The sequence below is a fragment of the Mchenga conophoros genome, linkage group LG7 (assembly GCF_057382185.1).
Source record: "Mchenga conophoros isolate Kocher_MC1m ecotype Shallow Benthic linkage group LG7, M_conophoros_male_GT1.1, whole genome shotgun sequence".
NCBI lineage: Eukaryota > Metazoa > Chordata > Actinopteri > Cichliformes > Cichlidae > Mchenga > Mchenga conophoros.
This window is the reverse complement of record NC_140532.1, coordinates 352,765-424,853: the sequence shown is the minus strand read 5'-3', so window position 1 is coordinate 424,853 and position 72,089 is coordinate 352,765. Positions and strand designations below refer to the sequence as shown.

The 72,089-nt window shown below is 42.1% G+C and overlaps 2 protein-coding genes and 1 long non-coding RNA gene across 6 annotated transcripts in view; 2 read left to right on the top strand and 1 right to left on the bottom strand.

Annotated features, from left to right (window-relative positions):
• n4bp1 (nedd4 binding protein 1) overlaps nt 1-11,187 on the top strand; it is a 31,966-nt gene extending 20,779 nt beyond the window's left edge. Inside the window, exons 5-13 of one of the 2 annotated variants that reach the window (XM_085281407.1) lie at nt 575-926; nt 1,194-1,526; nt 1,751-1,986; nt 5,683-5,813; nt 6,882-6,978; nt 7,286-7,393; nt 8,991-9,092; nt 9,187-9,550; nt 9,635-11,187. In XM_085281407.1, coding sequence (XP_085137533.1) covers nt 575-926; nt 1,194-1,526; nt 1,751-1,986; nt 5,683-5,813; nt 6,882-6,978; nt 7,286-7,393; nt 8,991-9,092; nt 9,187-9,538 — 1,711 coding nt within the window. In that variant the 3' untranslated portion in view covers nt 9,539-9,550; nt 9,635-11,187. Of the gene's footprint in view, nt 1-574; nt 927-1,193; nt 1,527-1,750; nt 1,987-5,682; nt 5,814-6,881; nt 6,979-7,285; nt 7,394-8,990; nt 9,093-9,186 lie in introns of both variants that reach the window. The other variant, XM_085281406.1, reaches the window with a different exon arrangement.
• A 12,042-nt stretch (nt 11,188-23,229) lies between these two features.
• On the bottom strand, nt 23,230-59,464 carry siah1 (siah E3 ubiquitin protein ligase 1). Of its 3 annotated transcripts, XM_085281402.1 has the most exons (6): nt 59,304-59,464; nt 43,118-43,174; nt 43,004-43,016; nt 27,248-27,429; nt 26,778-27,074; nt 23,230-25,414 (listed from the first exon to the last, which is right to left on the bottom strand). In XM_085281402.1, exons 4-6 carry the CDS (start codon nt 27,425-27,427, stop codon nt 25,043-25,045), a joined length of 849 nt encoding a protein of 282 aa, XP_085137528.1. In that variant the 5' UTR covers nt 27,428-27,429; nt 43,004-43,016; nt 43,118-43,174; nt 59,304-59,464; the 3' UTR covers nt 23,230-25,042. The 3 variants fall into 3 exon arrangements, with proteins under 3 accessions (XP_085137528.1, XP_085137527.1, XP_085137529.1); XM_085281401.1 differs by lacking the exon at nt 43,004-43,016 and having other exon boundaries at nt 59,304-59,463; XM_085281403.1 differs by lacking the exons at nt 43,004-43,016; nt 59,304-59,464 and adding an exon at nt 47,310-48,607.
• Nucleotides 59,465-61,648: 2,184 nt separating this feature from the next.
• LOC146569252 (uncharacterized) lies at nt 61,649-62,864 on the top strand. The gene is made up of 2 exons (XR_014893165.1): nt 61,649-61,858; nt 62,378-62,864. It is a non-coding gene; the product is annotated as an uncharacterized LOC146569252 (long non-coding RNA).
• Nucleotides 62,865-72,089: the final 9,225 nt, after the last annotated feature.

The following is a 72,089-nucleotide window of genomic DNA, read 5'->3' as shown; positions in this document are numbered from 1 at the left end:
CTGGGAGGTCAGTTCCTTGATCATTAATATGCAAATTCTCATAACCATTGATCAACAACCACTGATCAAAGCTCATCCTGGGTGACTGAGCATGCATCAAGATGTATTACATGGCACTGGATTAGATTCAGGTGGGTAAGTTATCTTACCTCAGTAGACTCAGTAGGGTAGGGTAGAGGTCGGGGGTTCAAATACACCAAACAGCTACCCTGAGGCACCCCTGAGCAAGGTACCATCCCTACACACTGTTCCCTCGGCACTGGATTGGCTGCCCAGTGCTTCACTGAGTGAATGGGTTAAATACAGGGAGTAATTTCCGTACAGGAGATTAATAAAGTATACAAAACAAAAAAAAAAACTCTACTGCTGAGCGGTTCGTCAGTATGAGCTGTGACAAGCATCGACAGAAAGGTGAGCCGTGTCTGAACGACACAATGAACCCAGTAATGTTACTTGATTTGTTTGAGTTTCTCTTGAACTGGAATTGAATGGCTCTCTTTACAGCCATTAAAGACAAGCAGATGCATTATAGCCACCAGTAATGTAACATGCTACAAAATCACATTTTCCCCAGAACCATGGGTTACCAGCAGGAAGTGGTGGAACGTGTTGTCAAAGCAACAGGACAGACGGAAGATACCTTCCTCGTCCTTGAGAAAATTGTGGAGGAAACTAAGCGTTGTGAAGAGAGCTTGAAAGGAGGGGAAAAAGAAAGAAGACTAAACTCTGTGCGTACCTCAGACGCTCGCTCTTCATCGTCATCCGTCTCTACAGCCTCCTGCTTCAGAGAGGAGCTCGAGCTGAGCAGGCTGTCGGCGGACCCAGGGAGATCTAAAGAGAACATCAAGCCCAACCAGTATGGAAGCAGCAGTAATGGGCTTGGGCACAGGAGGCAGTGCAGCGGCAGCGAAACAAGCACTCAGCAGGTACTTGACAACTTACAATAACTCACTTCAGCTTTACTTCTTTGTCTCACAGAGACAGACATAGAGCCAAAGGTCTAGCTGTAGCGTGCGATCCTGTCTTCACATGTACATCTTCTATATTATTCTCTCTGCTTCTTATTATCTTTCATCTTGTTCTCTGATACCTTCACCTGAGATAACCTCTGATATCTTATCAGATACGATGCCTTTTTTAACCGTGGCGAGGCGTTGTACACGTGCTAAACTTTGATTCGAACCTCATTTCAGGCGATCACTATTAAGAGGAGCTCGAGCGCTCAAGGAGGAGCAGGAAACTATGAGGTTATTACCATTGATGACGATGAAGACATCATCCCCACTGATACCAAAGCGGCAGACAGAATGTCTCGGATGATCACGGTGGCGCACCTCAACGCACAGTCGGGTTCCAGAACCGACTATTTGGCACGAGGAGGCGGAGGCATCCCGCAGAGGGACTACTTGTCCCGAGGTGGGACTCAGACTTTGGGGGGATCGGTGAAGGTCGAGACCGTAACGGCACTGCGCAGCACGCCTCAGTGGCTGACTGCCACCACTGCATCCCTGGCTTCAACCACCAGTGTAGGTATTGCCCCAGTGTTCAGTCAAAAATGGTGTGTGTGAAGTTTTCTGTGTAACAGGTGGCACTTTGAGGTAGCATTTTGTGCAGTGTCTGTTGTCTTTTCACACACACGACAAAGCTGGGAATGAGCAGTTATTTTAAACGCAGCACGCGCCCGGACAGCTGCGTCTGGTGGATTTATAACATCAGTGACATCACGGTCTCTTTGTCTCGTCCTCGTCAGTCAGCTCAGCCCATCGCCCGACCCTCAGCCTCTTCCTATCAGACAATCAGCCACACGGGGTTCCACGGGGCAGCAGCACGGACGCCTCCCACAAATGACCCGCCGGCCCCACCAGTAACTGGCTTGGCTCGTTTCCATCAGTCGCTGAGGACTCCCTACAAACTGAACCTGCCAAACGAGCCGGGACGCCCAGACCTCAGACACATCATCATAGACGGCAGCAACGTGGCTATGGCGTGAGTGTAAAAAGAAATTTATACTGAAAAGTCTGGCCTTTTCATACCAAGTAAGATATTCACATTCAGTAAAAACTTTATATAAGAAAACTACTGTTATAGTTTCAGATCCCTCTCATCTGTCGGAGAGTTATTATAAAAGGCACAAAGCTCTTCAGCTAACATTGTTTAAATATAGGTTGTATAAAATGTCTTTTTTTTCCAAGGTTAGTTAACAAATTGGATGTTTTTTATGTGTTGATGCGTACACCTGAGCTCCAAGCGGGGTATTTAAAAAAAACCCACCGTGTCCGTTTTTCACAGGACGCCTCACCATCCTGTGACAAACACGTTTCAGCAGTTTGTAGCTTGTTGTCTTTAGCAGCAGTTCAGCTCAGTCAGGTTTGTGCTCATTTTTTCATGCACCGCTCTCTTAAGGTCCCACAAACAGCCGTTTTCTGGTTCGGCTTTGCTGCTGTGCTTGAGATCAGTGTCCTGTTGCGTGACATTTCAGCAAAGCGTTGGCTGTTGCCCAGATGGCTTCACTCTATATACTTTGGTATATAGAGGAGTTCATGGTCAAGTGCAATAAGGTTTCCAGGTGCTGTGGCAGCAAAGCAAACCTGATTATCAGCCCTCCACCGCTTTTCTTAGCTGTTGCTGTGAGGTGTTTGTGCTAATTTGCAGCTTTTGGTTTTCTCCAAACGTGGTGCTGTGCATCATCTCCACTTTAGTCTCATGTGTCCAATGGACTTTGTTCCTGACATCTTGGTAATCATGTTGGTTCAGCTTAGATGATGCAGAATATGAGCTTGAATATGAAAAAAAGACAAATATACATATTTGTATGCCAGGATTATCCACAAGGTACCATCAAGTACAAAGCTGTGCATGACTCGGGGAATCAGAAGATTTACCAGATGCTTCTTGTTGTAGCTGCAGCATTTTCAGGGCTGTCTGTCTGAATCCCCATCTGCTCCTCTGACCATTATAAATAAGAGATGAGAGCAGAGTGTTAGTCATTTCTTTCAGAGCGAGCATTTCTTAATCATGGCTGTAAGGACAGGATGTTGTAAGTCGCTTGATGACAAATATAATATGTGTTTTGATTGGTGTCACTTCCCGCGCCTGATTTTCTCGTACCACATTTTTCCTTTTTACTAACGAAGCTATCCACCTTCCCATCATCATCATCATCAGTTAAGGTCACACCATCTCTGTCACACAATACCATCTGTTGAAGCGCGTAGGTCGCAGCTACAACTGTTGTGTAGGTGCACCAAAACCTTGCCCACGCAGTCACATACTGTTATTAGTCATCATATTTGCGAGTGATTTCACGTGTGTGTGTGTGATTGACGGAGCGAAAGCACGTGTAACGGCACAATATTGATGATGTGTGGGGGTGAAACCGTGGGGGTGTTTTTGAGAAGAAAGGCCCTTTCTAGTAAAAAATCTGTATGTTTCTTTCTGATTATTGGATAGGACATTCTTTATGTGTGTAACACAAATTATTGTCTTTCCTCTGTGCTCGCACTCTTCCACCCAGATGACCCTCTCCTGCCCTCTCATTTTTGCAGCTACTTCCTTTGATGTTCTTACTTCATCGTCCCTCCTTACCAGAAGTATGTCTAAAGGAAACACACAAGTCAGCACTGTGACTCAGTTTTGATCATTATTGTATCTACACAACGCAAAGTGAGCCAAAATCAATGCAGTCGCTTTCCTGTACAGACACAGGAAGAGATTTTCTTGTATATTTATTGAAATAATAACACCTGCCTTAAATGACTGCAGTAATTTGAGTTTCAGGGATGAAGGCAATGATCCTGAAGGAGGTTATTGGGTTATGTAAAGTTTTGAAATGTGTTCCCTTGTCAGGTTTGCTCGGTGATTTTTAGATTGCATAAGCTCTTCCTGCTGTGTTCTCATTCATCACTTTCTCTATCAGCGGCGAGTGGAACTCCCCCTGACTTTGCACTTTAGGCTCTGACCACAAGCTGAAGTTTATCTTGTTGTGCAGTGTCCGTGTGCGCTCTCTGCCTCGACTCTGTGCATCTGCAAGACGTCTGAGTCGATGGGTTTATCAGCTTTGAGCGTCCGCCCGAGTATGACGAGCCATGTTGTGAAATACGGGGCACTTTCTCACAGCGTTATTACAAGAATGATATTACTGAGATATTAATAAGAATATTATAATGGCACCATTACATTAAGAATTCAGGTAGACATCAAATTTCATAGTGAAAAGTTTCCATTTCACAGTTCTCGTGTTTTAAGGAACTCGCTCTGTGAAGTCTCTACAGTCAAAGATGAATTATCACGTCGATGTTAAAAACAGTTCTGCTTGGTTTTTGGCAGAGTGTATACAGACGGATGTCGTTGCCACTTTCTACCTTTAGCTTGTTGCATCATTATTTTATCTGTTTATTTATTTTTGGTCAGACTTGTGTCACTTTTCCATGTGTGAAGCACTTTAAGGAACTGCTAAGGTTTTAAACGCTGTATGAAGAGTGTGGAGCAGCTGACCAGGATGTGAGCTGGTCATCTCTGCTTTAACTGCAGCACATGTAAGACTAGATTTTTGAACACCATAGTAACTCCGTATACAGGGAAGTAGGCAGGGCAGACAAAACCGGAATTCACATGATGGGGAAAAAAAAAGAATGAACAGAAGCTTCATTCATAAAGCAGCATTTAATTATTTCCTCAAGAACATCAGCTTTCCAAAACAGAAATCTGCAGTTCCAGTCTAGTTTTCCCTGTTTCGTAGTTTATTAGCTGCCGTTTTAGTTGTACATTCAGTTCTTAGTGAAGAAAAGGGGAACTTGTGCCGGTCTGTTTTTGTATATCAACCAGGGGTCACAGAAGCCTTAAAATCTTACAGTAGTAGTGTATAACATTTCCTCTGAAAATAACCATGTGCACAAGATTTCCCCCAAACATAAAAATCCATTGAAGGGCTGTCAGCGTTGGCGTGTGTGCCGTTTCTCCTGAGGTGGTGATTGTTGAGGTGTATGAATGACGCAGGATTAGATTTCACTCAGAAACCTGAGACCACTGAACAAAGTGCCAATAAGGCCAAATACTTAAAAATACCTCCGTGGCTGATAAGATTTTTGTGTCTGTGGATTTCAGCGAGAGAAGCCAACTTCCTGCTGCTGTCAGGGAGTTTCTCATGTCTGCTGCCGTGCGCTGCTTTTGTTGTTCTGTGGTTTTCTGCGTCCTAGCGACCGATGTTGTATTACAGCTATCTGACGTGCGCATATGGAGGTCGTGCACGTCATCGACAACAATCTGGGTCAGCTGACGTTGCGCCCTGTATCGTGTATTTGTTTGGTTTATTAACGAACTCCCGGGTTTTGCCCACGCATCACGTTGAATGTGTTTACATGTGTTCAGTGTTTGTGCTTATTGCCTTATTTTTTGGGGGGGGGGTTCTGAAGTGTTTCCAAGGTTCCCGTTCCTTTAGTTGACTCTAGATCCTAGTCCTGTGCACATGTTCACTCTTATTTCTCTCTGTGCTTTCAATCCATTTTTTGAATGCTCGTGGAGGGAACAAGGAGCATCTGTAGTTTAATTTGTGGCACTTCCTCACAAGTGGACAGCCTTATCCCTGAGCCTTATTACTGTCCATTACTTCTGTTTTTATGGGTTTTTAGGAGTTGTCTTCTCCAGTTAACTGTGTCCTCCTTCTTCTCGTCCTCACTTCTGCAGTCATGGCCTTCATCGGTTCTTCTCCTGCCGTGGTATAGCACTAGCAGTGGAGACATTTTGGAAGAGAGGACACAGGGAAATCACAGTCTTTGTCCCCCAGTGGCGTCAAAAGAGGGATCGACTAACAACAGGTACGACAGGTCTATACAGGCCAGTCTTCATATGTGTATTAAAATATTTTAACGGAGTGTCTGTTTGTCTTTCCTTTGGTCCTTTGTTGTCTTGGAGACACAGCCACAAAAAAGCATCAGCAGGCTTGTGATTGTTCCCGTGGGTATTTGATTTATTTACAGTTCATTCACTTGTGATAAATCAATTATTCAAACGGGTTGCTTTAGTATCAATCGCCTCCGCCCTTTGCTCACTCCTCATGCCACTGCCATTCTCGTCCATACTCTTGTTATCTCTCGAATTGATTACTGTAACTCACTATTATTTGGCCTCACACAAAAATCCATTAACAAGCTGCAACGTGTCCTGAATTCTGGTGCCCGTATTATTACTAGGACTTCCTCTACCCACCACATCTCCCCAATCCTGAAGCAGCTTCACTGGCTCCCGGTTAAATTTCGCATCCATTTTAAAATAATCCTCTATACATTTAAGGCTATTCATTCTCTCTCTCCACCATACCTCTCCGATTTAGTACAGATGAACTTCCCATCCCGGTGCCTCAGATCTTCATCTTCTCTTTCTCTCTCTGTTACTTCCTGTCTGATTACAATGGGGGGGCGGGGCTTTTAGTTGCTCTGCCCCTCGACTCTGAAATTCCTTACCCCCTGACCTCAGAAATATTAGTTCATTCCCTCTTTTTAAGTCCACCCTCAAAACTCATCTGTTTAAAATTGCTTATGTTTAAACCTCTGTATGCTCTTAACTTTCATCTGTTGTGTATATTTCCAGTTTTTGTGTTTTTATCTGTTGTACAGTGTCCTTGGGTGCTTTGAAAGGCGCTATTTTTAAATAAAATGTATTATTATTAGTAGTAGTAGAAACACAAACATTTTTTTCTGCTGAAACTCTGTACTTAACACAGCTGAAGGTCATATCAGCAGCAGTACTTCTGGAGCAGCTGTTTGGGTTTTTGTCTTGCGGGTCATTGTGTACGGGAACCAAACAAACCTGTTTAGTACACATGTGTGTGTGTTCACTTTGTCGTCATTGTTTTTACTGACACAGCCGGCGGTGTTTTCTTACAGAGCAACATTTTCTAAACCAGCTAGAAGACCTGAGGCTGCTCTCTTTCACCCCCTCCAGGGAAGTCTGTGGCCAGAGGATATCTTCACACGATGACAGGTACACCCTGAAAACACTTCATATCTAAGGGCACAGAGACTGATGGACAAAGACCGAATAACTGAATCGCTCAGTTGTTGAAGGTTCCCTTGTGTGTGTTCGCTCCCAGACTCACCCTGCTGACCTTCATCTGTACTGTATCTTTCTAATAGATGACTAGAAGATACATATGCAGATATATGATGATTCTATGATGATGTTTTGAAGCCCAGATCATTCATCATAAAACTGACCAGCACCTTCTCCACATACAATATTTTTGAACACGAGGAAAATCCTGAGTGTCCTTTTTTTTTCTCCCTGTCAGATTCATGCTCCACCTAGCAGAAAAAACAGACGGGATCATTGTAACCAATGACAACCTGAGGGATTTCGTCGACACCTCGGACACCTGGCGTAGGATCATTAGAGAGAGGTGATTGTTGTGTATACAGCTCAGTGAGTCATTCACTTACGTGCTGCATTACCTAACATGGCACTGGAAAGTCCACACAGGAGCAATGTTAAGATTGAAGTTCTATTTAAAACCATTTTATTTACATTTACTATCAATCAGCGAGTCCTTTATAGGAAAAGGAACCTGAGAATTCATGTGTGTGCAGGAAACTAAACGGGTACAGCATTTTTAAGTGTGTCACCAATCAAAAGATCCAGTTTTGGTGACTAATAGTGAATAATGCATTTTATTACTCCTTAATGAGAATTTCATATTGCTACATCAGTTAAAGCAACATATTTAATTTGGCTAAGAGATGTCTTTAAATGATTTTTGAACACCCACATCGTGTCCTTCACATGTTTTTTGACACGCAGGAGAACCGTTGAAAAAGTATTGAGGAAAATAAATCCGTTGATATCAACCATTCATACTCTGCTGTATCTGCAGGGAGTGTTGTAAACCACTCAGACTTACTTATATGGTGATGAATACAGAAATTACTCTCAGCGCATCTAGTATGCCGATATATTTACAGTTAAGGCTACAATAAAATAAATGCAAACTGAATAAATATATTGAAACTTTATATACATCGCTGATGACAAAGAGTGTTTGTATTGAAAGTAGCTGTGTAACATTTTCCATGACTTCTATCATACGGTGCTCCACCAGAGCCCATATGAAGGGCTAAATGTATGAGACTGTGGGATTGTGTCGCCCCCTGTTGGTCAGTGTCTCGGATAAAGACCCCTTTTGCACAGGAAACCACTGTGCAAGTTGGTCTGACGCCATCCGGTGCTGCTGTCATGGGTTAATTCCTGGTTGTGACTGCTTTACACAGAGAGCGGCGTTCCCCCGTACACAAACTGTTTATTTAAGGCTGCTTTGTTCAGGCTGACTAGTTCAGCCTTCACCAGGGGTAAAATTAGCTTAGCTTATAATTCCATGACAACAATCTCGCATACTGTAAAGTTTTTATTTTTTTTTTATCTCAAACTGGTTTAATAAACATGGTACTGGAGGGAGAGACTCATCACTGACTCTAACCAAATTTCTCATTTCCACATACCTGTAAACATACTGTGACTCAGTGTGGCATATTTCTTCATCAACAAACAACACAGCTCTTAACATTTTTAAATAATTTTCACAGACTAATTCTTTTTAAAACTTTTTTTTTATTGGGGGAAAAACAGACATTTGTACCCAAATCAGTAGACTTTCATGGAAAATGCTGTTAATTTGTCAGCAACAATATTAAGTCATTTCTAGGAAGGTTTGAGCAAAGAACCTGAAAGCGTGTCTTCTTTTGTATTGTTCTGCATCGCCTGGATCTCCTGGTGCGTTGATGATCTTAACTCCAGAGTACTTTCCAGCTTTTGTAGTGATGTTAAAATTTCAAGAATAAAATGTAGTTATTCGAAATCAGCAATTGAACATGTAATATGTCAACAGTAAGAATGTAAAAGCCGCAGAAAAAACAACACAGTGTGGGTTCAGAAAGTGCCCACTAGAGTTTAAGAACAGTTGCTTGGACGTTACAGTTTGTGAATTTGTCCACTTTGACCAGCAGATTGCTTCAGTTTACTTTTGTGGAGGACCACTTCATGATCCCCGATGACCCTCTGGGAAAGAACGGACCTCACCTTGACATCTTCCTCCGTAAAGAAAGCTGGTGTGTGATGAAATACTGAGGCCTTGTCGGGTCAGTGTTGGTTATTGTGCTGTGCACTGCTCCTTCTTACACCCTCTCTTTCTCTTCCTGTCAGGAGAGCTCCGGGCACGCCTCCGCCTCTCAGACCCCCGGACCTCCGGCCTCCCTCACAGCAGCAGCCAGTTTACGTGCAAGCTGTTCACTCTGCCCCGCGGACCCCCACCTCCCTGATGGCCCACACCACTGCGCACTGGCCCCACTCTGGGCCCCCAGAATGGCACCCACCTCGCCGTTCTCCCTCACCCTCTCCCTCACCTCCGCCCCAGCGGTCGCCGGGGGAGACGTCAGAGCTGAAGAGAAAACTGTACGACATCTTCCCCGACCAGAAGCAGCGGATCGACCGCATCCTCAGCGACAACCCGTACATGAGAGACCTGAACGCCCTTTCTGGGTTGCTGCTCGGATAAAGAACTATCTCAGTTAAGACGATCAGCAGATATACACGCAGTGCATACACACGCAAGGATATATATAAAAATAATTTATTTTACCATCTCTTCCAGCTTGGAGGACTTTTTCTTTAATTGTTTTTATTTTTCATCGAGACTGATCGTCAAACTAGCTGCTACTGTTGAAACCCATCGTTTGGGACGATCTACTTTTTCTCTCCTTCACTTTCAGGTCGATAAAGATCGACAGCACCGGTGTCTGCGTCACCAAAATATTAAAAGTTACCACATTCGTCAAACAAGAAAAGTCTCTAGGTAATCATTTCTTTGTTTCTCGACAACAGTCCAGAGATTCCATGAATGTGGGACCAGCACTGGGCGCGCTCTTTTTGGACCGTGGCACCAGCTCAGCGCACGACCGGTTTCCTCTCCTGAACTTTGCTGACTTCTTAATACAGACTCTCAGCTTGTTCTCCAGCTTTATGTTGAGACACGTGTGACGCTGGCAGGTTTTTGCATGTTTTGAAACTTTCAGCAAAGCATTTTTGTTCTTTTTCCACTGTCAAGCAGTACCAGGCTACAAAACCCAACATCGGTTTGTGCAGTTCGGAGTCGTTCAATATTAACATGGGAAGTTTAAAAGAACACTTTGTTTTCGTTTGCAGTGCATCTGTTGGAATTGCGTTTTAATTGAGACAGCAAGAATTTCAGGAAGCATGATGAGATCAGTCGGATGAAAGTATAAACAGTGAATAGAAATCCCCAAAAGCAGTAGCTGGTCAAAAGTTAAGCAGGAAATTACATCAAAGCTTCTGTTTTGGCAGCTGAGCACATCAAAGAAACACCCTTAGGCGTGCTCGTGGCCAACATTTAGAGGCTGTTGTTCACAAGCCGTTTCTCCGAGTTATGATACGTGTGCATATTCAAGCTGAATTTAAACAACTACCAAAAAACGTTTCTAGTTAATTTAACCAGCCCCTCCCAACTCTACCTTCCCAAACCCAGTTTTAGATGCTTTCCCCCTTCAAAGGTAGACCATTATAAACTGTTTTATGTAATCTCATTGGTGATTTTTCTTTTTCATATGATATTTGCAGAAAGTCCCTTCTCTCATAGTTCTGTGTTCTTTCTCAAAGCTGCACTTTATAAATGATCTCTGAAGAAAACCTGAAGTGACGTTACTTCCCAAACTGACCCGCTCTGGGTTAAAAGTTTCTGTCTGCAGCCGACACGTGTCAGTTGTCTGACCTTGAATGGAAACAAACACTAAAACAGTTTAAACTTACCCTTTGAAAATTAATTTGCATTTAAAATGACGGATCATAAGTTTGCTCACAAAAAAAACAGTGTTAAGAAGTTTAAGTTACAGATGTACCGCAATGAAGGCTGCAGCGGTTTCACCCTTACACACCCGGAACATACAAACACTTCATCTTGTGAGAAAAGAATCTCTGCACAAAAACTTCACAAGGTGTCAAAAATAACTTTTGTTTGTACTTGCCATGTTGTTATCGTAAGGATTACTGAAGGATTTCTTTTCTCTTGTATTATAATTCTTTTGTGTATATTGATTTCATTTTTGTAAATATGCACATTTTTGGCTACAGTGCACATATGGTTCTATGTATGTGGAAGAAGAATAAAATGCAGCATTCTCCATAGAAAAATGGGCAAACTCTGTTTTTCATCACGGGTTAAATTAAAGATGAACTCTTATGTCTGCTTACTTTAAATGTCTTAAATATTGTACAAGAAGGCTCATCGCCTCAAACACACTAGGAATGTGAGAAGTTTTTGAGAGATCTCTTTCAGGGTGATAACAGAGCGAAACCTAAACCCAGGTTGAAAATATTGTTTCAGTTGCTTTTAATGTATTTCAATTATGATATTTACGTACTAAGATAAAATTAAAAACGATTCTTTTTCTATAGCAACCACCCTGAGGAGGCACTGATTCTATTGCTTTTAAGACTGGGACAAATACCATATTTTTGTTACCTATCTATTCAGCCAATCATATGGCAACAATTCAATGCATTTAGGTATAGTCAGGATGGCCTGCTGAAGTTCCAACTGAGCATCAGAATGGGGAAGAACTGTGATTTTAAGCTGCTTTGTGGCATGGTTGTTGGTGCTAGACCGCCTGACCTTAATATTTTTCCTGTCTCACTGAGAATCGTCCGTAAGAAGAGAAAATATCCAGTCAGCGGGACAACGTCACACAGGGGGCCACTCTTGTCAGCTAAGAACAGGAAACTGATGAGAGAGAACAGGCCAATTCTGACTTGTATCAGCGGTTCAGGCTGGTGGTGTAATTATTCTTCTTTTGGCTGCTCACTCTAGGAGTCGTCACGTCACAACCCTATTCCTTGTATCATTTTCTGGCTCAGATGTAGTGGGTCGTCTGCCAATTGGAAAATCAGTGATGCGCTCCCCAGCTTCTCCAGTCTGTCAAGATACTGAGTTGCCCTTAAGTGTGAGCTTGTGCTTCTGGGCATGCTCCTGATGAGATGCAGGCTGGTGTTCCCTCCCAGACCTGCATCAGACCATCCTACTCCTACAGTCTTCTGTGCTACTTGACAGCATCCATTGTACCAACAGCTTGTACTCCTGCAGCTGCACAGAACTATTCCTGTTTCTTACTGACCTACCTGTCTGACCTCAAAGGCTGCCCTACATCCACAAACCCACTTAACAATGAGAAACTAAGGAGGAGGCCACCAGATGCATTAAGGGCAGTATCACAGGGCTGTACTAGACCCTTTTTTTTTTTTTTTTTTTTTTTTTTTTAAATTCCACCACTCAGATGTTTAAATATCTGAGTGGCAACAGATTTTTTTCTCCATTAAATGGCATTGTGTTTGAAGATCTTGCATTGAATTATAAATCACATCAGTGCATATGTTAAACATGTTACCCTAAGCCCACTGTCATGATCTTCCATTGCTTCCACTGTCTGGCACAAAGCTCCGTGTTTGCTGTAAGCTTTGCATTTCCCTACTTTTCTGGCTAACATCTGTCACAGCTGGTTTACTCCCAGGGGAACAGTGATGCCTGCCTGGGGTGCAGACGTGGCTTGGAGGGCTTTCACGCCAATTGGCCGTCTCTCTCTCTCTCCAGTAGGTCTTTCTGTTTCACGATTCAGCATCGTGGGGGCGATAGCTAAACAATGTGCTGCCAAGGCTCTTACCTGTATTTCTTCCTGCTTTATGACCACTCCTAAAAGTTATGAGACACCTGTAATGACAACATAGACCTGTTACATGTTACAAGATGGTGCGGCCACGTCCAGACGCCTTCCTGACCGCTCCGCTCCGACTATCCACTTTTTTTGTTTTTTACCTATTTTTTGCTCTGGTTTACATCCCAAAATCCTCTAGTCTTATAGTATACGACAGCGGATCACTTGTAAACATCGGTGCCAAGGTTGCACATCTAATCTTGGACACTTTTAAACCTGACCCTTCCTGGCCGCCAGAGATTCTACGCGGCGCGGAGAACAACAAAGGACGGGCCGCTCATCCGAGGCACAGAACAAAGAAGCGCCGGGGAAAACGCGCTGGTATTAGGAACAGACTGAGACAGCAGGCGCATCGCGCACCACTGCCCAGTATCCTACTGGCCAATGTACAATCCATGGAGAACAAGCTCGATGACCTAAGAGCAAGGGTCACCTTCCAACGTGACATGAGGGACTGCAACATTCTGTGCTTCACGGAGACATGGCTGACCCCCACCGTGCCGGACCAGGCCGTAACTCCGTCGGATTCATTCTTTGTGCTCCGCGCGGACAGAACGGCAGAGTCGAACAAAACCAAAGGTGGGGGAGTGTGTTTCATGATAAACAGAAAGTGGTGTGATGCCAGGAGCATTTCTACTCTCTCCAGCGGCTGCTCGCCACATCTGGAGTTCCTGAGCATTAAGTGCCGCCCTTTCTATCTGCCCCGTGAGTTCACCTCAGTCATCGCCACGGCGGTCTACATCCCACCCCAAGCGGACACAGGTATGGCTTTGTCCGAATTACATGATGTGCTGAGCTCGCTTCAAAACAAGGACCCGGGAGCAGCCCTCATTGTAGCAGGAGACTTTAACAAAGCGAACCTCAGACAAGTCATGCCAAACTTTTACCAGCATGTCTCGTGTCCAACGAGAGGGGATCGGATTTTGGATCACTGCTACACGCCATACAAGCAGGGCTACAAAGCTGTCTCACACCCGGCTTTTGGGAAGTCTGACCACAACGCCATCTTCCTCATTCCCCAGTATAAACAAAGCATACGGAGGGAAGACGTGACCACGAGGGAGGTAAAACGGTGGACTGCCCAATCAGAAGCTACGCTACAGGACGCACTCAACGACGTGGACTGGGACATGTTCAGAGCATGCGCAGTCGACATCAACGAGTTTACGGAAGTAGCAGTATGCTTCGTCAATGTCACTACCCGATCCGTACCGGAAACCCGATCGGTACCCCGCATGCGCAAATCTTACGTCACTTCCTCTCTTTGCGACATTCAATATATTTGAATGATGCGGTTAGCGCCCAGTTAGCTCCTAGCATTTCTCAACAGCTCTGCCTTCTGAGGGGGAGAGAAAGATGGCGGAATAAGCGGTTGTACAATCTGCGGGTCTGATTAAGAAACGTGATTTTGATGTCCTGTAAAATACTTTACTGACAAACTGTTACTCCAAAGGAAGTAGAACGCAAGCGAAACCCCCTGGAAGTTACTTTGACAGACCTTCAGGCAGACACAAAGATAAACTTAGAGTGATAAAAATGGCTAACCCCAAGCTAACAGGTAGCCTCTCCGACCATGATTACAACCTTGCTGCTATGCGGGAAGCATGTGAGGATGAAGATATAGAAGAGATGGAACTTCAGAAAGAGATCGGAAGACCCATAGGTGACCACACTCCGTTACCAAGTCCCAATCCCAAAAAAATGAAAAGCAAAATAACTGAGAAGCAGGTGAGCATCGAGAATGTATATGAAGTTTTACTTGGCTTCACAAAGAGATGCGAGGAAAGGTTTGATTCGCTTGAAAAGAAGTTGGAAGCCTTCGAACAACGCATTGAAGTAAATACACAGGCGACCCAAAAAAACAGAGAGGAAATTGACAAGCTGAAGACGAAGGTGGAGTCGCTGATGAAGGAAAACAAAGAATTAAAGGAGAGCTGTCGGGAGAGTGCACGTTACCGCAGAAGATGGGACCTCAGAATTTTGGGTCTGACAGAGAAGGACAACGAGAATACACGTGAAACAGTGATCGGCATTCTAACAAGAGTGGTTCCTGTATCAGTGGAAAAACTGCAGCTCATGGTTGATACAGTACACCGACTGGGGAAGAAAGACAATGCAGTGAGCAACAAGGTGCCAAGACCAATCATCATACAGTTCAGCATGAGGACGGCAAGGGATGAAGTATGGAGGAAATCCAAAGAGGCCAGGGTCTGCAAAGAACTGAACATAAAATTTAAAGAAGACTTCTCCAAAGAAGACCGTGAAGCTCGGATCAAGCTGTGGCCCAAGGTGCAGGAAGCTCGAAACAACGGCAAAAGAGCATTCCTAAAGGAGGGTTATGCAATAATAGACGGTAAAAGGATCGATCTGTGAGATGCACTTGAAGAAGTCACTACAAGTTAACCATAAAATGTGGGTATGTGTGTGTATATATATATATATATGTTTATATATACATATCTGTTAAAAATACACAAATAAAAAATAGGAGAGGGTCAAAAAGCAAAGCCGTAGTTAAACGTGGGCTATCCAGAGCTAAAATTGCCGCATATATAAAGGGGTAGTACTGTGATAGGGTCGGAGTACTGTTATGATTACATAGGTAGGACACTAGGCTTATTCCTGCTTCAAGCACTTTTTTTTTTCTTCTAGTAAGTGCCAAGGAAGCCGTTACTGTTCTTGTTTTGTATTTTGTTCTTGCGTTTTTGTTTTTTCTTTATCTTATAGATGGCTGTTCTATTAAGTTCCTTAAATGTTCGAGGCTTAAAAAACAATGTCAAACGTAAGGCCATGTTCTTATTCTGCAAGGAACTTAAGGCAAACATTTTGTTTTTACAAGAAACACATTCTGGTAAGGAAGAGGAAACATTTTGAAAACATCAATGGGGAGATAGTATTCTTTATTCACATGGTACTACTCACTCAGCAGGAGTTATGATCTTATTCAACAAATTTGCAGGGAGAGTTATTGATCATAAAAGCGACGGAATGGGGCATTGGATCATGGTGTTGGTAGAAGTCTGTGAACAGAAAATTATTCTTATTAACGTGTATGGATACAATAACAGGTCGCTAAATAGAAATATGATGTCTAACTTAAGTAAATTAATTGCAAAGTGGAGTACTACATATGGTTCTACCCAGGTGATAACTGGAGGCGATTTTAACCTGGCTCCTAACTCATGGCTTGACAGACAACCACAAAGAGGAAATCAACCAGAACACGATAGCATTATTTGTGACTTTTGTACAACAACTAATATGATCGATTATTGGAGGATGACAAACCCAAATACGAAGAAATATACTTGGTTTAGTCCATCAAATAAAAACGTATGTTCAAGATTAGATTATTGGCTTGTCTCCCAAACAGTATCATCATATGTTACGAAATGTGAGACCCAGTCAACCCCACTTACTGATCATTGTCTGATAAGTCTCTTATTATCTCTACGTAAACAACAAAGATCTGACAACATATGGAAATTTAACAATAGTTTATTACAAAACGAAGACTTCTGTGAACAAGTTAAAGAACTTAAATCAGAAATTAACAATATGAGCATGACTAATGTCAGTAAATGGGAATGGTTTAAATATAATGTGAAACAATTAGCTATAGAAACGGGAAAGAAAGTGTCTGCCCTACGCGTATGTGAACAGAAAAATCTAATTGAACAAATTCATTTATTATGTGGTAAACCCTGTATGACTGCGGAAGAGTCAGAACGCTTACAAACTTTACAAAATAAGCTAGATGAGGTGTACTTGATTAAAGCTAAAGGAGCATATGTAAGGTCTAGAGCCAAGTGGATTGAGCATGGAGAAAAAAAAATTCATCTTATTTCTATAGTCTAGTTGGGGCGATCGTGGCTCAAGAGTTGGGAGTTTGCCTTGTAATCGGAAGGTTGCCGGTTCGAGCCCCGGCTTGGACAGTCTCGGTCGTTGTGTCCTTGGGCAAGACACTTCACCCGTTGCCTACTGGTGGTGGTCAGAGGGCCCGGTGGCGCCAGTGTCCGGCAGCCTCGCCTCTGTCAGTGCGCCCCAGGGTGGCTGTGGCTACAATGTAGCTTGCCATCACCAGTGTGTGAATGTGTGTGTGAATGGGTGGATGACTGGATATGTAAAGCGCTTTGGGGTCCTTAGGGACTAGTAAAGCGCTATATAAATACAGGCCATTTACCATTTACCATAGAGAAGCGTAGACAAACAAAGAAAAAAATAACTAAATTGAGTAAGGATGGTACTATAATTGAGGAACCAAACAAAATAAGTGAGGAAATTAACATGTTCTATAGTAATCTGTATAAATCAAGAACTGAAAAAGAAAATGCAGATATGTTTTTGATATGATTAAAGATCAGGTTAAAAAATTGGAAGAGGATGATAAAACATGGTTAGAAGAAGATTTGAAAATATCCGAATTAGATACAGCTCTAAAACAAATGAAAAATGGAAAATCTCCTGGAATTGATGGTTTAACGATTGAATTTTATAAAACCTTTTGGCAAGACATTAAAGATTTGTTATTTAATGGCTTTTTGGATTGTTTAAAAAATGAAGAACTATCCCCAACAATGAAAACAGGATTAATAACCTTATTACCCAAACCAAACAAAGATTTACAAATGCTAGACAATTGGAGACCCATAACACTTTTATGTAACGACTACAAATTATTAGCCTTAGTATATGCAAATAGGCTTAAAAGCGTCTTAACCAAATTGATTGATGAGTGCCAATCAGCGTTTATTAAAGGAAGGCAGATTCATAATAACATAAGATTAATATTAGATATGATTGACTATCGATCCTTTATTAATTCAGAAAGTTTAATACTATTTATTGACTTTTTTAAAGCATTTGATTCAATAGACCATAATTTTTTATTTAGATCTTTAGAACTTTTTGGATTTGGAAACAAATTTTGCAAAGTGATCAAACTGTTCTACAAGCAAATTTATAGTTATGTTTCGCTCAATCCAGGCATAACATCTAGGATAGACATATTCTGTGGAATTCGACAGGGTTGCCCAATTTCTCCAAAATTATTTATTCTTTGCACTCAATTAATGGCTTACCTCATTGTGAACCATTCAGACATCGAAGGAATAAACATTTTTGATATTGAACTGAAAATAAGTCAGTTTGCAGATGACACAGTAATATTTTTAAAGGATAAATCAATACTCGAGAAAGCATTGAATGTCATTTCAATTTTTTCTAAAGCTTCAGGCTTGTGTCTGAACCTAAAGAAGTGTGAACTTTTGCCACTTTATGATTGTTTGGAAAATAGCATGAGGACGATTCCAGTGAAAAATGAAGTTAAGTATCTAGGCATCTATTTAGACAAAGACATCAACACTAGAGAATCAAAAAACCTAAAAGACAAAATTGATGGCATGTCCAAAACACTAAATCATTGGTTGACGAGAGATATTACAATTTTTGGACGCAATCTATTATCCAAATCAGAGGGCGTCTCAAAGATGGTTTATCCAGCATACTCACTATACATTACCCCGAAAAGCATTAAAAAGATTAACTCTATAATCTATCAATTCATTTGGCGCAATAAAACACATTACATTAAAAAAATCACAACTTGTCAAAGATTACGCTAAAGGTGGTATAAAGTCAATTGATTTTCAATCAATGGTTGGAGTATTTAAAATAAACTGGATAAAAGCCTTCCTCTTGAAACCTGACTCCATATGGTTCCATATCCCAAAAAATATTTTCAAAAAGGTGGGAGGGTTGGATTTTCTCCTGAAATGTGATTTTGATATATTGAAGTTGCCTGTGAAACTGTCAGAATATCATAAGCAGGTCTTGTCTTATTGGAAGATGGTGTTTGCCCATAACTTTTCACCACATTGCTCCACCTTGTGGAATAACAGAACAATTACAATTAATAAGAAGTCATTGTTTATTAAAGAGTGGTTTGAAAAAAACAATCTTTATAACAGACTTACTTGATGAAAGGGGTCAGTTTCTCTCAGTGGGTGTTTTTAATGCGAAGTTTAACATTCAGTGTTCCCTTAGAGAATATGACAAGGTTTGTAAGGCAATCCCCTTACCTCTGTTGAGTTTGATTCAAGGTTATTTGTATTACTCTAAGGCACAAATTAGTCTACCTTCTTTACATCTAAACCAGATTCCTTTGACAGATAAAAACTGTAATAATAAAACCATGAACAAGATATTTAAAAACAAATTATTTCACGACTTTAACAGTAACACAAAACTAAAAGGGAGTAATGTTAAAATAACGAACAAATATACGCACTTTTTAAAATGGCCTATCCCCCCCAAAGTCAAAGAAATGCAATTTAAAATAATTAATGGATATTACCCAGCAGCTGAAATGCTTAAAAAAAGGTTTGGGTTTGAGGTAGAGCCATGTGGATTTTGTTCACAAAATGCGGAAAGTATTGATCATTTGTTTTTTTCCTGCTCAGTAACAACTGACTTTTGGCAAGATCTAGTAGACTGGTTGAGTATAAGAATAGATGGGATGACCCCACTGACTCTAACACAAGTTTTATATAATAATGGTGATCCATCTAAGGAACTGTCCATGCTACACAAGGTGGTGATAATTATGGGCAAATACCACATACACAAATGCAAATGGAAAAGTAAAAGACCTTCCCTAACTGTATTGAAAATTGAATTAAAATCTTTTTTGTCATCTTTAGAATTACTGAGGGATTCATGTAAAGAGGCTGCTTTGATATGCGACAATGGGACTCAATCTCTATCCTTTTAATGATTGTGTTTTTGGTGTACTAAGTAAGCCACATATATGTTAAAGTGTTCGCAGAAAGGAAACTGTTATATGTCATAAAAATGGCCTTCATATATTTATGTATATGTATATGTATATATGTGGGTTTTTTTTGTTTTGTTTTTTTGTTTGTTTAGTTTTTTTTCGTTTGATTTCTTATTCAACCTTTTCAAGATGTTGTTGCACAAATGTTGTCTCCCAACGAGAGATTGTAATATGTGCATAAAAAAAAAAAAAAAAAAAAAAAAAAAAAGACAGCTCTGCCTTCTTTTCGACTGCCCGGGACATTTAAACAATGGATAATCCGTATACAAAGAAATTCATGCTTTTCTCCTCAACAGAGAGCGTCCCCCGATTGAGCAACAGCGCCGTAAAATAAGAAGAATGGCGCCTAATTACAGAGTTAATAATGCAGACTTTGTAATATCTCACGTGTAGATTCATCAGCCAGATGAAGTGTTTACTGACAATTGACAGTGATGGCGCACATCATCATCACTATTCCAACAATCCTCTCCTCACAGACAAGCATAAACACACTCGACTATCGCTAAATCAGATTTAACACACGTTTGTAATGACGATAAATCAGTTTATAATAGGGTTTATTCGCTCGGTCAGCAGGTGGCGGTATCCTCGTACACTGGGGAGTAAACTGCCATTAAACGAACAGAAGAAGAAGAAAACATCTGCACATGCGCGGTACGGATCGGGTAGACCCGATTTGTACGGTCAGACTTTACACATGCGCAGTAAGGATCGGAGAGTCCTGATCCGTATCTTTCTTTTTATTTTTCGTTTTTGTCTACATTGTACTGAAATGCTTCATTATTGCAAACATTTTAAGATATACTTGTTATTCTTAACATCTTAACAGATACTCTGACCCATAACTATCGTAAAACGCTACGACCGGAAGTAGAAACCTTTCGCGCATGCGGGGTACCGATCGGGTTTCCGGTACGGATCGGGTAGTGACAGTTGTCAATATGCTAGCGGAGGAGATTATCCCCACTGCGAGAGTCACCACATTCCCAAACCAGAAACCGTGGATGGACAGATCGATCCGCACTGCAGTAAACGCCAGGACCGCCTCCTACAACGCGGGTCTCGCCACTGGCGATATGAGCGCCTACAAAGCGGCCTCATACTGCGTGCGGCGCGCGGTGAGAGATGCCAAACGCAGGTACCGGGAACGTGTGGAGTCCCGCTTCCACCAGGGCGACACACGGAGTATGTGGCACGGACTACGCACCATTACGGACTACAAAGCCAGGGACACTGCGCCGATCAACGCCGACTCTGCATTCACCAACGAGCTGAATCGGTTCTACGCCCGTTTCGAGGTTAGCCAGGCGGCTAATGCTATCTACCGCCTGACTACCGAGGACAGTGACGTCATCAGCGAGAGACCGGTGACCAGCATCGCGGAGCATGACGTCCGAGCGGCACTGAGGAGAGTGAACACAAGGAAAGCGGCGGGGCCAGACGGCATCACCGGCCGTCTGCTGCGCTGACCAGCTAGCAGGTGTGTTCACTTACATCTTCAACGAGTCCGTGGCGAAGTCTGTGGTCCCCACATGCTTCAAAAGATCCACCATCATCCCTGTGCCCAAGAACAGCAACCCCTCATCCCTGAACGATTACCGGCCAGTTGCACTGACCTCGGTAGTAATGAAGGTGTTTGAGAGGCTGCTGAAGAACATCATCTCCTCCTCCATCCCAGACACCACAGATCCGCTGCAGTTCGCCTACAGATCCAACAGATCCACAGAGGATGCCATCGCCCACGTCCTACACACCACTCTCAGCCACGTGGACAAGAAACAGGGTAACTATGTGCGAATGCTGTTTGTTGATTACAGTTCAGCGTTTAACACAATAGTGCCCTGCAGACTGTTCACAAAGCTGAGGGATCTGGGACTTAACAGCCGTCTGTGTGCATGGGTGTTGGACTTCCTCACTGGCAGAACTCAGGTGGTGAGGGTGGGCAGGTGCTTCTCCAACAGCATCCACCATCAACACAGGAGCACCTCAGGGATGTGTCCTCTCGCCACTGCTCTACTCCCTCTACACTTCAGACTGTGTGGCCACCCACGGCTCCAACACCATTGTGAAGTTTGCTGACGACACAGTGGTGTTGGGTGCCATCTCCAACAACGATGAGGCGGCCTACATGGATGAAGTGAAGAATCTGGCATCGTGGTGCCAGGACAACCACCTCCAGCTGAACGTCAGCAAGACCAAGGAGCTGGTGGTGGACTTCAGAAGGGGTCAGCACAGAGACTACAAGCCCATCATCATCAATGGAGCTCCAGTGGAGAGGGTGCAGTCCTTCAAGTATCTTGGTGTCCACATCTCCTCAGACCTGACATGGACTGCCCACATTCAGGTCCAGACCAAAAAGGCTAGGCAGCGCCTGTATCACCTACGACAACTGAGGAAGTTCAGGGTCTCTCCAAAGATCCTCAGGATTTTCTATACAGGCGCTGTGGAGAGCATCCTCACACAGAACATGACATCGTGGTTTGGGAACAGCTGTGTGAAGGACCAAAAAGCTCTCCAGAGAGTGATCCGTACAGCAGAACGCTGCTGCAGGATTGCTCTCCCCCCGCTTCAGGACACCTACACCAGGAGATGCTGGACTAGAGCAGCGCAGATACTGAAGGACCCGTCCCATCCTGGCAACAAACTGTTCCAACTTCTGCAATCTGATAGAAGGTTCCGCATCTTCCGGGCAAGGACAGAGAGACTCAAGAGGAGCTTCTATCCCCAAGCCATCCGTGCCCTAAACACACACACCCGCCCTCTCACATCATCTATAATTGACTGAGACAGGACTCTCTTCCAGACACTCTAAACCAAGGCACAATGTACATTTCAATTATACACACACACACATATATACGTATGTACACACACACACACACACAGTTCTTCCTCTACACACACCCCCCCCCCCCAATTTTTGCACATGTCGCGGAGCGTGTCAGGCTACATTTCACTGTGTGTTATACTTGTATAACTATGCATGTGACAAATAAAGAACCTTGAACTTGAACTAGACATTGTATTTTATGTTGTTCATGTAAAACTGTTCCCTGTAGATCTGAAAAGTTTTTAAATGAACCGACTGTCGGGAAGATCAGCTTTTACTATTACAACGAATTTTATTCCATTTCATGATGGCCACAATCTTAAAAAAAAAAAAAAAAAAAGAAAAAAAAAAGTACTTCACCTACCCCCATCATGTTTTAGTGTTTGATCTTCTCCTAATCATAATTCCAATTTTGTTTTAAATGTTTTAAATCTTTTAAACTTGGCTCATTGCTTCATGCCGATATTGAAATATTTTTACCTGAACACCCTTCACAAATCTTAAGCTCAACAACAACCTGGAAAACTGGGAAAGAAAACAAAAGCTTCCAAAAATGCTGAAATGAAGGTTTACAACAGGAAGACCAATCTAATTTAAAAAATTAAATAAATAAATAAAAGTCAAACAGGAGGAGCATCCACTGAACTGGATATGTTAGATGTAGAGTTCCTTACATTAATTTCTTTGCTTGTCAAAAACTGAGGTACTGTCAGTTTTACAGTCATCGTGTTGAATCCAAAAGCCTCAGAGAAAAAAAATGAAAAAAAAAAAAAAAAAAAAAAGGAAGAAAAAGCACAGAGTATGAAAAAGATAGATTTATTTAATGACAAATTAAAACAGAAGTGGAGGACTTCAGGGAGAGCAGCAACATTACTGAGACTCCACATGAGGAGAAATGGAGAGATGATTGGCTTGAACTCCCTCAATCCTTGAACAAAAAAAACAAAACAAAAAGGGCTCGAGGGGGAAGACTTACCACACAAATGAGAGGACAGCGGGACAAATAAATGAAGAGAAAATAAAATAAAGCAACCCAACTCTGGAAGAAAAGAAACCTTCAATAGAATGACAACTTGTTTTGTTTTTTTTTCTTTAAACTACAAACACTGAAGTTTAGCCACAACTTTTACAATTGCCTTTTAATGTTTGTTTTTAAAATTCAATACAAAAACCGATAATTGTCATAATCTCCATGTAATAATAACAATAGCAACATTGTAACGGTAGAAACTGTCCCTCATTCCTTGTTGGGTGATCAGTCAATCGGTGAGGCAGACACGGGCAGACAGAGAAACGAGGCCGAGCACAAACGAAAGAGACGTGAGAAAATGAGCAGGTTTTCAGCAAAGACAGTGCACACGCGCGCACACAAAAAAACAAAACAAAAAAAAACCCACTAATAGTTCCAAAGAAATAGACTTGAGAAATAATTCTTCCAACTGAAATGCAGTGTTTAGGTTTTTTCCTCCTTGTTCTAAAAAACAAAAAGGACCCCTTTGTTCCTAGGTCAATTTATTACACCTGCACACAGAGCCTGTAATGCAAAGAGCAATGTGCGTTTGGCATGTCAGAAAGCCGTTGATGTGTCCACTTTGAAAATAAAACTCCAGGGCTGACGTAGCTGAGGGCCTTCTTACATCCAACCAGTATGACAGCAAAGTTTAATAATTGATGATGACAGTCAACAATTTAATAACAAGCATCCGATGCTCAATCTTTAGCTTTGGGGGGAGGAACCGGTGTGGAGCAGAAGAAAGCAAAACGAGCTCGCGCAGCTGTAGTAATCCCGGGACCCTTTACACAGATCCAAGCTTCTTTTCCTGGACGTTACTTGGGGATTGGGGTGCTACAGCCATTCATGTCTGTGAGTGATGATCCCCAGTCACAGGCGAAGATACATTTTAGATAAAGATTTTTAGGGACTCAGGGTTCCAGTTTGAAATAGTCAATAGCAGCCACAGCCATAGCCCTGCGAGGGTGGGGAGCGTGGGAACCGTTCCAGTCCGAGTGAGGGAAAGTGTGGGGGGACTTGAGGGGTACTGAGGTGGATTACAAACAGGAAGTGCTAGCTGTCTTGCAAGCACTCCAGCACTGACCAGGAGTCCGTTTTGAACTATAGCTTGATCCTTCAAGTCAGGGACTGGAGCCCCTTCCACGTTCCGCTCGGGAAGAGCCGTAGTGTCTGAAATGTGTGTGTGTGAGAGAGAGAGTGCGATGAGAATGAGTTGTGAGAAATCACTCTAAGACAGGGACACGTGGCCAGGAAGGGAGTTTGACAGTTTGTGTCCGCGTTTACGACGAACAGAGGGTGAGGCCCCGCGTGGGTCTCACATAATGTGTTTCCAAGTCTATAGCCGTCACTACACAGTTATGCTATTTTGTTTCATTTCCTCCACTCATCCATCCAAACATTCAGCCATCCATTTCCCCCCCCCCCCAGGCCTCCATGGCTGCCTAATTAGACAGTCCAAATCCATGTCTGAAGGAGTGAGGCAGAGAGGGGTGGGGCACTGTGAGGTCTAATAAAAAAAAGAAAACAAAGAAAAAAAAAATGCCCCCTAACAATATGTAACTTGTTTGTTTTTTTTTTAAATCCTCTTCTCTTCAAAGTTTTTAGCACATGGAGATGGTGACGTTGATTCCCAGGTTGCCGTTCTCAGCAAACAGTTGTGCGATGGATGTGTCGAACACCAGGCAGTCGCTGTTCATGATAGCTGTGGCGATGCCCTCGTGGATGGAGCGTGGCGTGGCCTCCCAGGTCAGACGACGCCGGTGCCCGTTGAGCTCCAGTCGGTAGGCGAAGTTCTCGGCCTGCTTGCGAGTCCCAATGAGCTGCACGATGGCAAAGAACTGCTGGTGTCCGTCGTACTTCTCCTGCTTCTCCAGCACAAGCATGAAGTGGAAGCCGAAGCACGACTGCATCATTACCCAGTCCACCGCACCAGGCAGGTTGATATCTGTGGCCAGGAACACGATGTCCTCCCCCTGGACGGAGACACAAACAGGGTTAATCATCTTTAGTTGTCAGCCTGAAGTTAACACCCAACGCTGCTCACATAAAGATCTTTTACATCATCATGATCTCAAAATAAATACATGTTATAAAACAAGCTGCAAAAGGAACAAGCCGTTTGTTGTTCTCATGTTAAACGCAATTTTCTGGAATAATCTGGCCAGTATTTGACAGGGAGTATGCTCTTGATACCAACCACACCGTTATGAGACCTCGACCACTGGAAAGTTCAAAGGTGTGCCAGACCGCGACTTTCGGACTCGGGAGACTGAGAAACACATTAAAGTTGACATAATGACTTATGCACTTGTCTTTTTGAAAGGGGTTGTGATTTGCACTTGTCATCCGGCTGTCTTGTTGCAGGCTGACTTTTAGCATAACAGTAAAGAACAAGCAGAGACAAGTCTCCATGCAACCCCCACCTTTTGCACAATGGACACGTCGACTCATTGTTAACATCAAACCATCTAAAATTCTCAAGACCAAGTAAGATATGAGCCACTGAGTAATCATTAGTGTTGTCTTGCAGTCCAATCTTACAGCTTTAAAAACAAATTTCTAAGACAATTACGCCAAAAGTCATCCCACGAATTAAAAGGCTAAACCACTTTCAACAAAAAAAAAAAAAAAAAAAAAAGAAGTACTGTAGTACTGCTGGCTGCAGTAGCATGCCAACTTTAATACGTCAGTGTTGCCAGATAAGATAACCACCATCATGGATGTTCTCGTTGTAGGGGCAAAGATCCTCCATGGTTTCAGAACAGATCATACAACTATATGTACAAGCCGCTCAGGCTTTGCATGACATCAGTGAGAGATGATTTCCTTATGTGGTGATCTCAGGCAGCTTCAGCTGTGAGCACAAAAGCTCACCTGTTGCCAGAGAAGCTCCGCCCACCTAGCAGTGGTGTAAACTACTGGAGTGTTCCTTCAATTTAAAAGTAATCATGATATTAAAATGAACAAATTCTGCAGGCTATAACAACTCATTTGTAAATTAACACACATTTACACAGTATGTTGTTTCCTTTGCTGTCCAGCAGAGGGCACACTCAAAATTCCCCATCAGCTTAGTGGGATGGAGTATGAAATGTTTTCCATGTTTCCACTTCATTTGAACAAACTCTACGCTGTTTATTCAGACTTTTATTTCTAGTTTATTTCTAAGAGTTTATTTCTAAGTCACAAACTTAATTGCAAACCCTGTACGATCCGTGTTTAAATAGCATCAATTCAGATAGTCTTCAAAGTGTCTCATCCTCACTTAGTAAAAATGGCACACACTTTTAGGAGCATGTTTTGTGGAAGAAACTGAGGAGCTGAGTAACTTCTAACCTGCAGTGTGGTGATGGACTTGTGCTGGTGCATCAGGTGAGGCATGACTGCATCCAATGATCCCTGCCACTTGCAAGAGGCGCCGGGGCAGGGGCAGGAATACGGCCGAAACTCGCAAAGCTCTTCGTGCTCGGTCTTGTCGGTATGAGGCAAGGTGACTTCGCAGCCTGATGAGGCATACTTGCAGGGGAAAAGGACAGAGTTGGCCACCTTCTCCATGGCCAGGTTCCTGATGGAACCCAGGGGACCTCGGCAGGTGGGGCAACAAGTGAGCTTAGGCCGGCAGTTGGAGCACACCTGGGGATGAAGAAAAATAACATTTTTTTTTTTTTTTTTAATTTATATATACACGAGTATGTTCATGACAAGTTTACTAAAATGTTAATCTTCACAATTATGCTTCTGCAAGAAATTTTCCTAGCAACAACAACAAACAGTTCAGGTTCAGTTACAGGCTGGACTGTACACACCAGGTGTCCGGACTGGCACTGGAGGATTGGGGGGAGGACATAGTCGAAGCAGACAGGACACTCAAACAGGCTCGCCAGGTCACTGTTGGAGGCTGTGGTGCCTGAAAGGGTGGGCACACGCTGAGAAGGAGGGCACTTAGATGTTCCTGTGGGCAGCGCGGTGGCAGTCTGGCGACTCATTTCTGACAAGAGAGGAGGATGGTTATGATAAAGCCATAAGCACATCATATTTTACCATACCATTACCAAGCCTTAGTTAAAAGATAAGTATGACTAATTGTCTAGCCCTCCCTTTGTTGGCAGCTCTTACTCTACATCGGAGTCAAAACAGGTCACTGAGGTGGAAGAAACAGACAAGACAACGGACATGAAGGACAAACATCACTGTGTTGATGCTGGTTGCAGAGCATGCAATTTGTTTAAAAACATGTAAATGAAAATATACCAAAATTATAGGGGTGCAACGATACTCGTATGGATATTGAACCGTTCGATACAGTGCTTTCGGTTCGGTACGCACATGTACCAAACAATACAAAATTTTAAATTTTATCAACTTTCCTTCTGATGATGCTTTCTGTGTTGAGCGCTCAGTGGATCTGCGCTCGACAGTGCAGCCTAGGCGGAGTAGTCGAACGCAGATTCACTGAGCGCAGGGCAAGCTAGCGAGACAGAAGCTAAGCTCGTTGCAACATGGCAAACTGAACCTCCCCCACCCTCATTCAGATCTGGCGTTTGGAACTATTTTGGTTTTCATGTGACGTATAACCCTGAAGGTAAGCGCGTCATGGACTAAATCAATCAATCTTTATTTATAAAGCACTTTTCATACAAAAAATGTAGCACAAAGTTAAAAGCAGCCCACCCCACCCTCCAACTCACTCCCCACACTCTCATTAACATAAATGATGTGAATACACACATATATCTCCCCCCCACACACACACACACACACACACACACACACACTTAAAGAGTAAAAATTGGGCTGGGTTCACATGAGCCAAGTGAGGAAACACTATAACAGGGAGCCGTCTGCACCGGGAGCCGGTCACAGACCGCAGCCTCCAGGCTGGGCACACAGCAGGAGGGAGGCAAAGAAGCCCCCCAGCCAGGCTGAGAGGACCCCCAGAGACCCAGCAGCCACGGTCGATCACAGCCCCGGTGCAGAGAGCCCCCTCCGAGGAAACACTGGAGATATGACACAATAGGATATATACAGGGTAAAATGATAAAATAAATAAGAACGGGATACAATATAAATATAAATAGAGTAAGAAGATTAAAAAAATGAATAAGAATAAAATCAATAAATATTAGGTAAAGCCTAAATTAATAATAAAATAACGGGATAGAATAAATAAGCATAAAATAAATAAACGCTAAGTAAAAGCTAAATTAAAAAGGTGGGTCTTGAGCCTGTTGTTAGAAACATGTACGTTCTCTGCGGCCCTGAGCTCCTCCGGCAGGCTGTTCCACAGACGAGGACCATACCACTGAAAAGCTGCCTCTCCATGAGTATGTGTCCTGACTTTAGGGACAATCAAAAGGCCAGTACCAGAGGACCTCAGGGTCCGCGAGGGTTCATATGGTAAAGGCAGATCTGAGAGATAAGAAGGCCCAAGACCATTAAGACATTTAAAAACCAATAAAAGAACTTTAAAATCGATCCTGAAACACACGGGGAGCCAGTGCAGCAATTCTAAAACCGGTGTAATGTGGGCCCGCCCTCTGGTCTTCGTCAGCACACGAGCTGCCGAGTTTTGCAAAAGTTGTAAAGTTGAAATATTCTTCTTAGGAAGACCAGAGAGCAGGGCAGTAATCAATGCGACTGGTAATAAAAGCATGCATCAGCATCTCCGTGTTGGCCCGAGAGAGAATAGGGCGACTCTGGCTATATTTTTTAGATGATAAAATCCAATTTTGGTTACATGTTTAATATGTGGGATAAAACCAAGCTCAGAGTCAAAAATAACACCCAGGTTTTTCACTTGTAGCGAAGGACATAGTGAAAATGCCTCTAATTTAGACAAGAGTTTCTCTCTCTGAGCCTCAGGACCGACGATTAAAACTTCGGTTTTGTCCTGGTTAAGCTGTAAAAAGTTTTCTGCCATCCAAGATCTTATATCTAAAATACAGTTAAAAAGGGCATCCATTGGTCTGGTGTCATCAGGAGACACGGAGATGTACAGCTGCGTGTCATCAGCGTAACTGTGGAAGTTCACTCCATGCCTCCTGATGACACCGTCAGCATATACAAATTAAAAAGTACAGGGCCTAGAACCGACTCTTGAGGCACACCACATGTCATTTTATGGATCTTAGAGGAACATGTATCCATACTCACCATAAAAGATCTGTCAGAGAGACAGGAAGTGAACCAGTTGTGTACAGCACCAGAGAGGCCCACCATGTGTTTCAGTCTGTTTAAAAGAATAGCGTGGTCTACTGTATCAAAGGCTGCGCTTAGATCCAGTAGCACCAGGACTGAGAGCTTTTGGGCGTCCCAGTTACATCTAAGATCATTTAAAACCTTTAGGAGAGCCGTCTCTGTGCTGTGGTTCACCCTAAATCCAGACTGGAATATCTCCAGGATCTGTCTATCATTTAGAAAATCATTAATCTGAGTAAAAACAAGTTTTTCTAAGATTTTACTTAAAAATGGTGAGTTGGATACAGGTCTATAGTTATTAAAATCATTACAATCCAAATTGCTCTTCTTCAGAAGGGGTCTCACCACCGCCGTTTTAAAGGCAGCAGGGAAGACACCCAACTGAAGAGCGCAATTCATCACGTATAAAAGCTCAGCCTCAAAAAATCCATAAAGTGTTTTAAAGAGTGAAGAAGGGATTGGATCTAAAGGACATGTGGTGGGTCTCACTGTGGAGAAAACTTTCTGAAGGTTCTCAGCATTAACCAGGACAAAGCTGTCCAGTGTCTCCTCAGGTACAATCGAGCCCTCAGATGTCTTTACAAACATATCGCGATTAGATAAAATATCAGATCTGATGGCGCTGATCTTTCCCCTGAAGTGGTCTGCAAACTGCTCACAGAGCGAGTCTGTGGGAGCTGTTAAAATCAGGGTTAAATAAATGATCTATGGTGGAAAAGAGGACCTTGGGATTATTTTTGTTATTACTGATTATTTTGGCGAAGTATGAGTTTCTTGAATTCCTTAATGTATTATTGTACATTTTAAGTTGCTCGCAAAATATTTGATGGTTGATAGTATTTTTATTTTTCCTCCATCTCCTTTCTGCTGCCCTGCAATTTCTTTTGAGTGTTTTGACTTCTTCGTTTCTCCAGGGTGATACATGTTTTACGTTAATCTTTTTGGTGGTGAGTGGAGCAATGGAGTCAAGGCTTTTCTTCAGTTTGCTGTTGAAATGATTAAAAATCAAATTGCAGGGTGCAGGTAGAATCACAGGGGGGCATTCGTCTAAAACCCTGGTAAAATTTGCAGCCACTTCAGAGGTTAGATAGCGCCTCCTCACAGTTCGCACCGAGGTCTCCCGCTGAATAAAACCGGTGATGTTAAAAAAAAAAAAAAAAAAAAAACAAACAAAAAAAAAACAAAACACTGAGACAGCCAAGTCAACAACAGAGGACACGCTGGTGGACAGCCCATGGGTGATGACCAGGTCCAGAGTGTGTCCTCTGTTGTGAGTCGGCTGTGTGACGTGCTGGGTAAAATCCAAACAGTGAAGAATGTTTAAGAATTCTTTTGATGCAGAGTCAGAAGGATTATCTATGTGCAGGTTAAAATCACCAGTTAAAATTATATTATATTTTGAATGTATGTTTGTTAAAAATTCTGAGAATTCCTTGATAAAAGCAGCGCTGTCTTTAGGTGGTCTATAAATTGTGACAGATAAAACTGGAGGGCTGCTGAAAACAATAGCATGGAATTCAAAAGTGGTAAAATGATCAAATAAAATTTGTTTGGAGGTGAGTGTGTTGTTGGCTAAAGATGCAGTCCCACCACCTCTCTCACCACTTCTAATAGAAAAAGAGAAATTAAAATTTGGTGGGGAGGCCTCAGTGAGAACAACTGGTGCATCCGAACCCAGCCATGTTTCAGTTAAAAATTAACAGTCAAGTTTATTATCTAAAATTAAATCATTAATAATAAAAGACTTGCTCAACAGAGAGCGGACATTTAAAAGTGCCATACTGATTGAGACTGGTGGATTTTTGACAATAGAGTTGAATGGATGTTGATATTTAGGTTATTAATGTTTTTGGAGTTACTGGATTTATGATAATTCTGTTGCTCTGTTTGTGATTATGACGGGTATTGTGTTGACTGTGGGAAAGAGAGGTCCGAGTCCAAAGTTTTGTGTATTACTGTTAAAAGTGGAACAAATATAGGAGCTGGGACCAGGGGAACATCAGTCAGTGGCAGACAGATCAGCAGGTAATGTCAATTTGGGGTAATGACAGGGCGATGTGCGGGAGTGCTGTACGCCAAATGCCAAATTGGTAGACAGCAAACGGCGTCCCCAGGCGTTGAGGTGGAGCCCGTCTGCCCCAAAAAGATGCCTCCTCTCCCAGAAGGCATCAAAATTGTTAAAAAAAAACCCACGCCGTGGGAGACACAGGCGGAGGAAAGCCAGGTGTTGAGGCTGAGCAGCCGGCTGAAACGGCCTATCCCTCTGCCACAGGTGGGGGTGGGCCCGGAGATAAAAGCACTCACCTGCAACTGACCAAGGAGGCTGAAGAGTTGGAGGAAGTCCAACTTCAGCAGCTCAGATTGCTGTTTGGGGATGTCATTGGTGCCGATGTGGATGATGAGCCGGTTAACCTGTGGGTGGGATGCCAGAATGTTGGGAATTCTGTCCACTATGTCAACAACAGTGGCTCCCGGGAACGACAGCGTGAGCGCCCCCCTCATCCACACGTTCCTGACGATGGAATCCCCGAGGACCAGTGTGGAGAGAGGAGGTGCCACCGGGGGCTGCTGGCCATCTGAGACGCCTGCGCCGCGGCACCGGGGGTGTTCAGATGGAGATGCGCCAGCCGGACTGCGTGAGTGACTCCCAGGTAGCCGCGCCGTGGGTCCTCTTCTCCGAGGAGCCAGGGTAAAGCACAGCTCTCCGCGGTGAGTTTGCACCACAGCGTCGGGTTGCCCACCGCGGCTCCGGGGGCGTAGTGGTGGAGATGGCGCAGACCTCAGCGACACAGCGGGATGGCGAGGGCTAGCGGTCAGAGGAGGAAAGTCCACAGGATCTAGGACATTAAATTTATTCTCCAGTACTACCGCGCCGGAGGGGTGAGGGTGCGAGAGACTGATCCTCCTGCCCCCTCTGCAGCCACCACGCGTCTCAACCACGGTCCATGGCGCTGGTTGGAGTGGAGTGGAGCTGACCAGAGCCTTGGGTCTGGCCCCTAGCTGAAACCAGGAGTTCTCGTCCTTGGCAGAAGCACCAGCGACTCAAATTGAGAGCTTGTGTTGACTGTTGGCGGGATCTTGGGACACAGCAGCTGGATGGTGCACTGTGTCGGCTAGCTCAGCGCTAGTAGCGGTGGTTTGAGCTTTGCCAAGGAGGATCGTGTCAAGTTCGCATTCAGCCCCCTGGATTTGGTATAGCGTGGATATCCTTTGCTCCAGCTTGATCAGTTTTTGACTCAGGTTGATGCAGCTTTCACAGCTGGATGTTGAGGTAAGTGGTGCCATTCCGGAATCTCTTACCGGCGACAGCGTCAAAAACAAAAACAGAAACTACCACTTTAACTTACGTTAGCTAAAAAGTCAGTCGTGACGCAGCAAGAGAAGAGTTTCACTAAAAGTTCACTAAAATGACAGTGAACTTGGATGCCAGTGGATCTAAAAATAAACTCCAGTTTTTGCGCATTCACGCTCAACTAAAACAGTATGTCGGATGTGCCACCAATGCTCAATTACATGAGTGGGAACTACTGCGTTAGCACAGTTTGCTCGTTAACATGTTGGCCGTCCAGCCCCACACACGGGGCGATCCGCGGTAGCTCGTTAACAGATTTGCCGTGTTGTGGTGTTAACGTCATTTCAGATTAACGCTGACAGCACTAGTGGGAACACAACGAATATGACTGCACATAGGGCTGCTCAATTAATCGAATTTTAATCACAATTACGATCTGGGCTTTCAACGATCATTAAAAATGACTGAGCCGATTATTAGCCCCTCCCTCATTTATCCGCGATACCTTAAAGGCCGGTCCGTGAAAATATTGTCTGGCATAAACCGGTCCGTGGCGCAAAAAAGGTTGGAGACCGCTGATTAAGAGGACCAGAGGGAAGCTCGGAAAGCTAAGCAGAAGTTATTTGGAGAGGAGAGTGACTGCCGTTGGTTGAAAAGAGAGGTTATTTAAAAAAAAAAAAAAAAAAAAAAAAAAAAAAAAACACCCTTCAGTGGTGTTGCACACCATTTTATATTATTTTTTAAAGTCATTGTTAACCTTTAAAGCCGGTCAGAGCAGCATGCTCCGTGTTGTGTAACTATTTTTAAATCCCTGTAGAACCTGAACCATGTAAGCTAGCGCAATAATTTGTTTTGCATATGAAACCGGAGGAGTTGTACTTACATCTGATGCCATCAGCTTGTCCTCGGTCACGGTTTCCTTCCACATAAAGCTTTGCAAAAACTGCATAAAAAGCTCTTGCAGGAACAAAAACATAATATTCCAGAAACACGCTTTGCCGATCCGATCAGCTGTTCGTAACACTTCCCACAGTGAAACAGACGTCAGCGCGAACTATCACATGTCCGCCATTTCCTGGCCGAAACCGGAAGTGACGTCATTTTCGCGGAAATTGTAGTTTTTTACTTGTAGGCCTTAAAAGCCTATACTGGTCATGTTTGACTTTTCTGAATAGTTTCTGGGATGCTTAGAACTCGAATTGCACTGCTGGAAATAGTTTATTTTGATGCACCTGCTGTTTTCTTTGCATCATAGGATTGTTTTTTCGTTTTTCCTGCAATATATGAAAATTGGTGTATCTCCAAAATAAAACTATGAAGACACTCAAAATAAGTTTCCTGTTATTGTAAACTATTTTTTGCAACTTTTTTGTATTTAAAGTTTTGAGGGATAAACCTCTTAAATTTCTCCAAATAGAAATATATGTAAAAAAAAAAAAAAAACCAAAAACGATTTTCAATTTTTTTTGTAGTTTATTGCACTTTTTTGCAATTAATGTAGTTACTATGGACTTAATGCATACATATTATTAAAATATGGGCTATAACAGTTGTATAGCAACTTGAAATGCTCCCACAAATGGCACTACAACATGTAAAAATATAATATAAGTTCTGGCGGACTTTGTTCTATAGTCCGCCAGTCCAGTGTAGGTCTTAAAGGGTTAAATAAATATCGTCAAATAATCAAGATCTCAATTTCAGTGAAAATAATCGTGATTATCATTTTTGCCATAATCGAGCAGCCCTAACTGCACATTTACTCCAACAGCATCCTAGTGCAAAGACAAGTGGAAGCAGACAAAAACAACAAGCAGGCATGCTACAAACTTTACCCGAGTAATTTAGACAGCCGTTAGCACATGAGTCTCCTTATGGGGACCTGATATGTTTAATATGCTGCTGAGAATACAGCCCAGAAGAAGCGTATAGTATAGCTTTTATTTTGGAAAGAGCCATTTCTCTGTAATAAACTCCCTTTTCCAAAGATGAGTGATTCCTCAATCAGATAGATTTTTTTTCTTTTTTATTACTTTGTTTCAGCAACATTAAATTTAAAAACTGTACTTTTGAGGTAAAATATACATTTATAATTTTAATAAATGACAAATTAAAAAAGCATGAACATTTTTTGTATCGAAAAAACATCGAACCGTGACACCAAAGTATCAAACCGAACCGTGAATTTTGTGTATTGCTGCACCCTACAAAATTAAAGCATTTTTCCCCCCTTTAACACTTTCTTTTACTGTAAAGTTATCAACATGCTATATGACTGTTATATACACCACAGCATATATGTTGACTGTTGAGTCAAGCTGCGAACGTTGTTCCCAAATTAAGACGTTTACTTTACTGTTATTCAAGGTATAGTTTTTGGTTTTGCTTTAGCGCCATAGTGTACAGTTTACACATTCACACATCACCTGAAATATTCATAGACTCAACACTGGGAGGAGTCAAATCTCTGGGAGGGATAAATCAGGAAGGGCATCTGGTTCTTTTTGTGTGTGTGGTGGGCTTCATGACAAACCTAATGACTGGTAAAATATCAAAAAGGGACGTGTGACGTCTAATTGTCACAGAAGACCTGTTAAATACTTCAACTGATGATGCCCATGCTGTTGTGTCCTAGCAGGACTGATGCAGCTAAAGTGTTAGCTCCAACTGTTCATACACAGGTCAGAGCTATAAGGAAAAACTTAAATGCCGAAGCAAGACCACAAATTGCGCAGGCATTAAGCATTTTCATCAAACAGACAGCCACAGAAATCTCCATGTTCATTTGGCTTCATGTGCTTTAGTGCAGTTCAGCTGTCTCTGTTAGCAATTTATATCAATTTGCTTCACAACTACAGCCAAATTCACAAATCTTTTCTCATGTATGCAATTTCATTTCCTGCTGTCACACAACAGAATGACAGAACAGCCCATAAACTACACAGGAGAAATTAAATGCATTCCCCAAGCTGCTTCTCTGCACCAACTGAGTCATTGTTTTTGTAGCTTTGCCTAACTCTTCATTCATATGGATCAAAGACAAAAACTGCGCTGAAAGTTCATGTAGTGCATGTAGAAGTAAAGTCATCACTCAGACCGAGCGTCTCCGTTAGGTCTGTATCAGCAGCTGTGGGGTCTTAGACAACATACTAAATATGCTGTGCGCCTTCTAGCCATCACTCAGTCCTCTACACCAGGCAGACCTTTAATGTTAATCAATACTTTATGATATGCATGTTCATAAGAGGATTGATCTAATGTGTATAGTTTGAGAATTGAAATGCATTACTATACAATTTATATAATAAATGAATAATATTTATATGTACAGCGCGTATGAATATCAATCATCTTTTGGCAATAGATTGATTCCCGTTTGTGTCCAGTCCAGCGTTAGACGGTTCTACTTAGGGCTGTTCGATATAACAATATATATCAGATGACGATATAAAAACGTCTATCGTTTCATTTTACGCTGTCGTTTGTTTCCTGGTGTCGCAAAATAAACTGTTTACAGCAATATTTTTCATCGTTTTGGTGGTCACTGTAGTGGCTATATTAACTTATTAAAGTTTTCTTATATTTTATATAACCACACTACAGACGGACAACCGCCTGTTTTTATGCGTTGTGCTTAGCAACAACAACAGTAACAGCATCACTTGTCCGCTTGTTTATGTTCCACATAAACCTTTCACAATAAAGCTCAAGATCCTGTTGAGACTTTTCAAAATAAACTGAATCACGTGAAAGAGCAGATTATTTACGGATGAAAAGCAAAAAAGAGCCGCCAGGTGCTAAAAAATAGACCTTAGACTCAAACGTTAGAACAGGCTTTTCCCCGCGGCACGCCGTGTAATAAATACTCAAAGAAAACGGCGCCCTTTACAACTTATGTCTAAAAATGTATCGTTTCATGTATCGGTTAAAACGCTCGACTCCAGCTACATGACGCGCAGCTGGAAACACTTCCCGCAAGACGAGCTGCCCGAGATTCACAGAATTTACAGAAAATGTTACGTTTGATTTATATCATTATCGGGACGATAGAATTCTCATATCGGGATATGAGATTTTGGTCATATCGCACAGCCCTAGTTTTCTACTGACCTGAATCATGTTTGTACGGTCTGGTTGCACAAAAGTAAACAAGCTGTGTGGAAATCAAAAGGATGCTGGAATGCAAACCTCTGGCTATAGCCCGATGTAGTTGTTTTATATGGCCACTTCATTTATCAGTGTTTATAAACAAACATCTGTTAACAGGGGTCCGTTCTTCGTACCTCACTTACTACATCCAAGATCAAATGACACATCCAAGATCAAATCATCGCGCCAACTTTGAGCTCGCTATTCCGGTTCTCCGAACACACCTGTTGTTGACGATTAGTATAGCTGGATGAAGTAATGTGAGATCACTGGGTGGCTTAACAGGGGCTACGCATCAATAGTAGAAACATTGATCTGCAACCCTTTGATTGGTCGGCGAAAATGTCGAAGGAGCGCGCTCAGTATTTTTCGGCAGCAGAGCAAGAACTCTTGATTGAAACTCCTGAAATCCCTCAGAGTTTAATTAAAACGCAAGGGAACACTGCAAAGGCTGCAAAAGCAAGGAGAGAGGGCTGGCAGAAAGTTGCTGACAAATTAAACTCGTAAGTAATTTAATAATAATAATAATAATAATAATAATAATAATAATAATAATAATAATAATAAATTGGATTTCTATAGCGCTTTTCAAGGCACCCAAAGCGCTTTACAATGCCACTATTCATTCACTCACATTCACACACTGGTGGAGGCAGCTACGATTGTAGCCACAGCTGCCCTGGGGCAGACTGACAGAAGCCAGGCTGCCATATCGCGCCATCGGCCCCTCTGGCCAACACCAGTAGGCGGTAGGGTAAATCTATTATGTTATCATACATTATATCATATTACATTATATCCTCTTTCACATTAGAGCCACAACAGGACCCACTAGAACATGGGAACAAGTAAAAGTGAAATATAAGAATATTCTACAGAATGGTAATATTTATCACTCATATTGCTTTTAGTCTCTTGGAAAGAGACCCTGAAATAATCTGTTTGTTTATAACAGCAACCAAGAAAAGGGCAGAGCAAAAAAAGACAGGTGGTGGTCCTGCACCCCCTCGTCAACAAGTTGGTTAAGTAAATAATACCCTCACGGGAAAATCGATATCTCTCTATGAGCACACTGTCGCACTGAGCTAAAGGATCCTGTCTATCCCGCAATATACGCTGAATTCTGAACACTCTCCTTATCAATCTTGCACCTTCCGCAATGGGTGGCTCGCGTATACGGACAGGACATGGCTGCGACAGGCTTCCCAAATCCACCTTCGCTTTTATAGCCGTGGTCTCTCATCTTGATTACACGAAGTAATTTACTATTACTACTCTAAAATATGAATTACATCTGAAATAATCAAATACATGGAATAGAATGATTAATAGTACATTTCCCTTTTTTTAGGAAATGACCTGTATGTATCTGTATGAAATCAATAACAGAATCAAATACTGCATTAGCTTTAGTTACATTGATAATATTTATTTATGGTGAAACAGTGGTAAAATATCGCTGTTGCTTTCGTATAGATGAAGCGGACATACCTGAGTGGCCGCGATCTAATCCTGTTTACATAAAGTGAGCCTGCTCCCAAGCAGGTTTACGCTTACGGATCTGTTGCTATGACAGCAAGTCCCAGATGAGCTTCGGAGAACAGAACGAGCCAAGATCACGCGAAATCGTCAACAATCAAATCCAGCTAACTTACTTAGCGAGGTACGAAGAACGGACCCCAGAATAGGAAATCTTGTCCGGTTAGCGACACCAAAAATAAATAAATAAAAAATAATAATAATAAAAATCAAGAGGAAACTGCTTCTTTCCTCCCGTTGCAGCTTGCATGATGATGTGCGGCTACATGCTGGGCTAATCCTTTCTCTCACAGCTAGGCCCAATCCAGCGCTTATTACACTCGCCATACACTTAATGTTTAATCTCCAGAATTACAAACACTTCATAGTTAAACAGTCTGTAGCACACAAACCGTGCCAATACCAGAGAGCTTCATTTCCTCACTGAAATCACGATAACCCACTTGGAGCAATCTCAGGAGACTCGTCATTCTACCACACTTCCTTATTTGTATGACTAATGCAAGCTTTTTGATTATATTTAGAGTGGATGGAATCTTAAGGGGTAATAAATTCATCTTTCTGTGAAAACCAAATCTTATGGTTTCTACCATGCTTTAAAAAAAGCCTACAGTGCAGGAAGAGTATTCTTCAGTATTCTGTCACTGTGGTGTAAAACACTGTCATCGCTGCAACGAGTCAGCTACGCAGATTTTCTGTCACTTTAATTAAATAACAACCAGACAGTAAAGTGGTGTGTGGCACTGATGTTTCCCATGTGCTGTGTAGTTGCCTTGGTAACAGGTTTGTGGATAAGGATGAGATGGCCTGTGAGGCAAAGGAGAGAGGTGGCAGCCAAATGTGACTGGCAGGAAAACAATTGTGTTGAGGAAGAGGAGAATGCACGGAGGCTAATTTACGCAACTGGAAAAGGAAAAAAGAAAAAAGAAAAAAAAAAGATTGCATCCATAATCCTAAACTTTGAGTTATGCTTCTCAAAACGTCATTGCTTTGTTACTCGGAAGCAGGAGGTGGATGGCATCAGCTGCCAGTGCTACAGCTGGCAGGCATGAATATGCAAAGTGCTGAGTACTTTCAATGTCATGGGTGGCTGTAGCTCAGGTGGTAGAGCAGGTCATCTACTGATCGGAAGGTTGGTGGTTCGATTCCCGGCTTCCCCTAGTCTGCATGCCAAATATCCTTGGGCAAGATACTAACCCGAAATTGCTCTCCGATGCATCCATCGGAGTATGAATCTGTGTGAATGTCAGTTGTGCTTGGGTGAATGCACAAGTTGTGTAAAGCGCTTTGAGTGCTCAGAAGAGTGGAAAAGCGCTATATAAGAACTAGTCCATTTACCATTTACCAATGTGGTTTAAGAAATGACGAAATCCTTGCGTTACTCGCCAACATGAATAGCACTTTGTTCGTGTTTACTATACACTGAAAGCTGACTGATGCTGTCCACTACACGATTTTGAGTGAGCTAGTGTCAGGGATATTTTTCCCCATTGGTGGAAACACGCTTCCATCTGAATGAATCAGACATAACCATTTGAGTCAGGAAGGAGGTGGTTTTAAAAAAAAAAAAAAAAAAAAAAAAAGAAGGTGGCGTGACGATAGACTGATGGGGTGACACCGCAATGAGGATGCAAGAAGAACAAGAGTGTGCAGAGGGGGGGAAGATGAAAAGAAAAAAAAAAAAAAAAAAAAAGGATGAAGAAGAATATTTCTCAGGTCACATTTTTCAGGTCAGTACAGTAATTTGGGTGGACTACATCATCTACTCCGCTCCTTTTTATAGCCCTACCTACCTACCTACAGACAGAGGCAGCACACGGAGGGCCGGCACACAGGAATAATATGGAGAAGGGACTGTATGTGTGGGAGGTGAAGACAAGACGAGAATCGGCCAATGAGACACCACAGTGATATGTAGACAGACGAAACAGCTGGGAAATTAACACCACCAGAAAACTGCTGCCAAAGCTTAGGTGAATTGAGCAGTCATGATCAAACTTAGCACAAATTTAACAATTTCAAAAAGAGTAGAAGAAAACATACTCAGCTGCTGCTGTAGCTGAGTCAGAGGCCCTCATAGGTAGTCTTCTGAGGTCTTCCCAGGCAACTTACCTCCATTTAGCAAGTAAATTATGATGTTTGATAAAACATTTGGGTCCTTGTTTTTACAGAAGGGAAGCACTTCCTCTTTCCCTTTGATGGTGATTCAAAGAACTAGCAATAACCAGCAATTTTTGAAGACCTTTAGAAAAACCAAATAAATAAGACTGTCACTTTGAGACCATCCTCCACTAAGGCCGCCGCTGTACTGTGCTATTTTAGAGCCACATAAGTTTGAATACGCTCTCTTTGCACAAGCTCCAGCTCTCCAGAAAGTGTCACAAATTTCAGCTTTTTACACAATTTTTCTGAAAAACATGCAAACAGCACTAAAAACCCATGTTTTAGCAATAATAATTACTTCATTTCCTGCTGACAGTGGAGTCATTTGCCAGATAATAGCATAAACCTGTAGCCACGAGTGTTGAATGTGATGCTTTTATCTACGCCATCATTACTTGTGTAAGCATCCCTCTTATGTCTAGCTTAGTAGCTGGCAGTGCTACCAGTAGGCAGCACTGCCTTACCTGCTAGGGTAAATCTTGTCTGCATGCTCACATGCACACACTCATGCCATGTGCTGAGGTTAAAAAAATAAATAAATAAAAAATAAATACATAAAAACTGGATCTAATCAGACGCTCTATTAGCTAGTGCTCCCTGTGCCTGCCTGCCTGCCTGTAAACACATCTGCTGCGATGGAGATACTGCCTTAGCAGCTATTAATAGAAAGTCTTTGCTAGCTAACATGCTAGCAACAGCACCAGGAACAGCGAGACCAAATTAGCTCAGGACTTTCTGCAAAGGCAAGACTGAAATATCCAGCATGTGTTAGCATCACCAGCTTAGCGCTTATGCTTGAAGACAATAGTTTCTTCATAACTGCAGAGTCATTTGTTGTAGATCTATTGAGACCTTTATAAAACTTGTTTACTTGTCAATAATTGGTGTCCACAAAAACACACCGAAATAAAACAGAGCCATATGAATGTAGTCTTAACATGATCATGACAATGTAGAATCTGTTCTGTTCAATCTGACAACTGTGCCATGCACCTCATGCGCTCATGTGAGAGTGGGGAAAGGGAAAAAAGGACAACCGTGAACTTACTACTTTGGTAAATGTGGAGGTCAGCTACCAGCTGTGTTTCTGTGAAAGGACGTCTGTGCGCTTAAGGCGTGGCTTCTGTGCTTCTGTCACACAAGAGTACACTGCAGCACCATCTTATTGAAGAAAACTGGCTGCATTACTGAACAGAACTAATGTATGGCTCAACATACTTTACTGAAATAGATCATCACTGGACCTCAACCAAGGGGCCATGAAAGGGGGAGAAGGGTTTTGTAGTCTAGCAGCTGAGAAGCAGCGCTGCCACACACACACACACACACACACACACACACACACACACACACACACACACACACTACAAGTGCTGATATTGGGCTATTTTGTGTTGATAGTGGTAATATTATAGAGATTACTATTAACAACAGCTGGAATTTTAGCACAAAATGCCACCAACAAACCAGACTAAAGGATACCGAATTATTCTCCTTTGTAGTTTCCTGGCTTGAACAATACATATGATGAAACAATAAGTAGTTTGCGGCATATAAGGCTATAACAAGCTGCAGAGCTAAATGGAGTGTGGAGGGATAAACATAGCATCACTTGTTTAGCTGACACATGAGAGGCCAAGGGGGTGCTGCTCCCAAGAAAAAGGAAAAGAAAAGACAAGCAGCAAACTTTTGTTGTTAGCAGGTGGCTTAGAAATGACTTCTGCAGCCTGAATTTACTTTATCACCCCTCCAACCACGGAAAAAAATAAAAAAATATCGAAACACACTGTTGAGTAATTCAGGACGACTCTTCTCCTTTATAGCAAAATTATACATTTCCGAGAAGGGTGCAGCAAAAGGTGTGCGAAGAAGGTAAAAATCATGTGCGCAAAGAGACTGAAGAGACAGGAACAGTGAGTCAGCTAACCAGACAGAGAGAGATACTGCACTGTGTCGAGAGGGTGGACAGGAGGATGACAGAAAGAACAGACAAACAATGACTGTGCACACAGCCTGCTGTGTTCAGGAGAAGCACAAAAAGGGAAAAGCTATTCTGTTTAGAAAATAGGCGATCACACAGTAGTGTATGCACGTTTGACAAAAAGGTGAAATAAAAGTCATCTTGCATACCCCTCCATGTGTTACATTAGACAGTGTGTTAGGTGCTGTCCAAGTGAAGTAAATTAAGAGCACCAAATTCCCAAAACAGGAAACAACTCACCCCGTAGCTAGGACTACAAAAGGAATGAGGACAGATACGGTTAAAAAGCCTGCTGGAAACACTGGTATAAGCACTATAACTGTAGATGAACAGGGGGAAAACTAAAATACACACCTTCGTCCATAAGATTTCCAAATAAGGCTTTCGTCTCCTCTTGAAATGTGGGGACCTCTGGAAAAGAAAAGGGAGCAAAGTAAACAAACACAAGTTAGAAAAGCAAAGCTAGAGGGATACTGGTTCAGACCGATCCCACCGTAACAATGTTCCTACCATATAACAGGAATAATAACCATCAAGTACACCAAATTACACACATTTATCACCAGCTAAACATGAAGCCTGGCTTTGTAATTTCTAACAATGTTAAATAACATGCTCAAGTCAGTCCGATAAGCTGGATTTCCATCATGACAGTCTAGTTTTTAAAATGGTGCCAGCTGGCTATAGGAGATCAGGAGGGGCACAGCAGATTTAGTGCACTTCCACGAACTACAACCAGCCTTTCAAGGCATTTAAGCCACTCACTGTGCTGCTAATGCACCATACATTAGCACGAGACTTTATATATTGGGGGGGAAAAAAAAAAAAAAAAAAAAAAGAAAAAAAAAAAAAAAATTGATTCACACTGTGCCGTCTTGCCTAGGGCTGGGCGATATAACCCAAAATTCATATCTCGATATTTTTTTAGCTGGATGGCGATATAAGATATATATATATCTCGATTTTTTTTTTAAAGCCATAAGTTAAGAACAAAAAGAGTTCTTAGTCACACTGTGTCCCAGATGTCACACGGGCACTTTTATTTACATACAGCGTAGATGTACATGAAGAAATTACTCAAAAATAAATTATCAGCATTTATTAAATAATCATGGTCTATAAATAAAAGAAAACAATGTTGTTTTTGTGCATAACAAAAAGCTCACAATTGTGCAGTCAAAATGTAAACTAATAGACGCTGAGCATAATAACAAAGAGACAGATTTCACAGCTGCACCACGTCTCTGAACAGGTGCCATTTGTGGTCCTTATACACACACACAGTACGTATCACTCCGCGAGGCTCCTCCTCGGTAGCCGTAATCCTCTGGCAATCCATCAAGCGGTGCAGCTCCGTAGCTTAGCAAAGTCATATTAAAACATTTGACAGATTGCTGAGCGCTGTGTACCACATAAAATCGGTTCGCGGTCAGTAAGCACAACCAGAATTCATACATAAGGCGCACTGTCGATTTTTGAGAAAATGAAAGGATTTTAGGCCGTGCAGCCCCTCCGGGCTGCATGTCGTTAGCGCGGTTAGCTCGCTAACACGTTGACGCTGTCCAGCCCCACGCACGGTAACTCGCTAACGGAGATTTTCCGCTTTCATCTTGTCAATGCCTGCAGGTGAAGCTATGGGGGAGGCGGAGTTGTGTTCAGTGAAGGAGAGGCGAGGCCGAGTAACGTTGCGTAGAGACAAAAGTGGACGAAAGAGAGGCAAACCTGCGGCTCCACAAGTATAATTATAACGTAACATAGACTATATCGATATAAACGATATTGTCACATCTTATATCTCGTATGAAAATATATCGATATTTTTAAAAAAAAACTCGATATATCGCCCAGCCCTAGTCTTGCCCTACTCCACAATGTCCCCAGTATTGTTCAGTCAGTGCCTGTGTTACAACTGACATGTAGCCATTGTGTCTGGGTCATAATAATGTGATCCTCTACAGAGGTGACTGCATGCGGGCTAAACTGTGCACATATGTACATTTCAAAACACAGCTGCCATCTGCCAGAGAAAATTTCATTCTGCCCTTAATATAGTGCACATTTGTCATTGTAATTCGGGGTGGGTGATATCGCCTCAAATTATCATGTCGATATGGCCAGAAATATCATGCCCATTTTACTTCAATATAGAATAATCCAGACAAAAAGCTGGTCACAACATTTTATTGATACTTTCAGCTTGCAGGCAGCACCATTTATAATTGAAACTAAATAAAAGATCATTTTCAATCCTTTTTAAATGAGTCAAATGAACACTACGGCATCACTGAGAGTTACAAACTGTCTAAATCCTTTCACCTTTAATAAAATGATCAATGTGGCCGCTTTACCAGGTGTAACAAATAGGTTTAACATCCAGGCATCCATGAAAACAGAGTTTATGAAGGTTAACAGAGTTAGAAGCAAGCAGGAAGTTGGCTTGCTAGTTTCCACCTAAACATGATATAGCATGTTCTGACTAAGGGGTTTCTGAAAAATTAAGACGTACAGCTCTGCTGTCACTTCCAACATAAATGAAGACAGAAAACTAAACAGCAGTGACGGTTGTAGGGTTACTGAAGTTGGGCTAGCTGGTATATAATAATGTGCTACGTGGTGGGTAGCTACACAGCTACAATATATTAGCATGATATAAACACATTAGCAGTGAAGCTAACTTTTTTCCCCACTCCACCTTAATAAATGCAGTGTAGTTTGGACCCGGAAGCAGGGTTGATAAATCATCACTCAAAGATCGGATACTGAAGAGGCAATCTTTTGAAACAAGATGCCAGGAGAAGCAGTATTATATCTAGTGACGCAGCACAAAAGTAACCTAGGTGAAATTGTTTCTAGATACTTCAGGTAAAACATATTTGTTTAACAATAACTTCTGTGACTGTTGAGAATGCTCTGGAAGTTATTTTAAACTAAAATAAAGTTTGTACCTCAGATGTTGGGTCAAGCTATTCAAACCAGCTGCTTAACCACATCAGTAATTTGCATCCACTGTTTGTTATTCTTGTCATATGAAGCGCAGCTAGTGAGTACTCCTGCCACGCTGGGTGAGTCGTGTGTTTACATTTCGGTCCCAAGTCACCGGCTGCTAGCTTCTCGTCCTTTAAAGTCTGGCTGCACCTTCAGTGTATTTGTGCTGGCTAAAGGTGGAGAAACACTTGTCGTTTACACCTTTAACCTCCTAAGACCCGAACTCTTCCACGGCATGCATTTTAAATTTCTCTATGATATTTGGGCATATTGGGACCCGATGAATGTAAAAACAAAGAATTACCTGATTTTTGTTTCTAAGAAAAATGAGAGCCACATATGAGGATATTTGTTTCAAATTTCGATAGAACAGTGGGAGTATAATGTCCTCGTAAGTGGATATCAGGTCCTTGTAGTGCAAAATTGAGTACTTTGGTCTAAATAACCCAAAATGTGATGTCCACATATGTGGACGCAGGTCGTAGGAGGTTAATCTGGACAGTTTTCTTGTACATGTTGCAAAGTACTGTGTCCTTATTGGAGGTTGTTGAAGTAGCTCTCATCTTCAGTACTAAATGGTGACTCTTGCTCTCAGATATGCCTGGGCTCATCTCATTGTGTACAACAGGGAACAAACTCATGGTTGTTAGTAAATCTAGCCACTGTTAGTTTAATGGATGAGCACACTTCGAAAGCTTTCACCATGCTAAGAAAGAACAATCAATTTAGATAGATTTGTATTTCTACTTATAAAACACTTAACAAGGAACCAAGTCTCATCAACCATTTTAGATTAGAGTGCCTAATTCATTTCTGACTTTCTCAATGGATACCAGATTGACAGGATCTGATATAACGGAAATCACCATGTGGGCATCATGAAAACAACATTTCCTTTAGGTTAATCTGCAGCCTTTTAAAGCCATTTGCTTTAGACAAAACAAACACATACCTTGGAAAAAACAAAAAAAACAAAACACAACTACATAGCACCTCAGGTACATGTGAAAACAGAAGGACACAAAAAAAAAAAAAAAAGAAAAGGGGGGGGGCACTAAGAGAAGCTAAGATATGCTGCACACTGAAGCCAGGAAAAGTTGAAGTATACGGAAAATAAGCACTCGGGGGAATACAAGAATGCAAAGAGATACAAGTGGGAAAAAGACACCATGAGTAGAGGGGGGGGGGCAAAAACAAGCTAGGCTTCAACAAACATGCCGTTCTTTGTTCTTAAGTGGCCCACTCCAAGTTTTCATACACACTATAACAGTGTAATTCACAATGCACGCATGCGGCGCCTGCTGAAAGGCTCCTCTGTATTCACCCACAAAGAAACTATTCAGCACATTTTGTCACAACATACAGAACACACTTTCACCAGCTACGCTCGAGCAACAGAAAGGCCAATCAATTTGTCAGCTTGATGCTAACAAAGCTACAACTAGAATTTACACTACTGTACAACATCTTACCCTGCAGATACACGGACAAATGCATTGAGCTGATGATGAGGGGAGGAGAGGGGGCTTTTTGTGTGCTTTACCGTTTTAAAGTGTAATACCTTTAGTCCTGTGCACACTCCTTGTGGCTACACATGAGAAGAGTCTGAGCAAGGAGTTCCAGGGTGGAGCTTGCAGCGATACACTAGCTGGCTTCGATTTCACTTGTACCACAGACATAGAGGTAAAGCATTTATACGCTCCCTTTGCGCCATATTTCTCTGGCCTTTTCCATGGAAACCACACAGTGTTACTGCTGCCCCAAACACACGACAAAACACAGGATCATGTTTCATCCTCCTGCTCACCCATTTGAGAAGAACAAGTTCATGAGGGTTGGGGTAAGCTGAAATGAAAGAACTGTGTCCAGAGAGGCAAACTGATCCTTAATAGCTGGTAAAATGAGTTCTCAGAGGAGATGGCACAACAGAGTGGCCAAGGCTGGAAAGAGAGAGGGAAAAACGAAACAAAAAAAGTAGGTCACCGATGTTTTCACTGCAATGCTTCGACACAAGCCATCAGATTTGTTTTCTGTTAAAATTAAAACCTTGAAAATCAAGTCTGTAAGCAGTCTGTTGGTGTGTGGTCAGTCAGCCACTCCCTTGTTTCTCCCTAATCGGTCAATACAGGAACAGACAGCAAAGCAAGGCAGTTTAGCCAACTCACAGTAGAGTTTCTTCAACACTGGATAATTATCCTTTAGCAAGTTCCACCTTTGTTTCTCCTGGTGCCAAATTTTCAGGAACTGTTTGGCACTACACCACTGCAGCATCTAACAGGTACAAATGCATCCAACAACCACCTTGTGAAATTGTAGGTTTGCTGGGGGGGAGGAACATTTCCCACAGTCAAACAGGGGTGATTTTGATAGAAAAACAAATCCTGTCCAGTGTACTTGAGTTGGAAGGTAGAAAAAATATATATAAAAGTTTGATAGGAAAAAGCTCTGCTTTTTTGGTTTCTTAAGATGATAAGACTTGCGAGAGAAGGAAACAAAGAAAGTGTCCCAAATAAAGTCACTCCCTCACTGAGCGAAGTTCTCTCCGTCCAAGAGTGTGGTTGGTGTCGCTGCTGCTGGGTGCGTTTGTGAGAAAGACAGAGAGCAAAGCTAAGCCGGCATCCAATGTCAGTCCAAACAGCAGCCTCGCTCACACCCTCCCCGCTCTCCCCTGACACTCCCTACCCAAACACATAACACTTGACAAATTTTATTTGCACCTGAAAATATACATACAGAAAGTATACAGACAGTGTATGTACACGTCTGTATACTTTCTTGCATTTTTTCCTGCCTCAAGCTCGCGTATTTCGCTCCCCTTCTTAGGTGGACATTCCTTCTCTCGCTCTCCCACTTGTGTTTCTTTCTCTCTGCCCCCTCCGTTCCACTGCCTCTGTGGTTAAGCAAGTCTCAGATTTCAGCCTCATCTGGCTGCAGGCTGTACCACCAGCTGCCCTCACTGACACCATACCTCACTTTCTCACTGCCTTTTCTCTTCATTCTGTTCTATCGACTTTCACCCTCACATTGCTTGCCACAGTGCAGCAGGTCTGTGCATAGCATTAAGCACTCAAACACTAAATCAGCAGATTCAAACAAAATGATGGTCTCTGTAGCTTAAACAAGTCAAACAAGAAACTTTTTTAAATCCAGGTCTGTTAGTCAATTTTCTCCTCCTACAAACAGGACCATATTCTCTTAAAAAAAAAAAAAAAAAAAAAAAAAAAAAAAAAAAAAAACACAAACACATGTGTATAACTGAGCCAACTAAGAAGGGAAGCAAGATTTAAAAAACAAAAAAAACCTAAATATTACTGTGAGCTGCAATCTGTCAGCAGGAGAGAAAGTGATAGTTAGCTTAGTGCACAGGGAAACACAGACCCGGTTCACATGCAGCACTCGAGTGCGTCTTGGTGATCTGATCCCATATGGACAGATCTAAACACAGATGTAACTGCCCCCAAACACGATGACTCACGGACTCTGCTTCTGGCCACCATCGTGGCCGACAATAATGCCAGCAATGACGTAGAACGACTGCTGTATAGTGTGTGCTGTGCCTGCAAGTACTGCCAAAAGTGCACGTCTATTTTTGAACTGCAAAATAAATCACAAATGATATTCGGGTTATGAAGAGATTCAAACTTTAATACCTTTTTATAAAACGAACTCTGCTTACAAGAAGACAGTATATGTGATGGATGATGCTTCTGTGTCTGAAAAGTGAAGCAGATGCACAACTTCCTTAAACCTGCGTTCTTTTTATATGTTCACCAATGGAGCAATAACTGCAATTGAAAAGAAACGTCCAGTACAAGTCTGAGAAAACAGCCCTTGCACGTGCCCTCAGTAAAGACTTTCCTGATCAATCTCTGTGCTCAGCCTCTCAAAAGTCCATTTTGCATGTGTATGGTCACTTAAGTTTCACAAAAGAGGATTATCCAGGGTACGCTCACTGTAACAATTTGTGACAAGTCTGAACCACATGCTTCTGGTTTCACAGTCACACCTACCTCATGCCGTCCCTTTCCCAGCCTGTATGTGGACACTAAGCCCTTTCTTCTATACTCTGTGTGACAATGGCAGATAGAATTTAAGGGCACATCTTTGACAGGTCGTGCCAATTCACTTGATTTTTAAGTTACTTGCATGGTAGTAAAACAAATCGGACTGTAAAAGGAAAGGACAGCTTCATTTCATATGGAAATGTGGGCTTGTGCTTTACTCTATCCTGTCTTACAACCCCTCACCAAGGCATGCCTTTCACATCTCCAACTCACTGATCTTGTTTCAGTTCATTGATATGCTATTGGCATGACAAAATGCAAAAATCTGCACTACTGAAGGATGTTTAAGGTGTAAATAGTTTCTCTTTCCATCCTCTCCTCTGTAGCCCCTGTGGATGTAGGGGATTACATGTTTGGGTCGCCAGTGATGAACTGCTGCCTGGTCCAGATGGCTCATTGTTGTATATATTGCCCTTGCCCCTTTTAATAACACAATTTGGGCATTGGCTACTGTCACTAGCTCTGTTTTACAGCCCACATTGTGCATGCGTGTTACAGCGGTCTCTCTTTGCACCTGTATTTTTTCTACTGCTGCCAAGTTTGACTGTATTCGGTTTATATTGTCTGGCAATAATGCGAACAGATGTGGCGTAACCACTGAGAAAAGATTACAGCAGAGGCAGTACGGTAGCATGCCCCATGTCTCGCTCGTGGTTTAGTCAGTATAGTCAAAAAAAAGGGTGATTTTTTTTGGGGGGGGGGCAGACGAGAAAATTAACACTCAAGTGTGATCAGTTCAGTGACATACTCAACAATAGGTACACTACACTGATCATCATAGAGAGGGGTGGTGAATAGAAAGGAAAATGCCTGTAGGTCCTTTAAAAATGCACTTATTTGAATTTTAGGTCTCTGAAATTGTTTACAAGATATTTGAATATGTCCTACAAGTTGCATTAATATTAGTCTTACTTCCATCTGGGTCTTGGGGAACAATATTAATCACTAATACACATTTTTCGATATCGCAAACTATCAAAAGGATGTCTGTCTAGTAGATAGCAATGTATTGTGAGGTAGCGCCATGCCCTCTTGGGTTTTAAATGCACCTTAGAACACACATGCATCAACACTACATATGAGCGGGCGGAGGGAGGTTTGGAGTCTTCACACACCCCTGTTCTCTGTTGCCTGCTGGAGCGGGGGTCTGGGAGGAAGAGTTGGCCGTCCGATTGGGGTCTGGAATGTGGGGCCTCCTTGCTGCTGCCGCCGAGTCGGGGCGGTCTGCTTCTCTCCACCCCAGGGGAAAGGGTAACACTACCTGGGTCTGGGTGCAGTTTCCCCCTCCAGGGGCAAGGGTACCTAGACCTGCTTGGGTCTAGGTATGCTTGGGGAGTGTGATTGTGTGTACAGGGTTAACATGGCTACTACTTCAACTTTTAACTTTAAAAACCCATTTCTGCATACACTACTTTCATCTATGACAAGTGCAAAATCTGTGAGATCATGACACTGAAAGAACCTGGGGGGACCGTTTGTGGACATTCAGTCCCAGTTTTAAAACCTTTACACATCTGAGTAGCAAACTGCACCAGCATCCATTCTACCTACAAAACAGTCTAAAACTGGAGTTTGTGTCCAAAAAAAAAAAAAAAAAAAATTCAGACAAAAATGATTGCACTGATGAACACGCACAGAGCAAAGCAGGCAGTTGGCTAATGGTTCCTTTTAGCCTTTAAACAATGTTCACATAACTTAGTTGATTGTGTGTGCAATTGTTCTAAGATGCTCTCTTGCATAGGTGAACTAACAGCAGGCTGTCACTGTGCATTCCTCGGCTCTGATTTCATAAAAAACATATTTAAAGATTTGCAAGACCCTTTCCACTTCTGTTTACAAACATTGTATTGTCTCTACTGAATGTAAAATTCTCAGAGGTAAAACATTGGCAGACCAAAAGAAAACAGAAAAATGCCACCAAATACAAATTGAAATTACCGTAATTGTCGGGCTATAAGCTGCTACTTTTTGCACAAGCTTTGAACCCTGCGGCTTTTAGTCAGGTGCGACTTTTCTATGGATTGTCCATGATTTTTGTCATATCGTAAGACGATTTGTTTTGTTTGTTCCGCTGTTGTACGGCACTACGTTGCCTGGCGGAAGGGCATGTGATCAGACACACAGTATCTGGGTTCAAGAGTGGTATGTTGGTCACGTTTTCATCCGCCAGGCAACATAGTGCCGTACAAGTAGCGCGAAAAACAAACTTCAAATTAACGCTACGCGTTCAGCGGGAGTCGTGGATGACGAGCGGCGATAAACTTGCGAAAAGCAAGTTATGCTCAACTCCACCGGTGGAATCTGACAGCGTGGAAAAGTGTGAAAACATCCATGATCACCAACGGATTTCGAAGGGCTGGACTGCTGCATGATGGAGAGGAGGACACCGCCACGGCCCTTCTGAGGGTGTTTGACTCTGACACTGACAACGAGGATTTCTTTGGTTTTGTAAGTGACAACGAAGGAGAGAAGCTGAGAGTGGATGACGTAGCCATCCTGAGCCTGTTCGTATCCGACACTGGAGAAGAGGACTTTGGTGGTTTTAGTGCGCAGGAAGATGGTGGTAAATGGTAAAAGGTAGTCTGAATCTATTTTTCCTGGTGTGTTGTAGGTTATTGTTATGTACTACATTTGTTACTCATTTATGAAGCACAGTACATGTTTCGTACTTGTAATTACCGCTACTTGTACATATACCTAAAAAGTTATGCAAATATGTACCCGTAACTTGTTTTTCAAAATATTAATAAAAGTGATGTCTCCAAACAGCCATCTCTTTCCTGACAATTCCCTTTGTGCATATTCTCTTACATATGATAAGTCAACATTGAAACACCCTGCGGCTTTTAGTCAGGTGCGGCTAATGTATGTACAAAACAGGATTTTCCCCTGATTTTAGCTTGTGCGGCTAATATTCAGGTGCGCTTTGTAGTCCGGGAAATACGGTAATTACACAGTAACATTAAGAAGACCCTCTTCATTACGATGCATTATACTTCAATACAAAGGGTCAATCGTTGTTCAAAGTGCACATCCGGACCAAATGTGCGTTTGGCATTTTGAAGGAGAAAGAATATCATGTTGCAACCACACTTTCACTTCAAAAACAAACTACACAGCAAGGCACTTCCACTTCAGTCTGTGAATGCTCACTAAAGAGACGACCTTTGGCATGTTATTTCGATCTTCATCTGCAAATTAAGTGCCACCTACTTCAAAGACAGGGCCAGTCTTAATATACATATTAAAAAGACACAATGTTTAAAAAAAAAAAAAACAAAAAAAAACAACCACAACCTGAAGTAGAAGCACCACAAATAAACATGCAGGTGTATCTATGCATTTACTGAGGCACCATGCATGATCCTACAGCTCCTATGCTAGAACTTTAAAGCAGGCTCAATTCTCATTCAATCAAGGCAACAGGTTGCATATATGCATAAAACTGTAACCATTAATAATAATAATAATAATAATAATAATAATAATAATATCATCATCATCATCCACCAACTACAGTTTGATTTCATAGTGCTACAGAAATGGAATGGACTGATTTCAAAATCCAGACCCAGTCAACAGTTGGCTCTTTCCCATAGCAGGAAAAACAACTTGGGAACAATGCAGCCTAGCAGCTTGTTACCATGGAGAAGCCACACAGAACAGGGATATCAAGGTGGAGGCAAAACCAACCACACAGACAGACACAGACCCTATCTTGTGTGTTAGCACCTAATATAGAAATACACACAGAGATAAAACAAGTAGGGACTCCCTTTGGCATTAGTAGCAGATCTAGAATTACCTCACTGTTAGTGAGCCGATGACTCACTGCTCTCTTTCTCACATTCACACACCGCCAGTATTAGGTTGGACAAAAACAGCTGTCATGCTTATAATTTTTTCAACGCCAGCTGCTAAAGTTGTGCCAGCACAGTAGAAGATGCAAAGATCTCCTAAAAAGTTCAGTCACAGACTTGTCTTCACACACATCAACATTTATATTTAAAAAAAATAAAAATAAATCTGTTATTGTCAAATTTCACATGTAATTAGTCAACAAAAGGACAACTTGGTATACATCTCAAGTTCACCCTTGCTGTAAGACTGTCAAAGATAATATTTCTTAAAAATACATTTCTCGTCTCGTGTCATATTAGAGGTGGGCGATATAAACGATATAAATTTGGCCAACGATAGAGATTTTGACTATATCGCTCTATCGCGATAGCACATGTTGATGATGTCATCAAGCTCCGCCTGCCTGTTTTGGTCGAAAGCATCGCAGCGGCTAAAACCATTATCATCTGCAAATTCTGGCGGGCGACAGTCATAGCAAAGAGATGAAGCACTTTTGAAATATGGGGAAAGCCAAAAACTGCACTTCCTCCACTTCCGTAACATTGATTCATTAATGTTGAATTCTCTCGCAGCTGTTCTATTCCCATGTTGTTGCAGTATATAGAGATTGAAAATGTGACGTCATTCAGGGGTAAAACCGCAAAGGATTCTGGGAACTCGTGGCAAGAGGTACTAGCGCACGCAGGCTTTCAATTGAAATCAGTTACACAGCGATAAAAAGAAAACAAAAAAAAATGGCAAGAAGCTGTTGTATTATTAACTGCAATAGCCGGTCGCATGACAGCCACGGGAAGCCGAGGAGTAAAGAGATCGGTCGTTATCGGATTACGTCGTTGAAGAGAAATTGTTCGAGCCATGTTTCCGAAGTAACAAAGAGGCGACGGATGGCCTGGATTGCAGCTATTCAAAGACCAAATATAACGTCCTAGAACACTCCAGCTCACAGGTTAGTCTGCTCCAAAGCATTTCCACAAAGGTCAGTGTTTTGTAGTAGTTAATATGTCATTTTTCATAACATAATTGGTGATATAGGTTACAAGCAAGTCTGGCGCTGAACAGAAATTGTCGCTCCTGTGTTTATTGTGCATAAATAGTGAATTGTCCCGACACAATATTGTGTTTCGCTTCTGTTATTACCATGGTACATTGACAAAAACATACTTTTATTCACAGGATAAAACAGTTGTTTTGTATCACTAATTGACCAGTGCGATTACAACATACAATATTATTGTCACTGCTACATTTCTGTAATGTGAACCAGAAATTATTTCCACTACTAATTAATTACCTTTGAGTAGAGCTGGGCGATAGAACAATAACGATATGTATCGCGATATAACTTTTACTCGATAGAGAAATTAAGCTATCGCGATAGACCTCGCCGCTCTTGTCCTCAAAAAAAAAAAAAAAAAAAAAAAAGTCAGCCAATCCAAATTAAGTAGCGCAGAGCCGAACCAATCACAGCCGCAGCGTCACGTCGCGTGACTTGTTACGTACAGCACAAGTGCCAAGCCGCACGTGTGTTTGTTTGGGAAGCAGCCAGCGGGTAATGGAGGAAATGAGTGTGCCGACTAGAAAAATCAACCGAGCGTGACCGAAGAGAAAACAGATGATGGTTCCAACGCCGGAGAGATTGTCGAACGGAAGAGCCATAGAAGTTCCGTAGTTTGAAGGTATTTCGGCTATTTCAAGTCTGACAAAAAACAGAGTAGCGTGCACTGTAAATTGTGCCGAAAGCAAGTCTGGAAATACAATAAACTGGTGCATGCGTCACACTGTGCGCCACGTTATTGTTTCGGTGAAATGAATTTCTACAATACTGTTACTGTTAATTCTACTCTCTGCAGTGTTTAAATGCTTACATATACACACAGTTACTGTCCCTCCACACATACGACTCTGTTCTGCTTCTATGCCCCAGCTTTGTTTACTTTTTCCCACCGAGGCTTCTAGACTTCTGATTGGCCAACATTTCGGCACGGTTAGGAATCTAGCGCCCCCTGCTGCTTTGGCATGTTCATAGCAGCGTTTTCCTTCATTTCTGCCTTTATGTGTGGACGGGATTATTTTTCAAAACGAAAACGGAAAATCTCCGTTTTCAAAAATACCCGTGTACGCGTGGACGTAGCCTCAGTCTCTGACTGGAAGCGCTAATTCGTCATTCGGCTTTTGTCAGACTAAAGTAACTGTTAAAACTGTTTGAAAAGCTAAGCTATACAACAAGGAGAGATTGAGAATTTCCTTTTAGTTCTCAGTTTATTTGATATTGACAAAAGTTAGTCAGTTTTGTCTGTTCTTCTGTAAAACAAACTAAGATTTATTTTTAGAATTAATATTTTGTTTCTAAGTGGAATTGACAATTTAGTAGTCTGTTTCGTTTGTTCTATTTTGAAACTTAAACGCTTTAAGTTTCAAAATAGAACAAACGAATTTTAGGCAATATCGCCCAGCCTTAAGTTATATGACACTACGCATGCATGCACAAGCACACAGGTAGTCAGGTGACAGCAGGAGCAGCAACAGAAGTAGACAGGCAGCTCTGATGGACCAAATGAATTTTGAATTTCAAATACAAGACGAGTCAGCTAAGCTTTCAAGAAAAAGGGTGGAATGTGATGCTAATTAAACCAACTGGCCAAGAACTAACAGCAAAAAGGGTCTACTGCTGGAAAGAGAAGAGGCACATCAAATGCACACCACCGTTTGAGGTTCAAGCACAGTGTTTCCCAAAAAGACGACACCATGGGGAACCAGGGTCAGTCTTCCCAAGCACAGGAAGCATCATAACATAATACAGCTGACAACAGCATGAAAGCAAAATGAGGTCTGCACACACTTATGTTATTTGGGAAACACTGCAAGTAAAAGTACTGAGGTAAGGCAGTCAGCAGCAATTGACCTTTCAAGTATACTGAGTGCAGGAACGTGCTGGCAAACATACCTGGGAGTGTTACCCGAGGAAAGTCTGTGGGAAACTAGAATTCGCAGTGAAGACAGGTTTAACCATCAGAACAAGCAGTATGTGCCCGTTCAACATTGCCCGTGAGCACACATACGTGGTTACGTTATCCTCAGTTCAGAAGTCAAATACAAAAGACAACTGGCAGAATTAAAAAGGTAATCATTTCTTATGTTGAGCTGAAGCTGAGGGTTGCACACAACGACAATCATCTTCATGTTTGATTACCCAACGTATTGTGGTGGAAACCTGGCACTGCCGTGTCTAAGATGAGTACAATAAAACAAAGCACCAGCATCTGAGAAATTTCTGAGCCAACAAGCAGAACCCTCGCTGGGTAAGCTAAGACAATAGGCTGCAGGTTGTTTCTTTGGTCATCAAAAAAAAAATAATCCCATAGAGTTTGTAGTCCTTTTCCTCAACAAGCGTGTGTGCATGCGAGGCGGGAGGGATTGGCCGGACATCCACTTCTGTCACCGTTTTAACAATGGCTGGTTGCTGCATAGTGGTCAAATGGTTCAGACATTTCCTGCCTTTAACTCCAAGTGCTATTCCACTGAGAGCAAATACTGCATTAGAGATTTGATAAAAGAAATATTTAACAACATTTTACATTGGTCAGAATAAACAAACCCATTCCAGATGGAACCTCTTAAATACAGTCTGTAAAATGAAAGATGAAAAAGCAAGCTTTTATTTTCTTGCATTTTAATGAGCTTTGGGATTTCACAAGGATGAGTCTTTCCTATCAATGACATAAATCCTTTGATCCTGGCATCTGTCAGCTTTCATCCACATATGAAAACCACCCTGGGGGCTACAATACCAAGTGACTAAGCCTCTCTGAAAGCTATGGAAAACCCTTGGGTCAAAACAAGTTCATCTCTACTGCTGCATTACAGACAACCAACACTTAACTGTGGCAGTCAGCAGAAACCAAGAAGGATCATACATACACGTGTACATGCTGTGTTTCTTTTCCCTGCCAAATGCAGTTAGATGGACTAAAGACATGTTATAGCTGGACAAACTTTATCAACCAGTTAAAACAGCGCAGTGCATACATATGGGTGTGTAAGGTCTCTGAAAGAAAAAGGTTCTCTGATTTTGTGGTCTGCAGCAAAATGAGAAAAATTTCAGTGTGTAAAGAAGTGTTTTTAAGGTACAATGCAGAACTTGTATCTAGCATCTAAGTGCAGCCCAATAACTGGTTTTCAAGGAGAGGGGAGATTAATTATAGTGAACTGAAATCAACCACATCCTGACAGAAGATATTTAAATACAAGTTGCAATTATTAAAACCTGTATTGCAATTCCCAATTACAGTGTAACAGACTCCCACCTCCCAATCAATACCCTGTATCTCTCATGTTTATAACATGCTGAAAAGACCATATTTTTCCAACTGTAGGGCAGATCATGTACTTCCAATAATTTGCATCTCAAGATAATGAGACGCTACACCTGACCAGACCGACATCTGCCGTGTAATCTTACTGTAAAATCTCAAATACTGTTTCAAGCATGACACACAAGTCCAGCACTTGGAGGTTGGAGGCCTGTTTAGAGAGTATTTAATTTGTCAAAAGCTGAAAGAATTAAACAGTCACATTGGGGGGGTTTTTTGGTAATACAATCCCAGAGTTTTACAACTAGTGCATCCCTTTGTCTAGGTTCATTTAATTACATTTTATTTGGTCTTACTCTGTGAGGAGCTATGGGCTGCACGTCTGTATGCAAAGTGCTACATAAACAGTGGTATGGCTTTATTATTTGATTGACCTCGGCTTAGATCCATCCAGCCTGAGCAGAGGTTTTGTAAAGTAGGGCAACAACTGTGATCAATATGGAGGTTGCTTTTTTAAGCCAACTTCAGCGAAAGGTCATATTGTGATACCACTGTGCATCTGTCCACAGCCCTAATTCATAACTCATCTACAGGTGTCCACGTAAACGACTACGTGATCGCTCAACTACTGCTCATGCAATGCAAACTGCAGTGAACATGTAACGATGGCGATTAGAGCCCTTTAATAATCAATAACGACCAGGAGCTGACATTAGTCTTATAATAGACAAGTCAAACACGCCGACTCCGACTGTAACCTTTACTTGGAGTAAACATTAGTCATCACTTCCTCTACAGCCGTTATGCCAGCAACAGTGCTACACAAAACAATGCCACGACGAGTTTCTGTTGACCTGGTCTAACCTACTTTGAAAGCAAAATGGCCTTGTCTTTGCAAGGCAGACAACGGCGTATCCTAGCAAACAGTTTCCACTGCAGGCACACAAGGCCTCGTCTTGCCGTAAAGCAGTATCCCACAGCTTACTAGCTAGCTGAGTCGGTGAGTTTGTTAGCTTAGCTGGTGTGTGAACATGCTAAGAAACGGTACCCTTCCATTTCCCCCCACTCACACCAGTTAGTAAACGTTAACAACAACGTTTAGTCGCTACGCGTGTCAACCCGTTAACCACTGCAGGCAAGAGGCGTTTAAAAGATCAGCAAACAAGCCGGACAGTAGGCTAGCTAACCGCCAGCATTATTAGCACTGCGCTAACGAAGGAAGCTAGCGTCTGCTCTGCTAGTCAACGGGGCTGTTGTTTTCACCGACACACACTCCACTCGAAAATCTGATGTTTCACTGTCTGCGGCACACCCGCTTACCTCGAAAGAATTATCCTTCAGTTCACCACGGAGAAACAGGTGAATGTGTGGCACCGGGACAGACACAGGATCCCTCTCTGTCGTCGTTTGCTCGATGTACACATTGGCTCAGCTCCTGGAACAGAGACGAGACGGCAGGCGTTAAGTACCAGCCGCTCAGAGCGCGCACAGTTAAGTTTGCCACGGGAGCGCGCCTTGCACGAATTGCAGGTTGCTCGAAATGGTTCAATTTTATAATAATAACAATAATGCGAAAATAAATATACGCATATATGATTGCATCCCACACAATTTACTGCATATCTTTTGAAGCTGTTTCACATTATGAAAATATTCTCACCGTTTACAAAGAATATTAACGCATGCTCACACTTGTACTATCGCCTTAAAATCAAGGCTCGTCTAGCAGGTTCTCACCTTAGTTTCACTTCATTATACTATTCGCCTGCATCTTGTATCTGTACTGGATTTGATCTCTTGCCTCTCCGCTATAATGTAAGTGAAGGAAACTGCACATATGCTTAAACCAACAAGTCCCACAGATAATCCTTAGAAATTGGACATTTAAATCAGCAGTTTTAATGAAAAAAATAGCAAAGGGTTTTAAAAAGAGACTTTGGACAGGTATAGCGAAGATTGAGGTCAATCTTGATGCTGGACACATGTAACTGGCTGGGATTAAGATTTAGAGGTCGTGTTGTTTCTTTCATAGCAATCTGGACATAAGGGAAGCCATCACCACGCCCCCCCCCCCCCCCCCCCTCACACACACACACACACACACACACACAGCCATCTACCATCAGGAGGGATGAGGGGTAGGAGGGGGAGCTAAATAGTAATGTGAGGTGGGGGTGGGAGGAGCTGCTGCGCAGGCTGGGATTACAGAGAAGGATTGGTTATGCAAGTGTGTTGTCCCAGTAGGCAAGCTGCAGCAGGAGCAAACAGTAGGCTGAGAGACACTCAGACAGCAAGAATAGTAAGAGAAACAGCAGACCTTTGTAAATATAATCCTGCTGTCCTCCCGTAAACAGTGGCTATAAGCCTTCTACTGTAACCGGGCAGAGTGCAACACATTTTCTTTGTAAATACATGCATGCACACCAGAAACAACTTCTCACATTTAGGGTATCACATGTGCATTTAAATATAACAGCTTACTTTGGACACATATACATCACATGCGCACTTCTTCTCTAAACAAAAAACACAAAAGAGTATCTCTGCTTTTTTGGGTCAGTTACTGTAGAAACAGAACTCAAGAGAAAATACAGAGTACTGGAGAAATATAAAGAGGGTATGACATTTTTATAAGGACACAATAAAAGACAGTGGGATGTCAAATGTCTGAATTCGGTCAATTATGAGGATGTCCCTTTTTTCATCATTTAGCTAGGAAAAAACCAATCTACCAATTGTGAATGCACTGGAGGCACTCATTAAGCCCATTTCTTTATATTAATTAGAGGAATAGAGCAAGCAAATAAAAAGGAATGGAACTACAGAGAGCACCAAGGAGAATGTGGGAGAGGGGCTGGGGAAGGAAGACAAGAGGAAGTGGAGCAATCCAAACCCATGAGAATGTTAAGCTGTGCTGGTATGCTAGAGGAATTTGAATTTCTTGGTCGGACATAACAACATGCACAGTTTTTTTTTTTTCCTTTAGCAAAGTGAGAAAGAGAAAAGGGTGGAGGGAAGACGCCAAAAAGAAATGTGGAAGGAAGAGATAGTTTGAAGAGGAGAGGCAGAAAATAGAGTTTAAGAGAAAGGGAGGAAGGAAGTTGTGAGACAAGGATAATGGATGTAATGCAAATGGGAGAAGAGTATGGAGAAAGAGGATGGGAATGGAGGGGTATGTGGGAACGGGGGGGAGTGTTAAAAGAAACGAAGGAGGAAATGGGTGAGTGAGAGCTGGCAGAATCATCAGCACATTCCAGACATAATGTTGTTTGGCAGTAGATTGTTATGCTGAAATCAAAGCAAGTTAGTAGCTGTGCATTGGCCAAGATCCTCTCCGAAAAACTTGTTTGCTGCTGTCTGGAAGCCTGGTCAAGTGGAAAACCTTGACCGGGCTGTATGGGCAGAAATCTGTGCCATCAGAAACTGAATTTGAACAAGTTCAATTTGAATTTGAATTGCTCAGATTGAATCTGAATTGTAACTTGAATAAATGCTTTTGAAAACTGAATTTGAATTAGTCTAATTTGAAATTGAATTTATGATTTGAAAGTGATCATCACTAAATTGAAATTGAATTTTATATTTTGAAAATGAATTGTATTGCTTTGAAACTGCATTTTATCCTTTAAAAATTCAGCTCTCGAATAATTTCAGTCTCACTTCTCACCATTCAGTTTCAGTTCTACAATTCAATTTCAGTTCCAAAATTCAGTTTTTTGGAACTTACATCCGGTTCCGGTTCAAGCGCAGATTAATAGAACTACGTTTTACTAGCGGACCGAAAGTGTTACTGACGGGAATCTACAGCGTCTTGAGCTGAATTAAGACTTCAGAAGTCATTCGTCATGTCGAATGACCAGCGGATAAACTCTCAGGTTGGTAATAAATGTATTACATGTATAAGAACAAGCGTCATGTTAACAAATGATAGCCGTACAGTAACTGTTATGCTTATTGTAGCTGTTAGCTAAAAACGCTAATTTAGCGTAGTTTGCCCTGAATTCAGCTTTGACAACAAATATGATCGACTGTTTCTAGTAGAATTCCAAAGTTGTCATCTTGTACCCTCTCAGAGTACCCCCTCTGTATGCTTGCAGAGACCCCTACAGTAGGGAAACATTTAGCTTTATTTATGTCTTACACAGCATCCCAACTCTTTAGCTAACTTAATAACTTTAGCTAAAGTGAATAGTTAGTCTAATTCATTAGTGCAGCTTTACTGGGTCACCTCTGTTTGAAGTGATACAACTATCACTGTGTTTAACTACCATAATAATTCTTAGGGTACTGAGTGCATGCTTAATTAGATTTTTTTTTTAAAACATACTGCTCCATTACTATGTTTGACAGGCTGAAGTTGTCGGGTCACCTCCTAAATCGACCATCTTTTACAGGTGTTTTGTGCCAGAAATGGAGTGTCCACTGAAGACTGAAGATACTGAATCTCTACGCCTTGCCATTGATCCCTCTTGTGCCTTCATCTAGACAAGAGACATTAACTTAACCACTCTCATATGCTCTGTACCTACATCACCTTCCCTGACAGTCGTAGCTTGGCTCATCTGAGGGTGAAATTATAAGAATGTGTTATTTTGCAAAGTGCTCTCTAGGGTTCCTAAATAAAATATGGCATTGAGGTCATTTCTTTTGAATTAATCCCTTCTTCTGAAATATAAGAACCTCTCCTGGTTTTAATGGCACTTTGGATTTCTTTACTTTCTGTTCCACTTCCAAACCCAAATGGATGCTGACAAGCTGCCACAGTAACATGGAAGAGGGAAAGACGTTGGAAAGGACTACTACAAATAAACCTAATGCCTAACAATGAAAAGTGTAAAATAAGAACAATAATAATAATAAAGATAAAAGATGAAGTAACAAGTTTTTAGTTTTTTTGTTTATTCCAAATGATCATCCAGATGTCTGTGACGTGATGACAAACACCATAATGGAAGGCCTTAGTTATCACATGCTTAAACTCATATATTTTTGCATATGCTGAACAGGCAGTCAGACATGCTGTAACTGTGTGGTAGAAAACAGCATGAACACCATACGGCAGGGGTCTCAAACTCCAGTCCTCGAGGGCATGGAAAAGTTGCATGACACTTTGACCCTTGAGGACTGGAGTTTGAGACCCCTGTCATATGGAATATGACAGGTGTGGTTGAACTGCATGAAGACTCTGAAGTTTCTCTTCTCTTCTGGCAGGACAGGAATGTGGCCTTGTCCTTTGAGCCACTGTAAGGATGTACTTAGAGTAGAACTGGACTGTCACCGGCCTCAGGCTCTTCACCCTTTTCAAAGACAAAGCAGTCATTTAGATAAAATATTAGGTATTGTTTACCTGTAAATGCACAAAGAGAATTTAGAAATGTAATTATTGTCAAGAGTGAACAAGCACTGATAGTGTAATCTACAGCTGTGGCCAAACGTTTAGAGAATGAGAAGTGTTGTTTGCTTATTTACAAAGTTTGCTGTTTCAGTGATAGTTGTATATCATATTATATCACTTCAAACAGAGGTGACCCAGTAATGCTGCACTAATGAATTAGACTAACTATTCATGTTAGCTAAAGTTATTAAGTTAGCTAAAGAGTTGGGATCCTGTGTAAGACATAAATAAAGCTCAAATACAAAGGTTTGGGCACCGTTTTGCATGTTTCCCTACTGTAGGGGTCTCTGCAAGCATACAGAGGGGGTACTCTGAGAGGGTCCAACATGACAACTTTGGAATTCTACTAGAAACAGTCGATCATATTTGTTGTCAAAGCTGAATTCAGGGCAAACTACGCTAAATTAGCGTTTTTAGCTAACAGCTACAATAAGCATAAAAGTTACCGTACGGCTATCATTTGTTAACATGACGCTTGTTCTTATACATGTAATACATTTATTACCAACCTGAGAGTTTATCCGCTGGTCATTCGACATGACGAATGACTTCTGAAGTCTTAATTCAGCTCAAGACGCTGTAGATTCCCGTCAGTAACGCTTTCGGTCCGCTAGTAAAACGTAGTTCTATTAATCTGCGCTTGAACCGGAACCGGATGTAAGTTCCAAAAAACTGAATTTTGGAACTGAAATTGAATTGTAGAACTGAAACTGAATGGTGAGAAGTGAGACTGAAATTATTCGAGAGCTGAATTTTTAAAGGATAAAATGCAGTTTCAAAGCAAATCAATTCATTTTCAAAATATAAAATTCAATTTCAATTTAGTGATGATCATTTTCAAACCATAAATTCAATTTCAAATTAGACTAATTCAAATTCAGTTTTCAAAAGCATTTATGCAAGTTACAATTCAGATTCAATCTGAGCAATTCAAATTCAAATTGAACTTATTCAAATTCAGTTTCTGATGGCACAGATTTCTGCCCATAGGGCTGGAGTTAAACTCCCATCCTCTAAATTCCAGCTCATGCTGGAATGAGCAAACTAGAAAGTGCAAATACACTGCATATACTGGAAGCACGGATGGTGTTTGAAGCATTGTCTCTTTGATGCTGCTGCTACCCTCGTGCCACCTGTGGTACAAGAACTTTCTCTCTCATCTTCGTCTGAAGATTTAATTGTTTACAATATACCTTCCATGCCTGCTTGTCTAGTTAAACCACTGAAAGGACATCTGGGAGAAATACACGTATTTGTTGGCTTGGCAGGACTTGGATAAGAAGATTAATACCACTCTTACGTCTGTATGGTAAATGTGAAGGGGTGGTGGTTAGAGGTGATGTTGGTTCACAGCAAGGGCATTATAGGATTGAATCTGCCAGCCAGATGGGGCCTTCCTGTGTTGGAGTTTGTATGTTCTTGCTGTTAAAGGACTCAGGTTTCCTCCCACAATCCATAGGCATGCATGTTAGGTTGAGTAGTGATATAAAATTGGGCATAGATATGGATCATAGTGTAAATGAATGTAAAATGTTGAGCTAACAGCAGGCTGAACGTCAAAAAACTCGAAACTCAATTTCAGGTTTGTTTTTTTTTTTTTTTTACTCTCAGCTCTGTGTGATGTCTTTACAAGAGGATAGACTTAATTTAGCCATCTCAGGCACACACCTCTGCAGCCCTCAGCATCCCAAGCCATGTGCTGGTTAAACTTTCTGTGGATTTGCTAATGTTCAAAATGTATCATAAGAAATGTATGTTGCATGTGTATTGATAAGTGAACTGTGACACAGTGAATATTCTATTCTATTCTGAAATCCGACTGTTAAATTATGGTCTACGGGCAAAGATCAAAGCTCAGCTGCAGCACAAATAGCATTGTCTGAGTATTCATAACCATAACTACAGGGTTGTGCATGACATACTGAAGAACAAGAAGTGAGGCAATTAAGGACAGAGTCTGACTCAGAAAAACAAGGAAACAGTGGCACAAACAGGATTATGCATTTGAATGACTTTATTAAGGATAGAAAAACCACAAGTCTATAATGGAAACTTGTATTTCCCCATTTATTGTTCAAGATGACAGTATAAAGTGCAATCACAGTCTGCCCACAAAGAGTCGGCTGCTTTTGTTAATGGAGCATCAGATAGTTTACCAGTTTGGTGACAAAATAAAATGTGAAAAATAAAATGCAATGCACGAGACGAGAAAAGATTTTATTTCATCAAGATGTTTTTTATTTTTTGTCCTCTTCTGCTTAACACTTGGCAGCAGTCGGCAGTTGTAGAAGCAGCCTACAGCCCTTTGACATTGTTTTAAAATAATATTACATTCCACCGGCTTATAGTTTCAGCATTTTTTTAAACAGGTAAGTGGATTTGCTTATGCACAGGTCTGTTAAGGACCTCAGGCTGACACCTGGACTTTTGACTGGATCATTGCAACACCTTGATTCTTTTCTTTTTCAGCCATTGTGCTTTAGATTTACTGCTGTGCTTGGGATCATTGTCCTGTTACATGACCCAATTTCAGCGAAGCTTTAGCTGTTGGATGGATGGTCACACATCTGACTCTAGAATACTTCAGTACACAGAGGAGTTCATGGACAATCCAATGACTGCAAGGTGCCACACCATGCTTCACAGCTGGTATGAGGTGTTTCTGCTGATAGGTTGTGTTTGGTTTTCTTCAAATGTGCTGCTGTGCATTTTGGCCACATATCTCCCCTTCAGTCCCGTCTGTCCAGGGGACATAGTTCCTGAAGTCTTGTAGTGTCTTTGCAAATCTAAGTTGTGCTGGCATGTTTTTTTAAGAGACAAGACCCTTCCAAATAAACAGTCAACCCATCCAAACGAGTCACACGGTCAGAAGACAATCAAACCTGTTTGAAATCCTGGTCACCCCTCGTGAGGGTATCGCACTGTTGAAGCAGTGTCATGAGCACTTAATGCAACCTCTCACACATGCATGTGCAAACACAGAAATGGAAGCGAAAAAGATGGAGTAGCATGGCAGTGCAGCATGTGGTCTGGAGTAAGCGATGGAGGCCCAACTTGTAGAACTTTGGCAAGCTTGTCCGAGCCTTTTCGGTGTGGTCTCACAAAATTATCACGACTGCAACAACTGTGAAAAGAGTTGGATGGACATTGCTGCTTAATTATGTTTTTCATTAGCAATATAGCAAAGTTGATGGTGGTTGTGGATGTGTGTCTGTGTGAGTGAAAGACAGAGAGGGAGAGCGAGACACAGATTTTGTGATATATATTAGCTATATAATGTAAGCTTTGGTAAATGGCCTGTATTTATATAGCGCTTTACTAGTCCCTAAGGACCCCAAAGCGCTTTACACATCCAGTCATGCACACATTCACACACTGGTGATGGCAAGCTACATGTAGCCACAGCTGCCCTGGGGTGCACTGACAGAAGCGAGGCTGCTGAACACTGGCGCCACCAGGCCCTCTGACCACCACCCGTTGCCTACTGGTGAAGTGTTGCCCAAGGACACAACGACCGAGACTGTCCAAGACGGGGCTCGAACTGGCAACCTTCCGATTACAAGGCGAACTCCCAAGTCTTGAGCCACGATTGCCCAACATTTGTAAGCACGGTGTGAGCACTCAGGTCGCATCAGAGCATCGGGTCGTATAATGTGGGAACATGCATCGTGACCTACAAACTTTAACCCCTGCGATTCAGTCGTACACTTTGAGCAAGAGCTGAATAACACAATTGAAAAAGATCACACAGTGTATACCCAAATTTAGAAAGGAAAGAAATACTCAATTAAAACTAACTTCTAGAGTGTAGAATTTGTTGTGTTTCAATTGCTAAAAATTCACTGGGGGATAAAAATATTTGTTGTTTCCTGTAATCTAGAGTTCCTAGGGTCAAAATCATCATGGATTACTGGGAAATTGCTGGGCAACAGTCAAATATTTTACATGAAAAGACCTCTTGTGGCTACAAGAGTCACCCCTCATCCCAAATTAGATTGGCGGGCTTGTGGGGAATTGTCTTGTTGCTATTTTTGGGGGCTAAAACATACTTTTGTGAACCATCCACTTCACAGTGAGTTTGAGTTGTTGCCTTCCGGCTGCCGTTTTAGAGTACCTCCGAGGAGGACTAAAAGACTCCAGGTCTCTTTTATCCCTACTGCGTCTTGTCTCCTTAATTGCAAATAATTGTCCTTGAATTTTCTATCATTATTATTGTTATTATTGTTTTATAGTATTGTTCTGTTTGTTCTTATCCTCCTGCTGCTAAACTAATTTCCCCTTGTGGGACAATAAAGAAATTGAATTGAATTGAATTTTATAGTAGAAACACCGGCATTTTCCACCGCAGTCAAGGAATAATTTCTGGGCAGGCTGTCATTGCTGGCAAGTAACCTGAAACGCAAGCCCCATGCATTTGCATAATGACAACAAGGTTGCAAGAAGTATGTGTGTTGCTTATGTAATGTGGCACCTGGCCTGTGTTCCACGACTCTTACTTGTGTCTGTGGGAAGTGGGCCAGACTAATTAACAAATAAAATAAGAGGATACAAGTGTGGCCAGAGGGGTCTTCAGAGGCTCTACAGGACTGCTTTAATACTACAGACTGGAACATGTTTAAGCAGGCTGCCACCTATAACAACACCACTGACCTCCAGGAGTACGCAGAGACTGTTACTGCCTACATCAACAAGTGTATTGAGGATGTAACAGTCACGAAAACCATAACTGTCCGGGCCAATCAAAAACCATGGATGACAGGAGAGGTCTACAGGCTGCTGAAAGCTCGGAATGTTGCCTTCAGAGTTGGAGACGAGGCAAGCCTGAGGACAGCTAGGGCCAACCTTTCCCGTGGCATCAGAGAGGCTAAGAGACAGTACTCCAGGAAAATATCTCATCACTTCAAAGACAGCAGAGACTCACGGAGCCTGTGGCGGGGCATTCAGACCATCACAGATTACAAGCCCCCACCACAGACCTGTGATAGCACTATCCCCCTGCTGAACGAGCTGAACACTTTCTTTGCTCGCTTTGAAGTCCAAAACAGCACCACTGCACAGAAGACCCCACCCCCTCCTGGTGACCAGGTGATGACTCTGTCACCGGACAGCGTGAGGAGATCCCTCAGCAGGATCAATGCACGTAAAGCTCCGGGTCCTGACAACATTCCTGGTCGTGTACTGAGAGACTGTGCAGTGGAACTCACTGATGTCTTCACAGACATCTTCAACATATCACTCATCCAGGCTGTCGTCCCCACATGTTTTAAAGCCACCACAATCATTCCGGTTCCAAAAAAGTCATCTCCCTCCTGCTTTAATGACTACCGTCCTGTTGCACTTACTCCCATCCTGATGAAGTGCTTCGAACGACTAGTCATGCAACACATCAAGACTGTCCTGCCCCCCTCCCTGGATCCCTTCCAGTTTGCCTATCGGCCCAACCGCTCAACCGATGATGCCATCTCCACTGCACTCCACTCGGCACTCACACACCTGGACAAAAATGACTCATATGTTCGAATGCTGTTCATAGATTTCAGTTCAGCATTCAACACCATAATCCCCCAACAGCTCATTCAAAAACTGGTCCAGCTGGGGCTCAACACCTCACTGTGCAACTGGCTGTTGGATTTCCTCACCGGAAGACCTCAAGCAGTACGGGTTGGCAGTAATACATCCAGCACCATCATTTTAAACACGGGGGCCCCGCAGGGATGTGTGCTGAGCCCCCTCCTCTTCACTCTGCTGACCCATGACTGCACTCCATCATACAGCTCCAACCTCTTCATCAAGTTTGCGGACGACACAACGGTGGTGGGTCTCATTAGCAACAGGGATGAGACCGACTACAGAAGTGAGGTGAGACGCCTGGCCACGTGGTGTGCTGACAACAATCTCTCTCTGAATGTGGAGAAGACGAAGGAGATTGTTGTGGACTTCAGGAGAATGCACACCCAACATGCTCCTCTGACCATTGACGGAGCGTCTGTGGAGAGAGTGAGCAGCACCAAGTTCTTGGGTGTGCACATCACAGAGGATCTCTCCTGGACGTACAACACCACAGCACTGGCCAAGAAATCACAGCAGCGTCTCTTCTTTCTCCGCAAACTAAGAAGAGCAGGAGCACCAGCCCCCATCATGTACACTTTCTACAGAGGCACCATCGAGAGCATCCTGTCGAGCTGCATCACTGTGTGGTTTGGAGCCTGCAATGCGTCCTGTCATAGAACCCTCCAACGCATAGTGAGAGCTGCAGAGAGGATCATTGGTGTCTCTCTCCCCTCCCTCCAGGACATTTACAGCACCCGTCTCACTAAAAAAGCCCTTTGCATAGCGGCTGATCCCACGCACCCAATGCAAAGCTTCTTCAAGCTGCTGCCGTCGGGGAGGAGACTGCGGAGTCTCCAGGCCAGGACCAGCAGGCTGAAGGACAGCTTCATCCATCAGGCTGTCAGGAAGCTAAACTCCCTCCCGATTCTGCCCCCTCTCCCCTCTCTCCTCCACGGTCTCACTGAACTCTGTCACACACACACAAACACACACACTCTCTGACTCACTCACTGGCCTGCACCAGTTACCAGTCACTTTGTGGAGCATTGGACTGCCATTACCTCATAAGACTTTGTTGTTACACTTTCTCTTACCGTACACTACTAAATCTCCATTTGCACTATTTGCCTATTTGCACTACTCTGCCTGGTTTACACTCAATGTCACTTACCCATTATATTGTATATTGTATAGCTTTCTTGTTATATGTAAAATTGTATTTATTTAAATTTTTACTTTTTAATTATTTTACTTGCATTTTTAATCACTTTTATATTTAAATATATTTAAATGTTCATTTGCTATTTATCTAGGGATTGAGAGTAACGCAATTTCTATTCTCTGTATGTCCTGTACATGTGGCAGAATCGACAAATAAAGTTGACTTTGACTTTGACTTTGAAGAGACACACTGATAATATGCATCTACAAGAAGCAGCGTTGACTTTCAGTAAGTAACCTGGCCTGATCCATCCATCTCATCTTATAAATCTCATCTCAGCATGTGTGTATTGTATTCGCTCTTCTATGTGTGTATATAAGGCCAGGACATTATTTTGGGTAAACAATGAAATCACATGCCTGGGGTTTTTACCCAAGACCACGTGTCTGCTCAGCTGGGACCAGGTTGAAGCCATAAACATTTGCATGAAACCAAAGTGATGGAACAAAATGTTCTGTACATGGTAAATTTAACCTTTAACCCAATATGCAAGTACGATCTTTAACGTTTGCAAGGCTTCCCCCTTTCAGCCCTGGTTCATCAGAGCAGGGTGGAGCTCCTACTCTACAGATGTTTAAAAAAAAGGTTGAAGGGTTCCCTGCCTGAACAGGTGCAAAAAACCTAACAGGAGAAATATTGAAATATTTTGAAATATCAAAATGTGTTTTGGTATTAATCTGCACTCTGCTTATACTTTTACACTGTTTTAACTGTACCGAAGGAAAAGATTGGTCTGTCTCAAACAGTTTATAACCTCATCTTTCTTTTTCAAAAATCTCAGAGTTAACTTCCTTGGTTACCCAAGTGTCGTGTACACGAATATATTTTTTAATCAAATGTCGGTCCTGTTTTTGTAATAAATAAAGTTCAGAGTATATACTTTGATATATAAACATTGATTATCTAGTGCTGGAAAACATTGTGTACTGGTTCATGTGGGTTAATATTTGACGTAAAGTAATATCCACCTAAAGATTGTTGCACCTCCTATGGTAATGTCATCTTCTACAGGATAAAGTGCTCCAACCGACTGTATGAACTGCTAAGCATCCATGGGTTCCACTAGAAAGTGTCCCCACCATGCAAACCACCCAAAGGATCCTGGTGCCAGACACCAGAGGACACCCTAAGATGTCCTGTGTTCATGCCCCGGTCTGTCAGATCTACTTTGGTGACTTGAGGTGGAAGCTATGCAAAATGAGGCATTTGTTTTTAAAATTTGTGTGTGATTAGCATAATTACATACAGCCTGGGCTTGGGCAAAAATAAAAACAAACTACACCCTGTATACTATGGAATGCCAGGACTGCCATAATGAATTAATTAAATACACCATTAAATAATTAATTAAATGTGGCAATAATTAATTAAAATCGGAAATAATTAATTACATAAATATTTACGACACATGAAATTAATTAATTATTGACATATTTAATTAATTAATGACACATTTAATTAATTATTTATTTATTTCACATTTTAATTAATTATTGCCACATTTAAATAATTATTTAATGGTGTATTTAATTAATTCATTTTGGCACAGTTGACTCCTTCAGGTCTCACCATGAAATAATTTTATCTGTCAACCTCACCCATCAAACTCAGGGGGCGGGGTTAACGCTGATCGAGTCAAAACCATTGCTTTGGCCTGGTGGCCATTGTTTTTAGCACACAACAACCGGCATGTGGAAACTAACAGAACTGAACTTTGAAAAACCCTGTTTGTGTGTCACCAAATACCGTTTTAATATTTTTTTAGCTGAGAATGTAGTGGTTTAATCTTCATGTGTCTGGTCGGTTTGTCACGATACAGCCTCTTTGCAAAAGTGCTTCGATGATTTCGGAGATGTCTGCCCAGTCTTACGGCAAAGCATGGGATAGACCCGCTCGCCTCGCAAGCAATCGAGCTGTTATTACCACCGACAAAGCGCAG

Excerpts from the sequence above, each read along its gene's own strand:
- siah1 (XM_085281403.1), bottom strand. The coding sequence starts at position 47,427 with ATGTCTGTGGTACAAGTGAAATCGAAGCCAGCTAGTGTATCGCTGCAA. Across the intron at positions 43,175-47,309 it reads GAGTGTGCACAGGACTAAAG|AGGTCCCCACATTTCAAGAG; the intron begins GTATTACACTTT and ends TTTCTTTTCCAG. Across the intron at positions 27,430-43,117 it reads TGGAAATCTTATGGACGAAG|AAATGAGTCGCCAGACTGCC; the intron begins GTGTGTATTTTA and ends CTCTCTTGTCAG.